General features: G+C 37.9%; 2 protein-coding genes across 2 annotated transcripts; one reads left to right on the top strand and one right to left on the bottom strand.

Moving 5' to 3' along the window:
* The first annotated feature begins 26,695 nt into the window (after window positions 1-26,695).
* On the top strand, window positions 26,696-64,017 carry LOC117914913 (uncharacterized protein sll0005). Its single transcript, XM_034830434.1, is given in 14 exon segments — window positions 26,696-27,053; window positions 27,595-27,744; window positions 28,042-28,212; window positions 31,655-31,798; window positions 42,762-42,867; window positions 43,054-43,202; window positions 43,341-43,466; window positions 46,188-46,331; window positions 47,326-47,413; window positions 53,845-54,218; window positions 61,821-62,055; window positions 62,058-62,143; window positions 63,023-63,253; window positions 63,706-64,017. Coding segments are annotated over 14 exon segments (2,394 nt in total). The 5' UTR covers window positions 26,696-26,798; the 3' UTR covers window positions 63,841-64,017.
* Window positions 64,018-68,288: 4,271 nt separating this feature from the next.
* Window positions 68,289-68,936, bottom strand: LOC117915181. The gene has a single exon (XM_034830749.1). The coding sequence runs from the start codon at window positions 68,934-68,936 to the stop codon at window positions 68,289-68,291; it is 648 nt and encodes a 215-aa protein (XP_034686640.1).
* Window positions 68,937-72,089: the final 3,153 nt, after the last annotated feature.

The following is a 72,089-nucleotide window of genomic DNA, read 5'->3' as shown; positions in this document are numbered from 1 at the left end:
AATGGACCAAATGCTTGCACTAAATCGAACTCTAGGTGAACCCACGTGAGGTCCGAAAACTGATTGAGCCCAACAAGGGCCCCATGGTCGTGACCTACAAAGGTCAAGTGTAGGTGACACCCCCAAGATACATGCAAGTGTCAAGGAACAAAATTGAGAGTCTACAAATATGCCCATTTTCAGTAGAAATCATGAGTGTATGTAATATGAGTGGAAACACGAGTAATGAGTGGAACGAAATAAATTATACCGAAGAACTAAGAAAGACTAGAAATTTTGTCCTAGCACATGATGCAATAAATTCCAAGATAAACCATATACAAGGAAAGAAATACCCTAAATAAGAGGTTTATAGGAAGTGAGACTTAACACCTATGAAAAATGTGGCTCTAAATGCTTATATAAAAAAAATGGTGGCTCTAAACGCCTATAAAAATGATGGTGGCTCTAAACGCCTATCCAAATGGTGGCTCTGAACGCCCATGAAAATGACGGTGGCTTTGAACGCTTATGAAAATGGTGGCTCTGAATGCCTATGAAAATGATGATGGCTTTAAATTCCTATGTAAATGATGGTGGCTTTGAACGCTTATGCAAATGGTGACTCTGAATGCCTATGAAAATAGTGGTGGCTCTGAACACCTATGTAAATGGTGGCTCTGAATGCCTATGCAAATGGTGGCTCTAAACGCCTATGAAAATGATGGCTCTAAACGCCTATGCAAATGGTGGCTTTGAATGCCTATGAAAAAAATGATGGCTCTGAACGCCTATAAAAATGATGATGGCTCTGAACGCCTCTGCAAATGGTGGCTCTGAATGCCTATGAAAATGATGGTGGCTTTGAACGCCTATGCAAATGGTGGCCCTAAATGCCTATGCAGATGATGGCTTTGAACGCCTATGAAAATGATGGTGGCTCTGAATCATTATGAAAATGATGGCTTTAAACGCCTATGCAAATGATGGCTCTAAACGCCTATGCAAATGATGGCTCTAAACGCCTCTGCAAATGGTGGCTCTGAACGTCTATATAAATGATGGCTCTAAATGCCTATGAAAATGATGGTGGCTCTAAACACCTATGTAAATGGTGGCTCTGAATGCCTATGAAAATTATGGTAGCTCTGAACACTTATATAAATGGTGGCTCTGAACGCCTATGAAAATGATGGTGGCTCTGAAAGCCTATGAAAATGATAGCTCTGAATGCCTATGAAAATGATGGTGGCTCTGAACGCCTATGAAAATGGTGGCTCTGAACACTTATGAAAATGATGGTGGCTCTGAACCCCTATGCAAATAGTGGCTCTGAACGCCTATGAAAATGATGGTGGCTCTGAATGCCTATGCAAATGGTGGCTCTGAACGCCCATGCAAATGATGGCTCTGAACGTCTATGTAAATGATGGCTCTAAACGCCTATGAAAATGGTGGTGGCTTTGAACGCCAATGCAAATGGTGGCTCTAAATGCCTATGTAGATGATGGCTCTGAACGCCTATGAAAATTATGGTAGCTTTGAACACTTATGTAAATGGTGGCTCTAAACGCCTATGAAAATGATGGTGGCTCTGAAAGCCTATGAAAATGGTAGCTTTGAATGCCTATGAAAATGATGGTGGCTCTGAACGCCTATGCAAATGGTGGCTCTGAACACCTATGAAAATGATGGTGGCTCTAAACACCTATACAAATGGTGGCTCTGAACGCCTATGAAAATGATGGTGGCTCTGAACGCCTATGAAAATGATGGCCCTGAACACCTATGCAAATGATGGTGGCTCTGAATGCCTATGCAAATGGTGGCTCTGAACGCCTATGAAAATGATGGCTCTAAACACCTATGAAAATGATGGTGGCTTTGAATGCCTATGCAAATGATGACTCTAAACACCTATGAAAATTATGGTGGCTCTAAACGCCTATGCAAATGGTGGCTCTAAATGCCTATGGAAATTATGGTAGCTCTGAACACCTATGCAAATGGTGGCTCTGAACGCCTATGAAAATGATGGTGGCTTTGAAAGCCTATGAAAATGGTAGCTTTGAACACCCATGAAAATGATGGTGGCTCTGAACGCCTATGCAAATGATGGCTCTAAACGCCTATGAAAATGATGGCCCTGAACACCTATGCAAATGATGGTGGCTCTGAACGCCTATGCAAATGGTGGCTCTGAATGCCTATGAAAATGATGGCTCTAAATGCCTAATGCCTATGAAAATGGTGGCTCTACACGCCTATGAAAATTATGGTGACTCTGAACACCTATGCAAATGGTGGCTTTAAACGCCTATGAAAATGATGGTGGCTTTAAACGCCTATGAAAATGGTGGCTCTGAACGCCTATGAAAATGATGGTGGCTCTGAACACCTATGAAAATGATGACTCCGAGCGCCTATGCAAATGATGGTGGCTCTAAACGCCTATGCAAATGGTGGCTCTGAACACCTATGAAAATGATGGCTCTGAATGCTTATGAAAATGATGGTGGCTTTAAACGCCTATGCAAATGGTGGCTCTAAACGCCTATGAAAATGATGGCTTTGAACGCCTATAAAAATGATGGCTCTGAACGCCTATGCAAATGGTGGCTCTGAACGCCTATGAAAACGATGGCTCTAAACGCCTATGAATATGATGGCTCTGAATGCCTATGAAAATTATGGCTTTGAACGTCTATGAAAATGATGAAGAAAAATTTGATAACTTCTACACAGGGGATATGCCCCAGTATGACCACTTGTAAAAATCAAACCCTAAACTAGGTAATAACAGATTCTAACCTAAGCTTGATAATCTCAAAGAAGGGGGTATGCCCCGTATCACAGTTGCATCAAGCTGCTAAAATGTCAAATGAAACAAGCAGTTGCAAACATCGTAATGAGAAAGAAGTAACACATCATGACAAAGGTCTCGAGAAGTATAAACATAAATCTCTTCATATTTCAAATAAATTCCTTGTCAACTGATCTCAAACATAAAGCTCAACAGATGTACATCACAGTTTGACAAAAGAACGACTATGGCGAAAACAAATCGTCTCATAAACTCTTGACAAGGGAGTCCATCAATGCTTTCTGGGTGAAATCTGATGGGATCCATCTCAGTCCTAAGCAAAGTCATATGTAGCCAACCATAATATCATAAATCATGAAAAATGCTAAAGAATGTGCTCATATAAGGAGATAAACTGGCTATGAAGCAAAAATTGATCATGGAGACATCAATCCCCTGTGTAGAATAGGGAACCACAAATACAAGGCACAAAGCCATCCATCTCATCAAAGTGAGTAATATGCTCCAATGTAACAAATGATTCTCACATGAAGTAAGTAATCAATACAGACCATCCACCCATGCACTGCTACCCCAATCAATTCTTCTCAACGAGAGGGGGATATGCCCCAATATGGCACCTGACGAGCAAAATCTCGGGTAGAACAAATAACATCGATTATCCATTTATGCATTCAATAATCACACAAATCTTAGCATCCCAAGGGAAAGGTAACACGCCCATATAATGATGAACTAAAGTACTGGGCCAAAATATAACAAAGTTGATGCATAGCATATGACAAAGGTCTATTATTACCAATCAAGCATCTCTACAAATCATGGATATGGGAGGCGTACAAACCGATGACAACTAGGGAAAAATCCCATGATGAGGGTAATATGCCCCAATATAGACATCTGGTGTGTCTAAGAGACTATCCACCAACCGAATACTATCTCCATACTCAAGTTCTGCCAAACATCATCAGACTAAGCAGAAGAGAAACCAAATGTCACTCGAAGCATTTTCCATAAGGGAAAGCACAACAACACCCATATTTCAACCAATTGTTAAAACCTGCCCAACTAGAGACTATCAAAGATAACATCTAATCTCATGGCCTCAAGGTGGTCTTACGATACAGACCGTAATATAGGCTTAGGGTAATAGGGTGAAAGAAATGAAGGGAAACTAAGTTTAAGTACCCAATGATCAAACCCAATACCTTCATGTGTAAGATGTGATGTGAAGAATAATCTCGTGAGCCAACTAACTCGACAGCAAACAATGGAAGTGTCAATGACAAAATATAAGAGAAAAGGGAAGTGGTCAGGTCTTCACTGCGGTATGTAATGGATATGGAGAGGCTAATAAAACAAAGACATGTATCAATGTAAGAAATGAATAAATATGCAATAATCGGCATGAAAAGAAATGGTGGGAAATGAATAAGAGAAGTGAGGAGATGCAAAGGATGATAACCAACTCATATTAGTGCAGCCAAGGAAAATCATATCATCAAAGATGGAATGGTAGTGAAGATGGTGATCCAGAAACCCTAGTGATGGGTTACTCAATCCTCACACCCAATGTATACCAACCCTAATCCATGAAGTGAAGGATCTCATAAAACTCTCACCAAACTATTGTTACTCAAAAAACATAAGTAACACAAGGAGTGGGATGCTCTCGAAAAGGCTCACATATGAGCTCAATGATAGATAACCCAAAGAACAACCCTCAAATATCAACAAATGCCTAGTGAAATATGTTACCATGAACAAACTTATCATCACACTTTTTTTTTTTTTTAGAATACTAGCATCAATAAGCCGAAACTCCACTAAGCAAAGAATAGAAATGAATAAACTCTCCTCAATCCCAGATGAAAATATGAATCATACACAAACCCCAAAATCATGCCAACTCCAATCACTAACATGTATATAAAGCCCCAACCCTGATGTCACCTCTCAAGCTAAGGTATCCAAATCAAAGTCAACAGGTGGAATGAAGGGTGTGACATGACTACCTTGATGCACTAAAAATGTGAAAAGTCATCAATTAGAGAAAATAAAGAGAGTGAAACAAAGCAAGAGAAGACAAAACACGAAAGTAGATGGAAAAATGACAATAATAAAACATAATAGAAGTGGAATAGTAAAAGGATGGTAACAAGAAAAATGAAAATAGATTAAAGAGTTGAAACTCACAAGACTATCCAAGTAAAACATGCATACACAACCAAGAGCCCCTACCCGAGTGATGAAAGGTAAGCAAAGCTGTAAGAAAGGAAGGCTATAATGTACTCATGGGGCTCAAGGGGCTAGCAACGGGATGTATGTGAAATGGGTGCGATAAGATATAAGGCTAACCGAAACGATGGCCACCCATCCTTTGACCATGATCTTAAATGTAATACTTCTTCAGTTGATCCACGTTAGTTGGCTCTAAAAATTGGTTTCCGTCTAGGTTAGTCAACCATGCAGCCTCTTCTGGAGTTAGCTCTTGAATAACATAAGTCCACTCCAAGTAGGTATGAACTTCTCTCTAGGGTCTCCAATCAAACCTTTGAGCATCCTCAAAACCAAATCCCCTTTATGTAATGGTCTAGGCTTAACCCATTTCCTGAAAGCACGAGCTATCTTTCTTTAATAGGCTTGAACATGATCCATTGCTCTCAATCTCCTCTCATCTAAAAGGTTAAGTTGATCAAATCTAACCTAGGCCCACTCTATCTCCAAAATCTACTACTCAAGAGCTACTCTTAAAGAACCCATCTCTGTCTTGACTAGCAAAACAAACTTCATACCATACACCAAGAAGTAAGGTGTAGCTCCTGTAAAAGTGAAAAATGAAGTACGGTATGCCCATAAAGCAAAAGGAAGCTTCTCTGACCAATCTTGGGAAGTCTCAACCATCTTTCTCAGAATCCTCTTTATATTATTATTTGCAGCCTCTACCGCTCCTTTAGTATGTGACCTGTATGCAGATGATCTGTGATGTTGGATGCCATATTTCTGTAACAAAGTTTCGACTTCAGCTCTAAAGTGTGCTCCCCTATCTGAAATCAACTCATGAGGAACTCCATAACAGCAGATAATATGTGACCTGATGAAACTGACAACTCTAGTAGATGTCAACTTTGCATATGATGCAGCTTCCACCCACTTGGTAAAATAATCTATGGCTACTAAGATGAACTCATGGCCATTAGAAGATTTCAGCGAGATTTTTCCAATGATATTAATACCTCATACCGAGAATGGCCATGGTGATGTCAAAGCATGCAACTCTAAGGGTGGTACATGAATAAGATCCCCGTGCATCTAACACTCTAAGCATTTCTGAACAAACTACCAACAATCTGTTTCCATGGTCAACCAAAAATAACCAATCCTCGTGATCTTATGGGCTAACATATGCCCACCCATATGCAGACCATAAACTCCTGCATGAACCTCTCTCATCACTCAATCTGCAAAGGCTCGATCCAAACATAAGAGAAGCATACCATCGGTCGATCACCTATATAAAGTCTCTCCACATATCACAAATCTAGTGACTAACTGTCTCAATGCTCTCTAATCCTTGGCTGTCACAGCCTTAGGGTATGTGCCAGATCTGAGAAACTGATGGATGTCATGAAACCATGGTAGGTCATCCTGGACCTCTGTATCATCAATCAAGTGACAATATGTGAGTGCAGTTCTAGTCTCAATCAACAATGGACAAACTATCACATTAGTTGGAATGTCAACTATAAAAGCTAAGGTAGCTAAGACATCAGCAAACTGATTATGTGCTCTAAGGAGATGAATGTATTTCAACTCTTCAAATTTCTCAATCAATAACTCCAAGTAGGCATGGTATGGCTTCAACTTTGCGTCTCTTGTCTTCCAGCCACCCTAAACTTGTCTGAGTACTAAATTGGAATCACCAAGTACGTTCATCTGTGTGATGCCAAGCTCTAATGTGGTCTCTAAACTAAGACATGCTTCATACTCAACAATATTATTTGTGGTGGGGTGGTAATCAGGAAATGTTAAACGAACAAACCTCAGGATGTGATCACCCTAAGGAGATACCAACAAAACACCTATCCCATACCCCGAATGATTAGTTGTTCCATCGAAGTACATGCGCCATCCTAATAACCTAGTCATAGCGACAAACTCCTCATCTGGAAAATCATCATCAACTGGCATACTCTCGATTGTTTGTAAGGACACTAAATGATCTGCAACAACACTCCCCTCAATGCATTTCTGAGAGACATACTGAATATCAAATTTTGTAAGAAGCACTAGCCATCTCATCAATCTACTAGCCAAAGCAAGTCTATCAAACAAGTACCTCAATGGATCTAGACGGGAAATCAAGTGCACTGAATACTCTATCATGTAATGCCTCAACCTCTAGGTAACCCAAACTAGTGCTAAGCAAAGGTGCTCAATCATAACATATCTTATTTCATATTCAAGCATCCTCTTACTTAGATAGTAAATAGCTCGCCCTTTCCCTAAGTCATCAAGCTGAGCTAGCATACATCCCAAGGCCATGTCTGAAACTGACAGATATAAAACAAGTGGACGTCCTGGCATGGGAGGCACTATCACCTCATCTGCAATAGCTCCATCACCACCAAAGAATCACCTCATCTGCAGATCATAAGTGAAAGTCGTGGACTCTTCGAGATCGTGTTCATCTGCTTCAACACACGAATGTGAAGACTCCCATTCTTTTTTCTCCATCACTCCCCTGTCTTAATCCAGCTTCACTTCTCCTTTCAGTTTTTTTTTTTTTTTTGTTGCTTCCCAAAATCTCCTCACCCAACTCTCTTTCTTTCTTTTCAGCCAACAAGTCCCCTGCTCTATCTTTCCCCCAACTAGTTTCTTCTCTACCAAGCCTTTACCAGCTCTATTGCTTTAACCACCACCATGGCAAGGTGGTCACATCCATTGCTATGCGTCCCATGCAAGTTGTCTGAGAACACTTGTGGAGAATCGTCTCCCACTCCTCAAATGAAAAAAAAAAAAAAAACCAATCCCTCTCTTCCCAGATGGCCAATAGGTGTGTAAGGTGGGAGAAGCCAAAAATAAATTAAAATAAAAAAGCAATAAAACTAATGTCCCCTAGTCCAAAGAGGGGTCTTAAATATGTTTTTTTTATTTATTAATTGATTAAAAAGGATGAAAATATCCCAAATTTGTAAAACTAACCTCTCCCATTTTTGAACTCGAAGAATAACCAATTTTTGATATAAATACCCTTCAATATTTTCATTATTTATATGTATTTTAAAAGAAAATGTTATGTTTGTAAATAAATAAATAAAAAGTGAGAGAATTTTTGTCCAAAATGAGTAATTTTTTAGTAAAAAAAAAGGTAAGAGATTAGATTTGTAATTTCTTATTTCTTATTTCTTTTGTCCCTTTTAATTTGTTATTTCTTTTATTTTTATTTTCTATAACCATTTAAAAAATAGGAAAATTTACGATAAAAGTTAAATTAATAGTGAAATTCAATTTTTTTAAGTTAATATAGTTTTTTTTCTATAACCATTATAAAAATAGGACTATTTACGATAAAAAATTAATAATTAAAAATTATATAATGAAATTTAAAATTCTGTAGTAACTAATATAATACAAGATCACGTGACAAATTGTAGACCACCATTTAGGCATGGGTCACTTTTTCTCTATTTGTTTTTGCAGATCACATTTTTAGCCAGGTGTCACTATCCCAGCGGGCCACGTGTCACATCCTTAGTGGTCATAAGGAATCAACCTCGCTTTTTGAAGTTGTAGTAGGACTTTGACACGTGGAGGAACTTTCTGGAAAGGGGTCCCGCAGGCCATCAGGAAGCGCGGATGAGAGAAAAGGAAAGGTGGCTGCAGAAGGAGTGGTGCAGAAAAGGTGGCTGCTGCAGAGATCGATGGAGGTGACAGTATTGTAGAGGAACAGGGGAGGCAAATCCAAAAAATAGAGAGTGGTTGGGCAAGCCATGCTGGCTGACCGGTGAATAGGAAGACGGAATAGTGGCTTGCAAGGAAAGACACCAAAGGCAGGAAAATGGGGAAGAGTTTTTTTTAGAGAAAAAGAGTGTGGGGAACTTGAAGAGGAAGCTAAGAACAGAGGAGTGTAGAGTTGCTAAAAAGGGTCCAGGACACAAAGCTGAGAACAGAGATTTCCAGGTATGACCATTTGTTTTTTTGTATATTTTCCTTTTTTTTTCCAGACTGTCTAGGTCTGAATCTCAGTGATTTTTCATTTCTGCTTGTTGGGTTGTTCTGTTTTGGTGAATACTGATTAAATATTGGAAGAGTTTGATGTGTTTTATGCCGTATTCTGACGAGTATTTTTCCATCTTAACTCACTGTGTGTTGGACCCATGGATGAAATGATGAAATGGGTCCGATATGTTGGTTGAAGTCTTCATGTTCTTCCTCTTGTTGCTATCCTATTATCCCCTTGTTTTCTTTTCCTCCCTGAGTGCATACTCAAACCTCCAAACTCTCAGTTGCTTTCCGTGAAGCTTCAAGCCATGGCCTCCTTGTGGCTAGAATCTTGGTTTTCAGTGATGATGAGAACAAACCTTTTCAGTTTTCTCCAAGCTTTCACAGTCAGCAAATACCCAAGGTCGCATACTACTAGGCATATTCGTCGGCTAAACGTGGAAACACATCTGCTGGTGGCCTGCCCATTGTGTTTATGTCCATGCACATGTCTTCACTCTGCATGACCCCTATCCATATTCTCATGTAGGTGTGTCGTCATCTCATCCCCATGCTTTTTTCCCTTATCCACCATACCCATCGTTCGTCTATCCACCTCTCTCTCTAGGTCGTCATACCTATTTCCTCACTCAAGCTTGTAGGAATCAAGCATCCTCCACTATACCCATTTTCCTCTCATTCATTCTCCACCCCGCTCCCTCACTTACATGGAGTCTCACGAGTGCATGCTGTCTTTCACTCCTTCACATATCCATTAAAACCACTCACACAAGCTTCCCTATCCATACAACCCATACCTATCCTTCATACTACTCATAACCATGTTCTACCATACCCGTGTGTACACTCATTTAACCATACCACCAAACCCGTTTCTCTCTCTAAACCTTCATCTACCTGCGGGATCCTCCCTAAAAAATGTCGCGTGGCTCTTCCCTCCCCTACGACACGCGGCATAGCTCATTCCACCCGAGGAAGAATTCTGTTCGGCCAACGTCCTACCTTCTCTGGATGCCTCACATTCGGAATTCTGTCCGGCCAACATACCACTTTCTCTGGATGTCTCACATCCGGAATCTTATCCGGCCAACGTTCCACCTTCTTCGGATGTCTCACATCTGGAATCCTATCCGGCCAACATCCCACCTTCTCCGGATGCCTCACATCCAAAATTCAGTCCGCCGACATTCCATCTATTCCGGATGTCTCACATCCGGAATTCTGTCCCGCCGACGTCCCACCTTCTTCGGATGTCTCACATTCGGAATTCTGTCCCACCGACATTCCACCTTCTCCGAATATTTTGCATACGGCGCCTGACGCCGGATGGGAGAGGGGCGATTCAACTTCCCCGGTCAGACATGTCCGGATCTTCTGATAGCGCTTACCCGGAGAGCATCCGCAACTGACAATTTAGATTCCCCAGATAGCTTGGTTCGTTAGACACTCGTGATCCGCCGGATCCATTTCCGCCCGCAATCTTCTGCTCCTCTTGATTTTAATAGGCATGAATGTTTTCTTCATAATTCCGGAATAATGGAATCTGTGATATTAATTCATGCAAAATAAATGGGTTTTGGTGAGAGCCCAACATATGTGACTTTATAATTGATTGATTGATTGATTTAGTTGTCATGCATGATTGTTTCTATTCTGCCCTATGACATGCTTGAAATTATTCTTTAATTGTGCACTAACCTCACTTCTTGATAGCGTATTGTGGCTCATCGCCCCGGGTACATATCTATTCCCATTCTGGTATTTCTATATGCATGTTTTGATTTTCATATGTGCATGATAGTTCTGCGTATTCACTGTTTTACTCGTCCATTGCCATGATTGTTTCATTTTATTAGTAGAGACCCGACTTTAGGGACTTAAAGGGGTGCTACGGTTTCTACCGTATCTTCTCGATAAGTAACCTGACCCCCGAACCCGATCCGATTTTTTTTGCAGACCGCCTTTTCCAAAATAAAGAGTCACACTTAGGGTTTTTCTTTCTTATTTTGTTTACCCTTTTAAAAATAAAACAAAAATAAGTGGCGACTCCAAGTCAGTTTTCTTAATCAAATAAAATCATTTTTTTTTCAAATCAAAATCGAGCTCGACTTCGAGTGGGAAACGCATTGAGCCGAAATGCGGGGTCCATAAAATGGCGACTCCGCTGGGGAATATTTTAGAGGGTCAAGCTTGAACTTAAAGTGAAGCAAATGTGGCGTTTGGTGAGTCGATCAGTGGGTACTCATCTCTTGATTGCACATCGAGAGTTCCCGAGTTTTCACTTGGGACATTGACATGTTGATCATGTCGGTTGATTATTTTGATTAGGGATTCTGATATAGCCAGTTTCTTCATACTTCATTGATATATTTGTTTGAGATATTTGACATTCTGATTATGATGATTGATTCTTCTTGATTGAGGATCCCAAGATAGCTATTTTCTTTGTGATTCATTACCATATTCACTGGAGATATTGACATGTTGATTGCATTGATTGTTTATCTTGTTCCGCTTAGCATAGTGGTTCCGATATTTGCCATGATTGTTTTGGTCGCCTTGCATGTATAGATTCATTATTATATATCGATTGATTTGAGACATTGATTCACTTGCTTGTATATTCTCTCGGTCGCCTTTGAGCATGATGTTTGTATCATTTTTTTCATCCTGATTTTCACGGCTTGTATGTATACATGAGTGATATATCCTGTACTCTGCCTGACCGCATGTCGCATGACTGCCCTTCTTCTGCTTGAGTGCATGTCACTTGTCTCTATGGGCCGCACATGTATCCCCTTACCTCTGACTCTCTCGGTTTCGGTCATTCCCTTCATTCCGGTTCTCACTTTTGCAAGTGTGAGACCTTCTGTGTGCTTGCTCTCTAACCGAGCCAGAGATTAGGAGGAGGGTCTAGCGACAGGCTATATCGATGTACGGGAACATTCTGGAGGAGAGCGACACTTTGATGTCGATTGGAGTCCGGTCATTGAAGACCTGTATAGCCCCGAGCTAGGTTTCATGGATAGTCGTGCGACCAGTGTGTTTCCTCTTCTGCTCTAGATTCTTAGGGTTTTCAGATGCACCCACACCATTCACTGTGCACTCTAGTCGATTATTGAGTGTTGAGAGTTTGAGAGGTTTCACCATAGGAAACCCCCTGGGATGTCGAGGTAGTACAGGTGTGGAGGTGATGACCACCTTGCATGGAAGTGCCCCGTCTCTTTGGAGGCGTGCAGAGGGTTGCATACCGCCGAAGGGTATGATCGCTTCTCCTAGGGATCTTTTAAAGTCCACCCATGTCCATTTAGAGCCACCTTGATCTCGTAGGTTGAGTCGTAGATCCTTCGATTAAGACTCCCTCCCTACACGTGGGTGCATCTAAGAGCCTTCAGAGCCTCTTCGGTTACACTTCGGATTTGACATTCCCTTTTTTTAGTCTCCAGTTGAGAGTGCTCAGAGATCGGTATGAGTTTGAGTATCGGTTGGATCACCTTTCGTCTTGTCGCCTTAGTTTGTGTTTTTCACTCAATGAGTTTAGCATGTTTTCTTCCTAGGGTTTTCGTTCTCATTTCTTGGCTCGACACACCCCTTCACTTTGTTGCCACTTACTCGATACTTTGGGATATGTTCATTGATCATCTTTTTACACTACACACCTATCACGAGCTCAGTACCTCATTCTTTATTTGATCCTTAGTTCGATTTTCGACTCGATACTCATATTTTCATTACGAAAAGGTGAAAGGCATATTTTCATATTCACACATTTTTCGAGGAATTTTCCTGGATCACCTTATCATTCTTTTTTCTATTATAGAGCTTGAGCTGAAAGTTGAATCAAGGATACTTTGGTCTAGATTGAGTATCGATCTCGTGATAGTGTTGTTCTTTGATTACTACTCAAAAAGTGCTATTTCATAGCTTGTAATTAACTCTTTTAAACACTCTTGAGTAGTAATTATTACCTTTTAACTCAATTGACATGTTAAGGACCCTTGCAATCATTTCTAATCAAATTGTGTAAGTTTTGGTGTTTTTGTTAGTAATTTGATCACCAAAGCAATCCAAGATTGAGGAGAGTTATTTGGAATCCATGGCAAAGCAATGAAGAGCTCAGAAACATGAAGAACCAAAGCTTTGAAGTCCTTTGCCATAAGCAAATCCGGAATGCAAGGAGAGAAGCAAAGAGGAGAAAACAGAGTGAAGAAAATAGAGGACAGCAGCTGCAGTCTTCTTTCGCACTTTTGGAGCACTTCCCAAAGTCCATTTTCTACATGATATATACCATTTCAAAGCTCAGGAAGTCAAGAATCCAATTCTTGAAACCGTGTACGATTTAGAGCTGAAATGAGGAAGTTATAGCCTTTGGAAGACAACTGCTCCAAGCTGAAGGAAGGATTCAGCAAAGTGTTGCGAAATCAGCCTTTTGTTGCGGAATGGTTTTGCAGCCTTTTTGCACAGTGCTGAGGAATTCCTCCTAAAGTTTCATGACGCGATGGAATCCAAACACCGCAAGATGAAAGCCAACTTCGCAGCGCTGCGGAATCAACCTTTTGCTGCGAAGTAATTTCGCAACCCTTTTTGTACATCTGCGAAATCTCGCAGACCTCATTTTCACCTGCGAAACGGTCTTGAAGCTTCTCGATAGTTGTGCACCGACTCTTTTAGATCTTTTCTTCTGATATTTTTGTGTCTAAATTTCCATTTTCTCCTTGTATTCAGCCACTCATGTAATTCCTTAGCTAGGAAGTATCCAAGGAAGGGTAAATTACCTTCCTATATAAACTCCCTTGCATCCATTGTAAAATATATAATCCATCATATAATATATCATATATAGAATCAACGAACAGAGCACTTGCTCTGTTTTTCATATATATTCTTGTTTTCTCGTTAGTTTTCTTTCTAGCCAATCAAACTCTGAGGATTTTTCCTTAGAGGATGAGAGGCTAGGCTCTTTGTCTCGTGGAGTGAGGAAAGCCGGGTAAGTTCCCTCATGCATAAATTGGAAGTTTTGTTGTTTTAGTTTTTAATGAAGAGAAAGTGTGACCCGTTAATGGTTTTTATCTTTTTAGTTAACTTAAAACGTCTTTAAATCACCTGGGCCAACACTTGGTAAGGCAAGTGATCTCTATCCATGGAGATTCACTAGTTTACCCCTTGCGAGCCTCTGGGAGGTGACTTGAAGGTAGGATTTTCTAGAATTGCCAACACTTGGTAAGCTTTCGGACTCCAATGAGACATCCATTAGTTATCTCTTACAAGCTTGTGAAGGGAAATCCAAGGTTAAAGATCACCTTGAATGGCAAGTGCTAGGTGAGAGGTATGAGCCATTGCAAGGTGCATCAGTGAGAGGGATTTAGTGTTTGAACCCATTAAAGGGAAGCATCTGTACAACACCGGTTGGAGAAGGAACTATATGTTAATTCTCTAATGCGAGGAAAAGAAACAAGTGACTGGAACTCTCCTTTTTGTATGAGGAATCTGAGCCTAGTGATCTGAAACTCCAAGAAACACTTTTCTTTGTAAGTAAAATTAGTTACTATTTTTTGTTAGCTTAAAACCAACATTTTCCACCAAAGATTATGTTTTCTTTTAAAGCTAACCTTGAAATGAAAAGACACCAATTCAGCTTTGAATTAATATCATTTGTGAAGTGAAAACCCATCCCAGTGAATGATCCTAGAGCCACTATGCTATAGTAGCTTTGTCTTTGCTACCCTAGTATATGGTGTAATAGGTTATAAATTTTGTTGATTAATCCCTCAATCAAGGAGCACCAGCTGGACACGAATCAGCTGAAACACCAATTGGGCATGAATCATTCTTCACACCCCATTCACTTTCTTCACACCTCAATCATTTTTTGGATCATCGATAGAAATTATTTAGTCATATTTGTAGTCATCTCATGTTGGACACTCCTATGACTCTAGAGATTCTATCATATATCCAAATTTTGATTGTCACCATATGATTGTGTATCGCACCCTGTCATGTATTGAGTTGTATTGTATCATGCATTGGTCATTGTTCGTTGCATCTCGTGTCGTTGCATGAGTCGTGTTTGAGTCATTTTGCTCAGGTTCATTTGTAGGGGTCTGTTTGTAGTCCCAGTCTTGGTTCAGTGCCCTGGGTTGAGTGGGATAGAGGTTGATTCGTATCTCTGAGTTGCTATAGACGAATTCATAGTTAGTTTCGATTGGTTAGCTTATCGCTTCTGTGGTTTCGATTCAGAAGGCATTGACCATTTTGAGTTAGAGGATGGATACTCGGCAGAGTAGGCATGTAGTGCTCGGGGACACGCCATCTGATATAGTGACACCACCTGTTATACCTGTTCAGATGCCAACTACACAGACTTTACATGATCAGGCTACTGACATTCCACCTATTGTCACACCAGTTACCATTATTGAGGATCCTCGTTCTCGTATGGACAGACTCGAGCGGAGGATTAGACAGATGAGAGATCTTGATGAGATGATTTCATGGGATGACCCTGACGATGTGCCAGTGGCCACTTTGCCAGTCTGTTTCAGGATGCCTGATATAGAGAGATATACGGGTGTTGGATGTCCCCGTATTCATCTTAGACTTTATATCACAGTTATGAGGGCTCTTGGTCTAGATGAGGCACAGTTGCTCACTTTGTTTCCATTGTCATTGAGCGGCATGACATAGAGATGGTACGCTTCATTAGAGACATCTCGTCGGAGAACTTGGGAGGACTTAGCACAGGAGTTTCTGAGACAGTATTCCTTCAGTGGTGATACGAGCATTACGCATAGAGAGCTTGAGTTTCTTGGACAGGGATCAGATGAGTCTGTTTCTTCTTTTATCTCCCGCTAGAGGGAGAACGTCGCGGAGATGATTGAGCGACCTACCGAGAGTGATCAGATGAGCGTGTTTTTGAGGAGTTTGCATCTTAGGTTTGCTCGACATCTGACAGGAGTCCCATTCCAGGATTTCAGATCATTGGTTCAGGCTTTGTTCGATGTAGATGATGGCATATCTAGAAGATTATGGTCAGATATTATTCCTTCTCCAGATACTAAGGGGAAGGGAGTTGTTGGATCATATGAGAGCGATGGAGGCGTATGTTCTGTGGACTTTCAGCATCGACGACCTGGTTATCATCCCTATGCGAGGTTATTGCAGATACCCAAGAGCGATATCCCGCCTTTACAGCATCATCATCCTCATTCAGTTCAGCAGTACCCTTCTGTGCATCCTCATACTGTCACGGTGCGACCTTCATTTCAGTTTCAGTGTCCACAGACTAGTATCCCACGGCATGAGCAGTCTCGTCCCCATCGGCGACATCAGAGGACTTATTCTGATTTGGGGATGCCTTTGGATAAAGCTTTTGAGCGACTCGGATCTACTGGTTTTTTAGTACCATTAGCCCCTAGGCCACCCCCGAGTACCTTACCTCCGCGTTTTCATGCTCACGAGTTCTGTGCATTTCACCATATGGCATCCACCGTACTGACTATTGTGTTTCTCTACGTCATACCATACAGGATCTTATTGACAGTGGTGCGGTTAGCTTTCCTGGAGCGACCACAGATACTGATCTTGGTCCAGATATGACTACTGATTCCTTTCCAGCCTAGTCCACCCATGCAGTTCCTCCTCCTTCGGGCTTATACCATCATGTTTGGGACACCCAGGGCACTGATATTCATAGGACACTTTGATATTGCATAACTTGTTAGTCTATTTTGGGACTACATTGTTAGTTGGTCGTTTGGGTTTTTGTTCTCTTTTATTTTATATTTGAGTCTTATTTTATAGTTAGTGATTCGAGTCATACCCTGTGTTTCGAGAGTAGACCTTAGTGTCTTATTTTGCATGATGTACTCTCATTTCACTTAGTGATATTATTTCTTTCTTGGGTATGTGTCTCCATCTTCTTTTTATTATTATCATTGTTTCATATCATGCATTTTATGTGTTGTTATCTTGGGTAACACCGTGTGTTGCTTTGTTTTTATCTCTTGCATGTGTTTGTTTTAGAGTCTTGAACAGTTTTAGTGTCGTGACTGGTCCCCGAGCAGAGATTGATGGTATGATGGTTATGATACAGAGTACATCGAGATTAGACTCCTTCAGTTGAGGTTCACCATGTCAGACGAGATCGCATCCATTACTCTTACTACTCTTTATGAGATGATGGTGGATTTGACGCAGAGGGTTGAGAGGATGGAGCTTATTTTGTCAGAGCATCCATCATCATCGAGAGGAGCTCCAGGAGTAGCGACGCCTTCATTGCTACATTTGACTTCATCGGCATCTGTTACTTTGGGTGCCTCGCATCCACGACCTCACCCACATTCAGTGCTCCAGCAGCATTCCTCATCCATTTCATTGGCTGCATCGACACGACCTCCATCCCGGGATTGGGGTCCTTCAGTTATCACAGTTCCTCAGGAGCGACTTCACCCTCGTCGACGATGCCGGAGACACTTTTCAGATTTGAGCACACCCCTGAGCAGAGTTTTTGAGACGTACCAGGCCATGGGACTTTTGGCTCCTCTGGCTCCTAGGGCACTTCCGGATCCTGTGCCTTCGCAGTTTCGGCTTGATTTATATTGTACGTACCATCAGTCAGCAGGACATCACATTGATCGTTGCACTACTCTACGACACGCCATACAGGACATTGTTGATTCTGGGACGTTTGGGCATCCTCAGTCCGATATGTTTCCTATTCCTACCTTAGCTCAGGCCATGCATGCAGACGCCCCTTCACCAGCAGTCCCTGATCTTATTGACTTGGGCGATTGACTCATGATTGGCTTACCTTGGTACAGTGGTGCTCAGATTTTGTTCCTTCTATGGCCAGAGATGTGATGACAGGACCAGTCTCTATTTTTTGTTTTTGTTTGTTTAGTCTTGTTTTGCTTTTGACTTTTAGAGACTATAACTCGATTCTTGAGTATTGTCTTTGTTATCCTTCTTTTGCATGATGTACTCATCGGATTATCCCATTGGATGCATTTTCTTTTATGGACATATCTTTGGGTTTTGTGATATGATGTGTTGTATTTTTTTACTTGAGGCATCTCTTCACTTGCACATTGTGGTCTCGAGGCTTGACCTGTCATGGGGGATATTGAGCCTATTAGCCTAGGATCAAAGATTTGACCTAGGGAATTCGAGACTGTGACACATCTTCTTATGATCATAGCAGTACCTTGCTCACTTCCCACACCTTGCTTTGTTTTGACCTACATCCATCCATTATGAGCTTTGCATAGCATCGCCCTTGAGACCATTATATGACCTTTCCATCCTCGATTTTTTCTAGCTTTACACATCCCCTCTCTGATTCGACCAAGTAGAGTGTGAGGAGTTTGAGCCCATGGTTGTTCTTGCATGGCGAAGGATATCTTATGATCTTCGGGTGGCTTACGATGAGTGGATTGGTTGATTGCTTGATGAGACTGTCACTTATTTCACCGTGAGTACAGAGATTGATCCTATATGATGAGAGTTGGCTCATGATGGGCAGTCGTGTCTGATGAGATCACCGTTTACTTTGCCTTGAGATGATCATCTTTGAGATTATCATAGAGCATTTGGAGTACGGTTGGTGCATGATTCTAGAGGATTGACATGGTCGTATCAGGTAGACATTGATCTCTAATATTGATCATTTGAGGGCTTGATAGCATGATGTTTGAGACCGTGGTCGCAGGATGGGTGGCCTTCATTTTGGTTAGCTCACATCTTATTACCTTTATTGACATCTAGTCCGTTTCTAGCCCATTGAGCCTCGCATGCGCATTATAGCCTTTTTTTCTTATCGCCTTGCTCACATTTTCACACCGGGATAGGGGCCCTTCAGTACATGCATGCATTGTTTAGGAGTCTCATGAGCCTTAAACCTAGGGGCATGCTTTTCTCGTTATCTTTTCCTATCACTGCACCTCTGCATTTTCATCTCATCTCATTGGTTGTGTTCCTCATCCCTTCTTCCTTATCCTATCTACTACTTGTTTGCTTCATATTTCTCTTCACCCTGAGTGGTGATCCTCCTCAGTTCATCACATGGAGGATAGTCATGTCATTTTCCACCGTCTATCTCGCGGACACTGGTTTAGAGATCCTTAGTTTGAGAAGGTCATCTTGTCAGAGAGAGTTTGTTTGTTACCTTAGCACTTGGGAGTGTGTCCATTTGTTATTGATATCATCTTTAGGGTTCATTTGTTCACGTTCAGGGTACGCGTATTTGTATATATGTAAAAAAAAAAATTATTATTATTATTATTATTATTATTATTAGCACATGTGTGTATGTGCATAGTGTTCTCGATCATTGAGTATGTATATTGATGTTTGGGGATCATTTTTATCGAGTATGTTCGTTATTGGGAGTTCGTATGTGAGCTCTCTGGGATCTCATGTTATTTGTATTGCTTCGTCATATCTATTTATGAGAGAGATGAGTGACCTTCTCCTAAGGACTCCGAGTCATTGTCCTTTCCATCATTACATTCATTATTGATGTGATTTCACTTCATGTTTGATCTGAGTCAATCACCACCTTTCTTCATATATTCATTGTTTCGCTATCGTTTTTATCGTCGCTTGTGTTTCACCTCATCCCCTTCACGTCTTATTCTCTCCTTATAGCAACGCATCTCGGGTTCGATACTCATTGCATCATCATTGTTACCATGTTCACAGTAGGCATCTTCAGGTCCATGGCTCACGAGATTTTCTATACATGTTGCATTTTATACATGAGGGCATGGGTTTTGATCATTGGGTATTTGGGCCTAGTTTCCCTTCATTTCTATCACCCTATCACCCTAGCCTTCGTTACGTCCCGAGTCTTAAGACCACCCTGAGGCCATGACATCACTCGTTGTGTTTGATAGCTCTTATGTGAGCGATACTTGGGATTGATTCGGGAGCATTCTGTTTGTGATGGACCAGGAGTTATGGTATGATCCCTACACTGGGGCATAGCCATCTTAGAGAGTTTTTTTTCTATTGGATGACCATTATGTTGAGGCATACTCTTCTCAATCGATGACGGATTTTTGAGCCATGTCCATTCCTCGGAGGATATCAGTCTTTTTTCACATTGGAGCATGAGATATGATTGGCACATTTCATCTGGTGTACTTTACACAGAGGCATACCCTTTTTCGGTCGATGATGGTTTATTAGGTATAGCTGTTCCTTGGAGGTGTTTAGATTCCTTTCACATTGGAGTACCAGATATGACCGGATGATTTCTTTGATATGATTACAGGAGCGTAGCCTTCTCATCATTGTTGACAGATTTTTCAGATGATTGGATCAGGACACGGACACTTATGAGAGCATACAGCGGAGTTTAGTCATTTCAGGGTTTGCCCTATACTGGGGCATAACCCTTTCATTGGCGGTTGATCTTAGAGATACCAGTTCACATTGGGACATGCTCTTTCTTTAGAGGAGGTCAGATACTCTCTTCACATTACCACGATGACTTTGAGGAGCGGAGATTCATTTTGATCAGGTGATGCATGATTGGTTGTACTCTTCTCATGGATGTTTGATTTGGAGATGCTTACATTGGGGCATAGCCCACTCATCAATGATGATTTTGTGAGATGACAGTTTATGCCAGACACACACTTTCCAGAGATCATTCTGCATTGAGAGCTTACCCATTTTGAGATGATGCATTCATACTAGGGCATACCCACCTTGCTGACTTTGACATTGAGACTCCATTTCGTGTTTATGATTGCTGCTTTTGACGGATCATGGAGTCATTGACACCCTAGGCCCAGTCTTCTCGGCGTACCTAGTTTGATTTGGATATTCACTTATCTTTGTTACGCACCCATACATTCTTCATTGGACACCGTTATACCTGCACCCATCTTATCAGAGCCTTACATCTTTTGAGCTTACATATTTCATCATCTTACCTGACTTTATCCCTTTCTCTTGATCCGAGGAAGATGTGGACTAGTCTTGAGCTTTCTGGTTGAGTTTTCACATGCCTTTGGACATTATGTTCAACATCTCCCATGATGGTAGGGCCTGTTATATTGTTGATGCATTTGGGATGATGTACTCATATTGATAGTTGAGATGTTGTGTCTTGATTTGCTTGCATTTCAGACCTAGAGTTTTGGTCAACATTTGTTTGATCCATTATTTTGGGTTTTCTTTGTTAGCATAGTTTTGGTGATGTTTGGTCTTGTTCTAGCATTTGTTCATTAAGGCTATGTATATCATTTTCACTGCATCATCGTTGAGCATATCCCAGAATTTCTTGTTTGATGACATTCTATGTCTTATGTTGGTTACTATCTCACACTAGGGCATACCCCCGTCCTTGAGTTCATCGATTTTCTTTTGCAGACTTTCTCACTACTCATTCTACTTCTTAACCTTTGTGAGTTGTCATACTGGGGCATACCCCCATCCTTGAGTTCATTGATGTTTTGCAGATCTTTTCTCATTATTCGATCTATTTCTTGATCTTTGTGAGTCGCCATACTGGGGCATACCCCCTTTAGCGCTTTTCTACTGGGGCATACCCCCCTCTCTTTGGGTTTATCGTGTCTCGTGTTGATTTCATGGTTGTCAGACCCATTTGTCGATCTTTACGGGTTATCACTTAAGGCATCCCCCTATTTTTAGTTTGTTTAGGGCATCCCCCTACCGTCAGTTTGTTTAGGGCATCCCCCTTTGTTTCGGTTTTTCACCACCATAGATCAGACATCTATGGGCTTTGATCAGTTTTTCACCATCATAGATTTTCATCTATGAGCATTTGTTTTAGATTCACCACCATAGATCAGTCATCTATGGGCTTTCCAGATTATCACCACCATAGATTAGACATCTATGGACTTTGATCAGCTTTCACCACCATAGATTTTTATCTATGGGCATTTCAGTTATTTCACCACCATGGATTTTCATTCTTCGGCTTTCGAGATTATCACCACCATAGATTTTCATCTATGGGCATTTCAGTTATTTCACCACCATGGATTTTCATCCTTAGGCCTTCAAGATTATCACCACCATATATTTTTATCTGTGGGCATTTGAGAGTTTCACCACCATAGATTGGCATCTATGGGCATTTTTATTGTATCACCATCGTATGTCTTCACCTATGGGCCCTCTAGTTTAGTGTTTAGGTTTAGTTTTTTTGGTTTGGTTCCAGAGCCATTATTTTTCTCAGTTTATTGTTTAGAGTCAGTCTTGTCACTCAGAGTCACAGCTCCTGGCATTTATATTCACTGGCATTGCATATCTTACCTTCATGGTTTTGCATCTGTCCTCGGTTTTCCTCGCTTCGTTACTCGGTGCTTATCGCATATTCATCTCGTACTCCAGGGTGGTTCGACCGTTACTCGTCTTTGATATGGTTTTTCGAGTCATTTTTGGAGACGTCTTAGAGGGAGCCTAGGTCCTTAGTGTAGCTTCAGAGACGCCTGGAGACATCATTTTTTCTTTTAGTATTGGAGCCCTTATGTTCGTTTGTTGGCCTGAGTGACTTTGCGTTTCACTCGTGTCCCTATGGGGGTCTTCTTGGTTCTTCGGTAGAGTTCACTTCATTCCACTCACTATTCACACTTTCTTTTCATTCCAGTGTTCATATTCCTTACACTCGTGAGCTCTACCGAAGAGGGGCATATTTGTAGACCCTCATTTAGGCATGGGTCACTTTTTCTCTATTTGTTTTTGCAGATCACATTTTTAGCCAGGTGTCACTATCCCAGTGGGCCATGTGTCACATCCTTAGTGGTCATAAAGAATCAACCTCGCTTTTTGAAGCTGTAGTAGGACTTTGACACGTGGAGAACTTTCTAGAAGGGGGTCCCACAGGCCGTCACGAGGCGCGGATGAGAGAGAAGGAAAGGTGGCTATAGAAGGAGTGGTGCAGAAAAGGTGGCTGCTGCAGAGATCGATGGAGGTGACGGCATTGTAGAGGAACAGGGGAGGCAAATCCAAAAAAGGGAGAGTGGTTGGGCAAGCCATGCTGGCTGACCGGTGAACAGGAGGGCGAAAGAGTGGCTTGCAAGGAAAGACACCAAAGGTAGGAAAAGGGGGGAGAGTTTTTTTGAGAGAAAAAGAGTGTGGGGAACTTGAAGAGGAAGCTAAGAACAGAGGAGCGTAGAGTTGCTGAAAAGGGTCCAGGACACAGAGCTGAGAAGGGAGATTTCAAGGTATGACCATTTGTTTTTTTGTATATTTTCCTTCTTTTTTTTTTCAGACTGTCTAGGTCTAATTCTCACTGATTTTTCATTTCTGCTTGTTAGGTTGTTCTATTTTGGTGATTACTAATTAAATATTGGAAGAGTTTGCTGTGTTTTATGCCCTATTCTGAAGAGTATTTTTCCATCTTAACTCACTATATGTTGGACCCATGGATGAAATGATGAAATGGGCCCGATATGCTGGTTGAAGTCTTCATGTTCTTCCTCTTGTTGCTATCCTGTTATCCCCTTGTTTTCTTTTCCTCCCTGAGTGCATACTCAAAGCTCCAAAGTCTTAGCTGCTTTCCGTGAAGCTTCAAGCCATGGCCTCCTTGTGGCTAGAATTTGGGTTTTCAGTGATGATGAGAACAGACCTTTTCAGTTTTCTCCAAGCTTTCACAGTCAACAAATACCCAAGGTCGCATACTACTAGGCATATTCGTCGGCTAAACACGGAGGCACATCTGCTGGTGGCCTGCCCATAGTGTTTATGTCCATGCACATGTCTTCACTCTGCATGACCCCTATCCCTATTCTCATGCAGGCGTGTCGTCATCTCATCCCCATGTTTTTTTCCCTTATCCACCATACCCATCGTTCGTCTATCCACCTCTCTCTCTAGGTCGTCGTACCTATTTCCTCACTCAAGCTTGCAGGAATCAAGCATCCTCCACCACACCCATTTTCCTCTCATTCATTCTCCACCCCGCTCCCTCACTTACATGGAGTCTCACGGGTGCATGCTATCCTTCACTCCTTCACATACCCATTAAAACCACTCACCCAAGCTTCCCTATCCATACAACCCATACCTATCCTTCATACCACTCATAACCATGTTCTACCATACCCGTGTGTACACCCATTTAACCATACCACCAAACCCGTTTCTCTCTCTAAACCTTCATCTACCTGCGGGATCCTCCCTAAAAAATGCCGCGTGGCTCTTCCCTCCCTGCGACGCGCGGCATAGCTCATTCCACCCGGGGAAGAATTCTATCCGGCCAACGTCCCACCTTCTCCGGATGCCTCACATTCGGAATTCTGTCCGGCCAATATACCACTTTCTCCGGATGTCTCACATCCGAAATCCTATCCGGCTAACGTTCCACCTTCTCCGGATGTCTCACATCCGGAATCCTATCCGGCCAACATCCCACCTTCTCCGGATGCCTCACATTCGGAATTCAATCCGCCGACATTCCATCTATTCTGGATGTCTCACATCCGGAATTCTGTCCCGCCGACGTCCCACCTTCTCCGGATGTCTCACATTTGGAATTCTGTCCCGCCGACGTTCCACCTTCTCCGAATATTTCGCATCCGACTCCTGACGCTGGGTGGAAGAGGGGCGATTCAACTTTGCCGGTCAGACATGTCCGGATCTTTTGATAGCGCTTACCTAGAGAGCATCCGCAGCCTACAATTTAGATTCCCCGGACAGCTTGGCTCGTTAGACCCTTGTGATCCGCCGAATCCATTTTCGCCCGCAATCTTCTGCTCCTCTTGATTTTAATAGGCATGAATGTTTTCTTCATAATTTCGGAATAATGGAATCTGTGATATTACTTCATGCAAAATAAATGGGTTTTGGTGAGAGCCCGACATATGTGACTTTATAATTGATTGATTGATTGATTTAGTTGTCATGCATGATTGTTTCTATTCTGCCCTATGACATGCTTGAAATTATTCTTTAATTGTGCACTAACCTCACTTCTTGATAGCGCATTGTGACTCGTCGCCCCGGGTACGTATCTATTCTCATTCTGGTATTTTTATATGCATGTTTTGATTTTCATATGTGCATGATAGTTCTGGGTATTCACTGTTTTACTCATTCATTGCCATGATTGCTTCATTTTATTAATAGAGACCCGACTTTAGGGACTTAGAGGGGTGCTACGGTTTCTACCGTATCTTCCCGATAAGTAACCTGACCCCCGAATCCGATCCCGTTTTTTTTTTTTTGCAAACCGCCTTTTCCAAAATAAAGAGTCACACTTAGGGTTTTTCTTTCTTATTTTGTTTACCCTTTTAAAAATAAAACAAAAATAAGTGGCGATTCCAAGTCAGTTTTCTTAATCAAATAAAATCATTTTTTTTTTCAAATTAAAATCGAGCTCAACTTCGAGTGAGAAACGCATTGAGCCGAAATGCGGGGTCCACACAAATATATATGCATTGAAACTTGTATAATTGAAGATATATTAAAAATAAAGTTAGAGAAAATTACCTAGAAAATGTAGACAAAAATGTTTATTAAAAAAAATAATTTGGAAGAATTATTAATTTCTTCTATAAAATGTGGGTTCTACACCAGACTTTGCTATAACACTTTACAAACGTAGATGATTGGAAAAAAAAATGTTAAAACCTAAGATGATAGTTATGTTTTTTAGTCAAGTTTATGATTGCATTAGAACTAATAATATTTACAATTACGTTTCAAGAAATAAATTATAAAATCGTTTTATAATTAATACTGAAAATCATGTTTTTAATGTTTTAATTAAAATGCTAAAATCAACATTACCAATATTGATTTTAAATTTTATGAATTTTTAAACTAAACTAATAGTGGTAATTAAAAGCTTGTGTTGGTCGTGTAATTTAAAAATAGTTTTCTATTTTTAAAAACAAAAATATGTTTTTAAAAATTTGTGATATTGTTTAACCATTATTCTCTAGAAATTATTTTTAAAAACAAAGAGAAATAAAAAATAATTTTTTGAAAATAGGCAAGAGTTGTTTTCATCCATTTTTAGAAACAAAAGGAAAACATCAACTCATTTAATAATATTTTTGAAACTTGTTTTTAAAAACTATTTTTTATTATTTAACTTAAAAACAAATTTTAAAAAATATGGTACCCTAAAATTTTAGGATGATAAAGAATTATTAATTTTACAAATAATTTCACACTCAATACATTCCTAAACCACCATTTATATTTTAAAACTACTTTTAAAATATAACAAACTACAAATCCCGACCACATATTTTTGTCAAAAATTTTAAAATATCAACTATTGAAAATAAAAAAGTTAATTTCATTCTTTTTTTTGAGATGTTAATTAAATATATTTAATTTTTATTAAATACTTTTTCGTATCATTTTCATTTCTATTTTTTTACTTATATTCATACTCGCTTAAAAAAAAAAAGGAAGATATTTAATGAAATTTAAAGTTACATTTAACCAAGGAGATAATGAAATTATCCCAAAATAAAATAGTTTATAAAATGAAAAATAAGCGTCGGGAAAAAGTTGTGTGGTACAGGCACTACGGTTCACACTTCTCAGCAGCATGAAAGACGTGGGTGTTCACCTTCCCTAGACTAACACAAACAAGCCACGTGTCCCTCTCACGTCCACTTTTATTTATTTTATTAATTATATAATTTTATACGGACCGGACCACCCACACCACGCAGAGTCATCTTCACAGCCCCATTGTTACATCGTAGAGGCTACAGTTTATTTCTCTCTCTACAATCTTGCACGTCTCACTCTAGTGGCCTCTGATTCTTCCATGGACGCAGCAGCAACGGCGACGGCGTCGCAGCTCGTGTACTGCGGAATCGAGCCTCTTCGTCGCACCTGCCCCGCCGCTTCCAAGAAGAGAGCTATGCCTTCTGGAATAGTTGCGTTTCGGCGACCAAACGGCGTGGTTCGGGCCGTGGCCACCGACCCCAAGCCTACCCAAACAGAATCTTCTGGATCGTCTCCGAGGCGGGGGGTCGTCAATGGGTCTTCTAGATCTCCGCCTGTCAATGGCGTTTCGACGGTAGTAGCTATTTCTGTTTGGATGATGAATGTTTTGATTAGTTCTTTGTTAACGGTTTTTGTTTGTTTCTTTTGTTTTTTTTTTTTTTCGTTTTTGGTTTTATGGCCCATTCGGTTGTTGGGAAATTTAGGAAAATTAAGAAAGAAACTGCGACGCGTTCTTGAAATATGAGACTCGGAAATGTTTCGGGTTTGTTTTTGTTTTTCTTGTCTGTTTTCTCGGGAACTGAAGAACGGGATGTATTTTCCAGTTTAAATTAGTTCAGACGTCCATATGGTAGCTAAGAAAATACAGGACAAGAACAAAAAAATAAATTATGGGTCCTATATTTTCATTGTTTTGGTTTCCGATCACTGAAAATCTACTCAGCAGTGTCAAACAATAAAGAAATTTCTTAGACAAAGTTATGATTTCTTCCATTTTCTACATTTTTTTGAGCAACCGGACGGATTATGAACTGTGTATATAAATTGATTGTTTGATTACCCAACCTATAATCATTGTTTGATTTAATAATTGATTGATTTTGTTGGAGTGACAGAGAATTGGAGATGTTTCAAAAGAGATTAAAAAAGTAAGAGCTCAGATGGAAGAGAATGAACAAGTGGCTATACTTATGAGAGGTCTTAGGGGTCAAAATTTACGGGATTCACAGTTTGCTGATGAGAATGTTCAGCTTCGGCTAGTTGAGGTATATGACATGGCTAATCTAATCTTTTTGTATGCCTTTTGTTGGCTAATGTGATCCATCATCTCCTTATTCTATTTGCTTATGTCTGAGGTATTATTTGATGGCTGACAGAAGTACATGCAAGATATGGCACTGGAAAACCCATCAGTTTTTGTGCTTACAAGTTATAAAAGTTAACAGGAAAATAGCATGCTAATGAATGGATGCACAAAGTTTAAACAAGGTGTTTTACTGTGAATGGTTGTGGATCATTTCATGTTAGCTTGTGATGTTATGTGCAGTTTTGTTCTCCTTCAGGTAGATGAAAGCAGTGAGTTTTTGCCCTTGGTGTATGATCCTGCTAGTATAGCTGCATACTGGGGAAGAAGGCCTCGAGCAGTTGCCACTCGTATTGTCCAGTTACTCTCTGTTGCTGGGGGTTTTCTTTCACATCTTGCCTGGGATTTAATAAATAAGAAGGTCAAGGAGGTAAAATTTTTATTATCTTCGAGATGTTGTTTCTTTTCTTTTCTTTTATTTTTGTTTTTATTTTTATTTTTTTAATTGTTTGACTTATGGTTAGATTATGGTAGAACATCAGTGATTTTGATATGGTGGGAAAAATATCTTTTCTAGTCTGTTTCGAGTACTTATAGTAAGGTCCTTTTGTCATTTGATATCCTTTCACTTAACTAGACAAATAGTAGAATATTAGTTGTTTGATATGGTGGAAATATATATTTTATTGCTTTTGAATGCTCAGAGTCCTTCCCCTCCCTCTCCTTTCATTTTCAATATTTTTCTTTTCTTAAAAAATGTTATTTTCGAATCCCTCTGAAATTTGCTATTTACCTTCATGATTCAACCTTCTATATGGAATGGAACCACTTTGCTGTTTTATTGTTGTAATGCTCTAGGTTCATAACTGCATTGATGTTGGTTTCATGCCATTCTTTCTTTTTTCTCTCTTTTGTTCTATTTTTTTATTTTTATTTAATTTTTTTTTATCAGAAACAACAAAGGTATTGATTAAAAGTAAATAAAAACATGAGAAGGATGAAAAATCCTTCCCATGATATACAAACCTGATCAAAAGACATGAAGAAACCTCCACTATACAAGGAGGGCTATACAAAAGGAACAAAAAAGCCTATACGAGTATTACATCTCCTGAAGCTCATCTAGGAACCTCACCTTATAGGCCTAACCCTAGGGTGTACATATCAAAACCCAACTAAGTTGAATTACACTCAAAGGATAGGGTTTAAAAACGTTAGTATAATAAGCCCAAAAAGAAACATAGAAATGAAGCAAGTCCCACATCATCTCCAATGTCTTCCAAGTATCCTTGAAATTCCTAACATTCCCTTCTCTTCACACAACCCACAACGAAGTGAGACAAACGATCTTCCAAAGAGTCTTGCCTCTAGTAGAGTCTCCAAAGCACTTGAAAGAAATAACCATCATATCATGAATACTACTTGGCTGAACCCACATCATTCCAACATGTGAGAATATCCTATGTCATAATCCCATAGTAATTGGACAATGTGGGAAGAGATAACCAATCGTCTCTCTACTCCTTCTACAAAGGATGCACCAATTATGGCATAAGGCTTTGAAAGACCTTCTCAACTGTAGCATGTCATTGGTATTTACCTTCTTATATGTCACTAACCAGACAAAGACCATGACCTTAGAAGGGACTCATGATTTCCACAAAATATTAGCTGGGTGAAAAGGAACTAAATTTGATAAATTGGACAAAGTTAAGAAAAAAGATTTTACTAAAAATACTCTTGAAGAAGAAGGTACCCAAGCTTTCACATCTGGAACAAAAGGAGACAAATGTACATGGGAAAGTAAAGACATTAGTCTTTCAAGATCCTTAATTTACATTGGTTAGATTTAGATGGAAAATAAGATCCCAAGACAAAGGGGTGTCATTACCTAAGATGGTTGAAATGGATAGCTTTCTAATAAGTTTCTTTAGGGAAAATTGCCTTGGAGATTTGTAAGTGAAAGGAATCCTCTCTGGAAACGGATAATTGTAGGAAAGTATGGGCAAGATGAAAGGGGGTGGCGCACTAAAGAAGTGAGAGAAGGGTATGGTGGGGGGTGTTTAAGGTTGGGTTTAGGAATAGGGTGAGGTTTTGGAAAGACAAGTGGTGTGATGACACATCTTTAAGGGAATTGTTTATGGAGCTTGATTCTATAGCTACTTCAAAAGATGCTTGAGTGGGTGACCTTTGGGATGATGGTAGTTGGAGTTCTAGGTTTACAAGGCAGTTAGTTGTATGATTGGGAATTAGAGGAGGTAGAAGCCTTTTTTGGGAGGTTGTATACACACTCCATTACTTTGGAGATAGACGGTGTTATGGTATGTTTGCCTGCAAAGAATGGTACTTTTTTAGTCAAGTCTTCTATTATTATTTGACAAATAGGAGAATAGAGCTGTTTCCTTGTGACATAATATGGAATTTTCCATTGAAAATTAGCTTCTTTGCTTGGGAAGCAACTTGGGCCAAGATTTTGACTCTAGATTAACTTAAAAGGAGGGGTTGGAGGATTCCTAATAAATGCTACTTGTGTGTGGAAGAAGAAATGGGTGACCTTATTCTCATTCATTGTTTGAAAGTTCAAATTTTGTGGCCAGTTGCTTTTTGCGCTTTTTGGTGTCTAGTGGGCGATGCACTCTTCAATTAGAGGGGTTCTTTTGAACTAGTATGGGTCCTTTGTTGGTAAAAAGAGAAAAAAATGCTTGGAAGGTTGCTATGTTGTGGACCTTATGAAGGGAGAGAAATAGGAAAGCTTTTGATAATTATGAAAGCATGAACCAAACAATTAAAAATTATTTCTTGTATATTTTTTGGGACATGATTAGATTGTATATTAGGGATGGTTCTTTGTCATTGTTAAACTTTCTAGATTGGTTAGACTCTTTGTAGGGCACGATTGCTGGCTTTTGTGTCTTCGTGCCTTTTTTTTTTTGGTCTTTTGTTTACTTTGTATATGTCGCTTATACCTCTTTTTTGTTTAATACAATCCCTTTTTACCTATCAAAAAAAAAAAAAAAAAAAAAAAAATGAGGAGGAGATTGCAATTCTAGGCAATACACACTTCAACCAACAACCTGACTGCCATCACAACTACTCTCCTTGCCTGCTTGCTGTTTGTGTGTGTATATAGACTGATCATTATTCCTGTGCATATTTTTGTTTGTTCCTTCTCCATATTACACTCCAACCAACAACTGGACCACCAATACCACTGCTCTCCTTGCGTGCTTGCTGTTTGTCTGTGTTGCACATATCTGTATGTCAATGCCCTTGATTCTTAGTTGACTATAGAATCTTCTTACCATACCATTAAGTAGAATTACATATAAATTGTTGTATTTGCCCCTTCTTTTAGTTGCCTCTTGAAAGATCACTCAAACTGGATGTTTTTTTGTCTGTTGTTGATAGTTATGCACCTAGACAACATATAGAAGCAATCTCTATTCTATTTGATTGGTATTTATTCATGTGAATGTTTGCTCCTTCTTGCACTTACTACATGAAAAATTACTTCCTATGGAAGTATTTTTACATGTCCTTATTTCTTAGTTATGCATCCAGATGAACTACAAAAGCAACTTGCCTTTTATTTTTTGTGAATGGTTGTATTATATTTTTTGCTATTTCAAGCTCTTGCCTTATCTTTGAATAGCATTTATTTCATTTTGAATGGTTCTATTGTTACTCCCTCTAACTCCTGCTACTAGCAAAATCACTCCATGTCAGGTGAACATGAATCTCCTTCACTAATGTTGCATTAACTGTCGCAAAGTTTGAGTTAGCCATCTTCCTGTATACCCTTGGTGATGCCTAATCTTTAAATTGCAGTATGGATTCTGCCTTAATTCATTTATTTGTTCTTTTAAAATTAGAATGAAGTTGCTCGGGCAATTGAATTGAGAGAGATTGTAACATCTTTGGGTCCAGCATATATAAAACTTGGGCAAGCATTGAGTATTCGACCAGATATACTATCCCCTGTGGCAATGACTGAGTTGCAAAAACTTTGTGATAAGGTAAAGTGATTGGGTTTTCTTAATGTTCTCTATCTTATGTTAGCATTATTAAATTTATTCAAGCTTTTTATTTTATTTTATTTTTTTATAGTATCCAAATGAAAAACTCTCCTGGAAACGGAAAACCAATATTATAGTTTTAAAATTCAGTAGGATCTAAATAGAGATCAGGGGGAAGGTTTTCTTGTCCTAATAATCTTTTTATTTTTATTTTTTATCAGAAACGAAGAGAAATAAATTAGTAGAAGAAAAGAAACAGGAGAAAGAAAAGAAACAAAAGAAAGAGAAGAAACCCAGGGAAGGATGAGAGGTCCTTCCTACACAAACTGAACAAAAGAGAAAACTCCCAACAATAGAAATCTAAAAACAAAGATAAACCCCAACATTCTCAAACTTTTGAAGCGCAAACCGCAATCCAGTTGAGTTGTAAAACACTTAGAGGAACTCCTCTAAAAGTTGCAGTACAAGAAGCCCATAGAGAAGAATAGAACCGAATCAAATCCCATAACATCTCTTCCGTTCTCCCCTTATCCTAAAAAATCCTATTGTTTCTCTCTTGCCGCACCATCCATATCAAAGTAAGGCAAGCGATTTGCCAAAGTGTCTTGCCTCTTAATGAATTCCCTAAGCCTTTAAAAGCATTAACCAACATGTCCTCAAAACTCCTTGGAGGGACCCAAACCAACCCTGCTAGATTGAACAACTTGTGCCAGAATCCAATGGTAATAGGACAATGAAGAAAAAGGTGGTCAATCGACTCTCCATTTCCTTTGCAAATAATGCACCATTGAGGACAAAGGGATTTGTAGGGTCTTCTCAATTGCAACTTATCATTGGTGTTTACCTTCCCATGTGCTACTAACCAAGCTAGGGCCTTAACCTTTGAAGGGGCTTTTGAACTCCACAAAAACTTGGTCGGAAGGAACAAGATAGGATTTGAGACTTTTGACAAGGCCAAAAAAAAAGATTTCATTGAAAACAAGCTTGACGATGACAAAGACCACGCTCTTGAATCTGCCAAAGAAGGAGAGAAAAGTATAGAACTAAGGGAGGACATTAATCTCTGAAGGAGATCAATTTCTGAATCAGTAAGATTGCGGCGAAAATTAAAATTCCAAGACAGTAGAAAGGAATTCCTAAGGACATTTGAGACAGTGACCATGTTGGCGTCCCATCCATTAGGATGTGTCCCATATATACTCGCAATAACCTTATGCCAAAGACCACTCCTTTCTCTAGGGAACCTCCAAAGCCATTTCCCTAAGAGAGCAATATTTCTCAGAGAAGTCTTCCCAAAACCCAAACCTCCCAACTCCTTTGGTCTACTAACAACATCCCATCTGATAAAATGATCTTTCTTCCTTTCCCCCGCCCCAGACCAAAGAAAATCCCTTTGCATCTTCTCAATCTTTGAAGCTATTGATGCTGGGATTTTAAAGAGGGAGAGGAAGTAGCTAGGGATGTGAGACAGACAAGACTGAATTAAAGTAATCCTCCCTCCCAATGACAAAAAGGTCTTTTTCCAACCATCCAACCTCCTCGAAATTCTCTCAACCACCGGATCCCAAAAGCCTATTGTCTTTGGGTTCCCTCCCAATGGAAGGCCTAGATAAGACAAAGGCCACTCTGACACTCTACAATCCAAAACCAAGGCCAAACTAGACAACGACTCCTGCCTAGTGTTAATACCTAAAATGGTGCTTTTTTCTAAGTTGATTTTTAAACCAGAAACTTGCCCAAAAACCAAAAGGATAATCTTGAGGTTTTGAAGATGTTCCATAGAGGCTTTAGAGAAAAAGATGGTGTCATCTGCAAACTGTAACAAAGACTCTCTAGTCTTATCCCTCCCCACAAAGAAACCCTCAGTTAGCCCGGTTTCCTCTGCTCTGATCATCTACCTACTTAGAACATCTGCCACTAAAGTAAAAAGGAAATGAGAAAGGGGGTCTCCTTGTCTCAAACCTCTAGAGGCCTTAACCCAACCCTTTGCATTCCCATTAACTAGGATTGCAAAACTTGATGAAGACAAACAACCCCTTATCCAAGATCTCCATTTCTGGCTGAACCCCTTCCTTTGTAGCACATGATCTAAAAAGCCCCAATCCACATGATCATAGGCCTTCTCAAAATCGATTTTGAAGACTACCCCTTCCTCCCCTGACCTTCTTTTCTCATCCACCACTTCATTGGCTATCAACACAGCATCCAAAATGTGTCTCCCTTCGACAAAGGCTCCTTGAGAGCCAGAGATTGTTTCATGAAGAACTTTGCGTAAACGCCCTGATAAGACCTTAGCAATTATCTTATATAAACTTGTAACCAAGCTAATAGGTTATCCCATGAGGCCAAAAGTGCAATGCAGTAGAAATCATGTCATAATTATAGTAGGTTATTTCAATGACCTGTTAATAGAGATGCTTATAATGAGAGGGAAATAAAGAAACGGAGAAGCTAGGCCTCAAGGAAAGGAGAAAAAAATAAAAACTTCAATAGCCTATTAGTAGGGATGTTTGTGATGGGAGGGAAATAAAGAAATAGAGAAGCTAAACCTTAAGGACAATAAAAAGAGAGAGAAAGAGAGGTTGGGGGAAGTAGTCTCTTGATTACCATCAACTATACGAGGTCAATACAGGAAAAAACAAATCAATCTTTCTAAGTCTTGATGTTTCTAATTTTTTCTTTACTTACACATGTGCTACTGTGATTGAAGTTCTATGATAGAAAGCTTAGGAATTATCATCTTTTACTTTTTTTGCTCTAAATATGCACAATAATTATCTTAAATTCATTTTGTCATAAATTTAATTTTTCTTTGATATATAGCATTAACTAAAAATGAAATGTGATTCTTTTCTTTGATCTCTAGTAGACAGGATGTAATTGAATCCACATCTAAACATCAAGCTTGTCAATGTCCTATTTTGTAGACTTTGCATACCTAATTCCATTGATGCTGGCACCCTTTTTACTTGGCCAATCATAAAGCACCACTTGTCTGGGACTTAATGCCATGTTGACAATACAGTTCTCCACTAGCATTTGTGGACCCGCATCTTTCACATGCGTCCCCACTCAATGGCGAGACTTGTTTTTGTTGGTGAAAAATTAGTTTTGGAAAAGTTGGAGTTGCCATTTATTTTATTTTAGTTTTGAAGGGAAAATACAAAAAGAAAGAAAACCCTAAAGAAGTAACTCCACAGGTTTGGAAAAGCATGTCTTGAAAAACCTGAGTCTTGGTCTGGGGATTAGGTTACTTATCAGGAAGGTACCTCAAAGAGGTAGCACCCCTCTAAGCCCTAAAGCGTTCTCTATTGGCTAAGTCAAGGGAAATGTGACAATTAATCAGTTAATTATGGATACTTAGATAGACTAAGGTAACTTCAAAACTAGCATGTCAAAATAAGAAATCAAATCACAATCATAAAGAAGAGTTAGGGTGTGTACCTAGACTACTTCTTAAGCGTTATCACAAAACATCAAAGTTAGTTCAGAAATATTGACACACAACGTGCATTAGTATAAAAAATAATCAAACAATGCATCATGACAATCAAAGATAGAGTCAAATATGGATATAGTCCTCAATAACATATATGTTCATGGAATTTTGAAATCGAAGGATAGAAAGAGCGTATCTAGTTAGCAAGCATCAACACTTCATGGAGAAACAAGGTTAGCTCAATAACAGGTGTAAAGCAAACTCATATATATCATAGAGAGTAATTGAAATCAATCATCAAACAATCATCTTATCAGAATCAATGTCAAAGGAGATATAAAAAATGTCAGACCCCCCACCAAGGTCCAAATTACTTTTGCATGAATTGGTTCAATGAGTTCCATTATTTGGAAGCATGAAGTTTGTTTATGCTTAAAAGAAAACAAGAAAATGGTTGAAAAACCCAAGAAAATAACAAAAATTGATGCCTGAACGAAATATGGCAGCAACGGTTTTTTAAACTGAGTTTTATCAACCTAGAATCTCCCAAGGGTGAGATTAGAAAAGAGGAATTGCTTTGATGGAAATGAGATTTTGAATATCCGATTTAAAACAAGTAAGGTCACTAGGAAAAGAATAAGGATCAGGAGGAGGAGGGTAATGTGTACCAAGGGCCTGTATAGGAGTAGAGCCTGGGAATGCATTTGAGACTGTATTGCTGAAACGGATTCATGAGGAGACCTCTGCAGATTGCTGGTAGTCTAGAAAGAAACCGGCTATATTCGCTTTAGAGCCCATGTTCACTGTGTTATTACTTATTCTCCAGCTTTTGGCCCTCAAGACTCTTACTAATTCATCCATTTTCTCATAATTCCTCTCTGGATTTCAGCATCCGAGTTTCTGTGCTCCTCTATCTGTTGTGAGTTCCATACTAAACTCCTTTTCTACTGTTTTATCATCATGAGAATCAGCTTCTCACTTTCTGGAGCCTGTGGGAATTCCCCTCCTTCCAGAGCTGTTGCCCAACTAGCATCTTTTCGGACAAAAAATCAGTGATGGTCTGAAGCCTACTATCCATACATGTATCGGTTGAAGAATGAGGTGAAGATCCTGATGCCTTTCATCAGACGCTAACTCAAAGTCTGTGATGGATGAGACAATCTCAGTCAAGCTGACTTAGAGCCGTTTGGACTCTCCATGTTATATCCTTGCTTTATGATCACATGCTGCTGGTTGCCGCAAGTCAATTAACTGAATGGAACTTCTCGAGCTGCTGTATGCCAACAGATTATATTGAAATGGGTGGTACTCCGCTGCTGCTATCACTTTAGCAAGATCCTCCATGTTTTCTGTATCCAAAAGCCTCAAACTATCCCTCATTTTCCTCTGAAATACCCTGAAATTCAATTTCTTTTTCTATCAAGTTTGCCTTCAACTCTTCAATCTCGGCCTTCATTTTCTCTAGTTCCGCCTGTAGTTCAGCTTGTCTTGAACCAGGTCCAGATTTCACGTGCTCTGCATGCTCATAAGTACTTACAGGCTGCACTGTGCTCTGAATATATTCTTTGTGGTATCTGATCTTGACATCAAGAGCAGATTTTAAATATCTTATTTCGAACTTCAGAGGAGTAAGCTCTGCTTTGAGTTGATTTGACCCTTCCATTGGAATGCCTGTTAGCAGCAGCCACAAGACTGTGTCGTATTTCAGATTCCATTGCTTGCTGTAGAATTTGAGGATCTTCAAGGACATGTCGGATTATAGTAGCAGCAACATTGTCAAACCCAGAAAAGAGGCTACTTGTTGGCAAAGACAGAAGCATGGGTAAGTCTCTCTCATCAAGAAAATTAACAGTGATGGAATGAGTTCTGGTAAGAGTAGGGCATGGCTGTAGAACAGTATGCATCATTTCAGATGGAAACCAGTTCCTGATACAATTACAAGCAATCTCAATAAGTCTCTTCTGCTCATGCGTATCTATATGCTTTGGAGATAATCTCAGTGTGGCCTGCAGTTTGTTCTGCTTATCATCATCAATGGTTATAGACGTCTGCTGACCACTGACATCATCCTTCTTCAACTGTTCTGCAAGTTCTGCAATCAATTTCTTTGATCCACCTGCAGCAGCCGGTCGATAGCAAGAAAAGTTGCTGTTACCCATTGAGAGTAGACCAATCTGGAGTGAAAGTTGAGCCCTTTATCCGAGAAGGCTTCTTTTTAAAATCAGTGCTGATTGGTTGTGTAGGTTTGTAAGCATAAGACCTTACTATTGGCAAAGCATCAGGACAGATTTCATTGCAGGGGAAGGATCTCCATAATGATTCTCCAGCAGTGGTGTAGCTATTGGAAGTACTTAAGATGTCTTCTTTAGTTTCTAGTGCTGAAGTCAAAAGTACATTCAGTCGGCTTAGTCCCAGGGTTCACCTTTGTTAAAATGTTCACTGTTTTAGCACCATTGGTCTAATGCCTAGTTGTTAGCATCAGTATGGTTAGCAAGGTGACTCCTTAGAGGAGGTTTTGGAAAGGTAAACAAGAATCTCAGTTTCTGCATCACGGTTGATATTGGGGAACTGAGGTTCGAGAGAGAGCAAGGAAGGCGTTTGAGCAGTGGAACTGGCACAGGAACTGACCAGGCTCTTATGGTTCTGCTAAAAGCTGGGTGTTGGAATTCATCAGGCTTGTTTCTTCTGCCATTCCCTGTAAATCAATTCGTGGGTTCAGCTTTACTGTTGCTTTCTTTTGAGCACCATTCACCACTTCAAACTGAGCGAGGTTCCTCTTTGTACTTCTCATTCTTCAAGCTCTTATGATTTGTGGTGAAATGCACTCGACATCCTCTCAGATTGTCAATAAACAGTGTCTTGTCTTGGTTTTGGTGCTTTGCACTTGAGGAGTGGCAGAGGTTTTGGGAGCTTTCTTCCCAGATTTTGAATCAGTCTGCTTAGTTTTGGTCTTTGGTGTTTCGGAAGGATGGAAATATCATGGCAGCAAGTTTCTCTCTGGAATTAGTGTGAGCATAGGAGTTCAAAATTGCATGCTTCAGCGGCTCATTAACGTTCCTCCCAAAACTAATAACAGTAGCAGTGCTGTGACTCTTAACCATTTTCAGACTCTAGCAAAGACCTTATTCCAATATCTCTGACCTGGGATTAGTGTTCATGCTCTGAAACCCATGATTATCAGCTTTGCCACATAGTTTCTACTTGTTTACTGACAGTTGAACCTCTCCTATAATTTTCTCCTCTGCTTTTCAAAATTGTCTGTGCTTTTACAGAAGCTCCCTTAAAAGGAATGGGAAGAGGATCCATTTCCCCACCATAACAGTTTCAGAATTCTTAAGCAGTTGGTCTCTTGGCTGGACAAAGGAACAAAACCTGTATGTGACAGATCACAGGGTCAGATGCATCATCCTGCTTGCTCACCACCCATAGCATAATAACAAAATCTCTTCTCGAAAAAGGAACTGCTACTCTTGCTGTCATCTTTCTCAAAATCAACCTGCTTGTATAACTCATCAATGCTGCACTAGAACCTTCCGCTGTGTGGGAAAGATAGTTAACATGCTTAATAAGATTGTAGGCAACGTAGTCTTCCAGTGGTGCAGCGATTTTCATATGCTCCTCCTGACTGACTTCGAGAGCACTCTGCGCTTTCTTTGGGATCTGCAGTCTGATCAAGCCAAACAAGACTCCAGCACGTATATCAAATGTCAAGACACCCTCATCCTACAGTTCACCTACTAAAGCTGTAGATTTTTTCAACCTCAAATTCCCTTTTGTATCGAATTCAAAATTCCTATGTGACAGGGTAAGTATACGGGCAAGTTTATCATTTCCGTGAGTTTTCTTTTGGTGGGAAAACAACCACCCTATTTTCAACTTGATGCTGTTTACTCCAAATTGCTATAGAGCTTCTTCCACTCTAAATCTCAGAAACCCATCCCTTCAATTAATGCAATAGCCTACCTTACTTGGAGGAGGACCAGTTACCCAAGCACCTGCATTACCTGACGTTTTTGCCTTCAAATTCCAGAATAGATGTGCCAAGTGATTTCGTAATGGAATCATAGATACAAGCAGCAAAATGTGGGTTTGACCAAACTGGAAATACCACTTTTTGCACCATGAACTGGAGGATTTTTACGGATATCTCGGCATCCCTCCATAGCTAGCTAAAGGACTGTAAACTCATGAATGATCAGTTTCATCCTTTCCATCCCGCTTTGCATTCCCATAATCAATTTCCATAGGTGAAGCAGGGGCTCTGTTAGCCATAAAAAGTTGTTGAATGACTGAACCATACCACATCCATGTAAGCGATTCACCAGAACAGGATTATAGGAATCTGGCCTGCCCAATAGAAATGCCATAATTGAAATCAATAACTTTGCCGTCTCGGCATTTTTAAAGAGAGCGATCTACAGTAGGACTTGATGTCATACACATCTGATATCTCCCGAAACATCTTAGCTATCATTTCCGAATTCTACAAGCAGTGCAGTTTCCCAATGATTGTCTTTGGAGGCTGCAAGAAATAGCAGGAATTCAACAAGGAAAGGTGAATGAATAATTCCTAGGATCCAACAAGAAGCCCAAAGCAATGCTGAAATCAGTCAAAGCTTTCTTCAAATGATCCCTAAGAGAGAAGCAGAGGGTAAGTGCCAGTGGAACTGGGTGATGCTGAGCAGGGCCTTTTGTAGATCATAGTTTTGTGCAAAGCAATAGACATTCTTTCGGAGGATTGGGCATCACTGGGCTGTGGCAGAGGCTTCAGTAGAACTTCAGTCCCTGACTGTTCTGTGAACCAAAACCATCACATGGAAGATGCAAAGTTGGATGAACCGCTCATCACTAATTCCCCTGTAGCCAAAAACTGATGGCCTCACACCATCATTCCCTGTTGAAGCAATCCTATCCACAATTTCAAGAATTATGTTGACACCAGTACTTCTTAATGAGAATACAGCAAAAGCTTTTCCACCGAATTAGCCGAGAAAGCAAAAGTCTCCTTCATTGTTTACAAGGAACCGCAATGCTGAAGCTTCCTCCACTTCCTTTAAGCCTTTGAGACAAATGGCACCGAGACCATTAAGAACAAATGCATATGCTTTTGAAGGAGGAGGAAGTATTCCAGCCACTACTGAAGATAGAAGGCATCAGGAAGGCCCCAATTCATGCAAAGCAAAAAAAACAAGTAAAGCCATTAAGGCCAATTTCGGTCATGACAATCATAGCATGAGAGTTTTAGGATCCCGTAGAGTCTGCAGAAATGTAAGTAGTAGACCCAAGCACCCTTAAAAAAACCCACAATCCCGTACTCTTCTGTATGCAGTCTCTTTGCCAAAAGCTCCACACCTCCCAAATTCTTTAAACAGGAAAACTGCTGTGGCGTTGTTGTCCATGAACTGCTCATCATGGGCACCATTAGATCGAACAGCGAATGCGAAAGCAAGAAGGCGAATCCTGTTGCATAGTCTGCAAGTTCTGAGAAGAAGGCACGAGCATATCCGATTCTCCTTTCATACGTATGCAACCAAATCAATCCCATTTTCCCCCCAAAAATATTTTGCTTGCCTTCTTTGAGTGCACGTGCCTTAGTGAAACCAATAGACAACTTGAATTTCCTTGTAAAACGATAAAACAAAAAATAAAACAAAATAAAAATATGGGTTAGAGATCTCACAATATATATATACATACATAAAATAAAAATAAAAATAAAGTAAAAAAGATAAATAAATAAAATAAAACATTCAATCCCATGCAATTTTCTAAAAAAAAGGATGAGTGAAATAAGTAAATACAACAAGCACATGCAAACCATACAAACTAAGCAAGCCATGCGACCATGTGTACCATGCAAAAAGTGAGTCTAAAAGTGCCTAAGTGTCTTAGGGCGAACTAAGTGGAATCTAACTAAAGTTCACCTAAGCAAAGCCTAATCTAAACTCAAAGGGCGGCCAAGGTCACAGCGAGGGGTCAGATAAACTCCTCAACTAAAGTCTCCAAGGTGGCTCAGAGTAGACAGGTCACATAATGGGCCACCAGGGAACTACTATGAAATTCTGAAAGAACGTCCAAGGCATGTGCTAAAGGGACAAAATGGAGGGTCTACACATCGCATAAGTGTTTTTTACATCTAGATGAATGCACCAGATAGCTACTCCTGCCAAATACTTTCCCCATGTATAGGCCATTTGCATGCATCTTCCAGTATCACATAGCTGCATACTTTTCCCCTTAATGCCATCTGCATACTTTCACCTGTATAGGCCATTTGTATAGGTCAGTATCACATATCTGCAACATAGCTGCTCATGTCTTAGGTAAATGTCCAAATGCTTGAACTTCCCACAAAATGTGGATGCTGAAGGGGTTCTTGTACTTCAACTCCAAATGCAGAGGGATGCCTTGTGTAAAAGAAAATGATTATTCATCAAGAGAAGAGTTAATGTTCCTCCAGGATGGCCATCACCTGTTGATCTCTCCATGGAGTTCTTTGATGGCTTGTATTGGGTTCTCTTAAAGAGGGATTTTCATGTCCCTGACCAGTATTGGCCAAAAAAAGAGGGTTGGAGGATGCCCTAGCATCTTACTAGACACATTTCACACATAAAAGTTTTCATCTCATATGGAAAATAATGGAGTTATTCAGGAACACTATAAAAGGCTCCACTGCCTACAAATAAGAAGATAGAACTAAAGCTTCCATCAGTTCTATGAAGATGTCACCATAAGAATTTTCATGGCACCATTATCAATAAAATTTTTTGTGTGTGGGAGAGAGGGGGGTGTTACTATTCAAGAGCACTGTAAAATGCTCCATGTCCAACAACTAAAGAAAACAGGGTAAGCTTGCTTTCCTAAATTCTTAAATTTTCCTCTGAATTTGAGATCCTCCCATTTGTGAACTTCTCATACAAGATTACTGTTGGTCAAACCCCATTTTAACTTCTCAGTTTGTTTTGCTTTTTCCTTAAACTTGATGCCTTACCATCCCAAATGGCTTCTTTTGAACTAAGAATGTGCATAAAAAGTTAAACTATGTTTGTCTTTGACTTTCCTTGTAATCTCCGCCCCAAGTGTTATCTGAAACTTATAGAATTTTGATGTGGTAGTGCCTCTCTATAGTAGCTCCATTCGCTTTAGTAGCCCAATCAGTTTGTAGAATATATCAATATAAATTGAATTTTGCAAGAGAGTAGCCTTTTTTAATTTTGCTTACATAGAAAAAGGTATCCTTTACTAATTTCACCTTAAATTTGCCTAGTAATTATTCTAATGAGTGAGTTGTGTTTTTTCTTTTTTGTCGTCCTTATGCTTTAACTTGTCCTTCTCTGTAGTTGAATTCCCTGTTTCATGGTCTTCTATTAGCTATCTCTATTAAGTGTGTGTTTGCTCACCTTAAATTTGTACAATAATTATTCTACTGGGTAAATTAGTTGAATTGCAATTTTTTCTTGTCATCATGCTTATAATTTTAATTCAATTCTTTTTCATAGCTGACTTCTTTGTTGGTCCTTGAAGGTCCCTTCATTTCCTGATGATGTAGCTATGGCTCTAATTGAAGAAGAGCTTGGCCGGCCATGGCATAAAATATATTCTGAGCTTACTTCTTCCCCAATTGCTGCTGGTAGTAATCTCTTATTGCTTAATTTCCATAGCATTTAGTTTTTATTGAGTCCCTTTGCTTATGATAATGAGCAGGCATTTATTTGTTTAATTAGTTTCCAAGGTTTAATTAGAACAAAATCTGGCTTTCCTTTGCTGTTTCTGAAGTTCATTAGTTATATTCTTCCTTTGGAAAATCTGTGGGCAGCATCTCTTGGACAGGTATATAAGGGCCGACTAAAAGAAAATGGGGATTTGGTGGCTGTTAAAGTGCAGAGGCCTTTCGTTCTTGAGACTGTGACAGTTGATTTGTTCGTCATACGAAACTTGGGGTTAGTTCTCCGGAAGTTTCCTCAGGTAATGTTTTGCTAAATTAATCTGCAATCACTTTTCTCTTTATTAACTGTTACACTTGTTGCTTTTAAGTGGTTACTATGATGATGATTATGGTCTCTTTATGGGTCCTGGTTCTGTCCTTACTGCTTTTTGTTTCAGATCTCTGTTGATGTGGTTGGCTTGGTTGATGAATGGGCAGCCCGTTTCTTTGAGGAGCTTGATTATGTTAATGAGGGTGAAAATGGGACACACTTTGCTGAAATGATGAGGAAGGACCTTCCACAGGTGAGTGATCATCGTTTTTCTGTAGTTTTATCAGTCCTGGTTCTTTTGGGACAGTTGCTGTTGCTTTTGGATACCAAGTTTGCCTATAAAATTATCATCTTGTGTAACTTAATTAGAAACTAACCACTCAGAGGTACACTTCAAAATTTAAAAATATAGAGGTCACACTCAACAAGTTTTAAAAAATACAAGGCCCTGGTAGAACATAGAATCAGGGTTTTCTAGATTTGTAGCATTTCTTTTCTCTATGTTCCTCCTTTATTTAAACAGTCAACAACCTAAGGTGACTGTCCAGTAGATTTTCTTGTAATTATTTAACCAGGTCCTATTGTTTACACATCCTAATTGTCAATTTGACTTTTTAACAATCACAACATCACTAGATATCACAACTTGGTGTTTAATTTTATTTTTTTTTATTAAAAATAAACACATTTTTATTAAAAATAAAAATAGAAAATAAGGATGAGAAATCCCTCACTACTTTACAAAACCTAATCAAAACAATGGAAAAGAAATACTCCTCAATAAACATCAAAACAACTCAATATTGTTATTTTAACCTTTGGATCTACATGTCAACCTCCAATCAAGTTGAATTATGTTGAGCGGAATGTCTTGGAGTAGTAGATGCTCAAAAAGACGAATAGAAATAAACTAGATCTCATATTTTTTGGTAGACCTCCACTTGTCCTCAAAGATTCTTTCATTTCTTTCCATTCATACTATCCAGATAAATGAAAGACAAGTGATTGACCATAGCACATTGCCTCTAGATGTTTTCCCAAAACCTCTAAAAGAAATGGTCAACATGTCACTAACACTTATAGGAGGAATGAACCTAAGCCAAACTAGCAAGACTGAATAGCTTGTGCCATAACTCCAAAGTTGTTGGATAATGTAAAACAAGGTGATCTATCGATTCTCCACTGCCCATGCATAGAGGGTAACATCCAGATTGAGGGCTTTAAAAAGCCTTCTCACTTGAAGCAAGTTGTTGATGTTAACCTTCCTGTTGACCACTACCCAAGCAGACGCCTTGACTTTTGATAGAGCTTTTGATTTCCTTATGAAATTTGTGGGATAAAAGAGGACTTAAGTTGATTGATTAGATAAGGCTAAGAAGAAAGATTTGACTGAAAATAAACTCTCTTTTCATACTCTTTTGGGTACTTTTCTTTTAAAAACAAGAATAGTATTATTTTATAATAGAGAGAAGTACCTGTCCTAAAATTATTATTAAAGGCAAAGATGAATGTGGTGACAACATCAATGTTAGATAATCTCAAGGGTGTTTGTGGTTCCCAACAAAGCGAACAAAGAAGGGGGGACTCATCTTTTGGCAAGCCTATTAGTTTCCTAGTTTGCCAATCTAGGTCCTTAAGTGAATGGGAAACTACATATATAGACTAAATGTTTCCATCTCAGAATAGAAAGTTGAGAAAGAAGTCTCCAAATAAATGAAACAACTATTTCAAAATTATAAACTTTAAGTCATAAAGTATAAAAAGGTTAAAATTTAAATATGTTTAAAAGCTATAAAATATAATTTTTTTCCTTACTCTCTTTTTATATTTGTATATCTTAAATAAAATAATAAGTAATATAATTAAAAATAATAGTATTTTCTAACTCGAGTATGATCCAAACTTATTTAGACTCTTAACTTGTTCAAACCCTACCTATGTCAACTTGAACTTTGGGTTGGGCAAGTTGGACCTACCCCAACTTCAACCACGATATGCTTTTGTGAGAACAAGAAGTTGATTCTTTGTCTAGCAAGATCATACCACTAAACTTCTAGATGACATGTGTTAAGAGGCTCACAAGATAACATATACTCTTTCATGGACTCTTCCCGTCTTTAAAGATTCAGCATCCCTCTCAAGATAACTTATTTTACATTCATGGTAGCTTCAAATTTTCCATTTGCAATGCCCTCCCCTTAGAGCTAAGAAACAATCTTTACCATAACTTGAATGCAAAATAGACAACAAGATGACCAGGTAAAGGCGAGGGCACATTCTGTTGCTTGTTTGGCCTACTCGTGCTGGTGCTTAGATCATTATTATTAAATTTCTTATTAACTAGCAACCAAGTGAGGGCTTGAGCTTCTAGGATAGTCCTAGATTTCCATGATTTCAACATGAATTTGGCTTGTGGGAACATTAAAGTGATAAATCTGATATGATCCATGAGCATGACTTGACAAGACACAAAGCGGGTATGGGTTGAGTACAATTGTGTTTATGTAGTAATCGTATAAATCTGTATAACCCCGTTTAATAAATGAAGACTTTTTTGGATTTGGATGCTCAACTTATTTAACCTGTTTAATCCATTTAATAGTTAATCATATCCATTTATAATTTGTTTAGCTCATTTGGTTAATTATGTTTATTGACATGACGTGTTTATGATCCAACTCATATAAATTTATTCATTTATATATTTTAGATTTTTATTAAAAAGTTAATTAATTTATTTTTTATTATAAGTGTCTTATAGTTAAAAAAGAGATAATTGAACTAATTAAAGTAGAATTTCATATATATTAAAAATTAGAAATATTTTATAATTTAAAAAGAAAAAAATTAAATAAAATCACAAAACAAATGTAAAGTTAAAAGTTTACTTTATTTTCTACTAGAATTTTGTTCTCTCTTTTTCTTATTTTCCTTGAGAATATGTTGTGCCTCATAATAAGTCACAGTATTTCAGGTTGTTGTACCAAAAACCTATGAGAAATATACTTCGAGAAAGGTTCTCACCACACAATGGATAGAAGGAGAAAAGCTGTCACAAAGTACAGAAAGTGATGTCGGGGATCTGGTAAATGTTGGAGTCATATGCTACCTAAAGCAGGTAAGCTACTCCATCAATTTATCATGACTCAAAATGCTGTGTTCTACAGAAATAGAAGGATAATTCTGTTTTCGTTCATTTGTTGACTGAAAATGAATTGTTTGTGTTACATGCTTAAACATGAGTTGCAAGCATCTTTTATATATATTTTTTCTCTTCTGTATTTGATATTTTGTATATTAGATGACATATAACATGTCTTCTTTTTGTGTGTGTGTGTTTACCATGACCGAAGTGGAGAATTTATTTTCAGGAATTATAGCATAAAAGTTTGATAGTCTTCACTCTTTGGTTCCTTAGCTTAGGTAAGATATCAGAACTCTTTGTATTTGATATTTTGTATATTAGATGACATATAACATGCCTTTTTTTTTTTTTTTTTTTTTTTGTGAGTGTGTGTGTGTGTGTTTACTATGACTGAAGTGGAGAATTTATTTTCAGGAATTATAGCATAAATGTTTGATAGTCTTCACTCTTTGGTTCCTTAGCTTATGTAAGATATCAGAACTTAATGATGATAGAAGAATTTGGTTAACCAAAATTAAATTCAGAAGAAAATGAACCTAAGCAATTGTTTATGTTGATGTCAAAGATTCTTTTGGCTGTGGGAGAAGTAGGCTTCATTGATAATTGTATTGTTTTAGCAGGACCTGTATCTAATACTTAATATATATATATATATATATATTAAACACAATATGGAATATGCAAGTTGCATAAATCTATTCATGGAGCAAGCGTTTTGATCAATAAATAATTTCTGATGGGTAGTGCCAAAATATGGAAATTTTGCATGACAAATTTAAAATATGCATGGTTACATTCCACGTGCTTCTATGCATTCCGTCTCTTTTTGCATGTATACTGTAATTGCACCAGGTGCAGAATGCAGCTAGCAGAGTACCTGTATCATTTTGAGCTTTACTTGTTTTTATATCGACAAACCTCTTGATATATTACCTCAGCATCTAACTTTTGTCATTTTGATTAACAGTTGCTTGATACTGGTTTTTTCCATGCTGATCCACATCCGGGAAATTTGATCCGCACTCCAGATGGGAAGCTAGCTATACTAGACTTTGGTAACAATTTACTAAATAAGAGTATATGGTGAAAGATCATCTTTCAACATGGTTAGCAGCATCATACACATTTTAAAAAAAATACTTTCTGATGTTAGTTCTGCATGGTTAATTTCATACAAGGGACTTTGGGTAAAGGATTTGTGAATTCTAAATTCTTTCATTTCCTGGGGTACTTTGGAAGAAGATCCTGCCTTTTGGTTCAGCAGGGGACAGAATTTTGTAAATTTCATGAAAGGATTTGAAGAACACTTATACAAGTGTCGCTTCAAATCTTCAAATTCTATGCTCAATACCACAATCCCCCATCTACACCTTTCCATCATCATAGTCTTGTTACTTCACTATGCAACCATCACCACCCCAACACCAGTGTCATTGCTGCTGCCCCTGCACCAATCCCATCTCTATAACCATTGTCTTACTTTCATCACATCCCCCACCCCATCCTACCAAGTATTTGGAACTTGATATAATCATCCAGAAAGTGATAACATTCTAGCATCCAAATCCACAAAAAGTGGTTCAAGGGAAGGAAATTAGAGGGCTCAAGTTGTCGGCTGTACATTGTCTTTTCATAAATCCTAAATATGTGAAGTACTAGCTAGTCACACCTCATTCATCTGATCACTTCTTCATTGCGGCTGCTGCCATTCAAAAACTCCCCAAGGCTCTAGCATAAATTTGTTCTTTTTTATTTTATTTAAATAAACAAGTTATTTCTGTATTCTACTGAATCAAAGTAAAGGTTTGTACAAAAGAAAGAAGAACAAGACATTCTTCAAAAAGGAAAGAAAATGTAGTGTACAAAAGAGTGAAGCAAAAAACCTCTTAAGTAGAAAGTCTTTGGCTTCCCACCCTTCGGAAAATATGGTAAATCTCAAGGGGAATAAGATTCTCAACAAATTCGACTCGAGAAAAGGCTCCTTTTAGCCAGCTCCCTAATTTCCTAATTAGCAAATCTACTCTTCCATGAGAAGTAACAATCCACACCCTAACCAAATCTACAATCCTTGATATCCTATGCTCGTATCTCCAAGACCCCCTATGATTGTTTGTTATCCAAGACAAAATTGTAGTGGAACACCCTTGAGACCCTTAATTAAACCGAACATTTTCCACTTCAATAGCGAAACTAAACTCGGCTCTCTTCAAAAGAATCAAATAATCTTACTCCCATGGTTCAAAGGAGTCCTCCAATGCCCATCTACTAGATTACTCAAGGAACGACCAATGAACCTTAAGTTTTAAAACTCCAAAGAGAAAAGGAACCAATTCAGCCTTTATGCCTATTTCTTTCCTAATTGGGAGGAGGACCAATCTCTTACCCCTTAAAGTGATACCGAAGGACACTCCCAAGAACTACTTGGTAATTGACATATAGAGGGTTATGTAGATATTGCTCATTTTAGGTCTAATAAGCTCTCATGGTTTTAAAACATGCATACACAATTAAGAGAAACGTCCTACATACATGGTGTTGAGAACTTCTCTTATCTGATGTGGCATATCACAATCACCCCTCATGCAGATACAATGTTTTTGTTGTGTCCCATAAGATTTCGAGGTTAGACATATAGACATCTTTTATGAGGCTAGATAATGTCTTACACTAGGGTCGAGTATCAACTCTTATACCATTGGTAATGACTCGCTTTGATGTGTGATGACTCTAGGATGGTTACTTTTTTTTTTTTTTTATAACCGTGGATGTTCGGGCCAGCTTACGCGCACCTCGACTAATCCCACGGGGCCCCGAAGTTAACGACCGGGTAACTCTAGGATGGTTACTTATAATCAAATAGGTGGGTTAGGGTTTTTATCTTTTAGGGTTTATGACAACAATATAAAATAAAATAAAATATAGAGAAAGAAGATAAGGAGAAGAAGGGATAAAACCTTAAGAGTTGTGTTAAGGCCTTCGAGGAGTCTCACCTATAAGAAAATCAATAGAGGTTCACCATTAAAAATTGAAAAATATGCAAGAAAACGTAATATTATTAATCATTAATCATTACTTGGTTTACATCAATTAGTCTTATTTATAGACTCTTCTAAAAAATTCAAAATCTACTAGTAATCTATTATAACTCTAATTCTAATTCTCCTATGACATAATTAGCTACTCTTAATTTGACTCCAATAAATACTAGTTCTAATTTAATTCCAACTAATTCTAATGCCCATCCTCATCAATTCCTCTTAACTTGAAAAAACACTCAACTTCGAGTTTTAATGATTTTCCATGGCCAATTGAAATCTTCAGCAATGACTTCCACCATTTTTTTTCCTTCGTTGACACTTTACTACGATAAGATAGGATCTTAAGATCTCTTGAACTTCTTCATTTTCATGCAAGACAAATATTGAACTTCGAAAGACTTTCCAATGTTGTGAAGCAAGTTGATTGTTCTCAAAATGATTATGCGTCAATGACAAGCTTATGATTGACAAGTTGTATATCATGCATAGGAGGAAGTTCAATGGGTAATTCTCCCGACCACAAGTTGGAAAAATCATCAAGGATATTCCGTACTCCTATCGGATGTTCCTTATCTTTCTCTTTAAATTCATCCACTTCTTGGGCCATTAGAGCAAAAATAATTTTATTTTCCATACTCCCCTTAAATTGGCACATGGTAAATGCCTTTTTGGTGTTGAGGCTTCTTAACTAATGGAATTCTTTCATTGAATGAAGAATCTTCTTATGCTTATTGTGTATGAGAATACATGTATTTTCGTGGCCATCATGTTGAACCTTTCCATAAAAAAGGCCATGTCTTCCAAGCAAAATACGATACGCATTTATTGGTAAGACTTCACACCATACAAACACTTTAAAGTCCTTACAAAAGAAAAAAAAATGTGACCAAGCAATGAAAACTTATTGAAGTTGGGGTGTTATTAATCCATGTTACTTGGAATGGAGTTGGATATTTCTAATTCCTAGAAATCCTCTACCCCACAAATAAGGAAAATGAAACAGGAAATATATAAGTAAATTCCCTGGCATTTTTCAATTAAATCTTGGAAATTAGGGAGTTTTTTTTTTTTTGATAGGTAAATAGAGCTTGTATTAGAAGTGCCTAGAAGCAGCGAAAACAATACACACGAAGTATACAATCAGAACGCCCAATAAACTAGGCAAAGAAGACAAAAAACCTTTTCCCTAACTAGACATATGACCATTCTATTGAGTCAATCATAGACAAAGTATGATCCTCTATAAACACCCTAGCCTAATTTACAAGAGTATACAAAAAGGAATGTTTTAAAGCTTGGTTTGACCGTCCGATATCATTGAACACTCTTTCATTTCTTTCCTTCCATAAGGTCCACATTAAGCATAAAGGGGCAGCCCTCCAAGCCTTCTCCCTCCTCTTACCCACAAAGGCACCATGCCAACCAAACAAATTCCTTTTAATCAAAGAATGCAAAACCCACTACACACCTAAAATGGAGAAAATCAAACTCCAAAGCATTGTAGCCTTTTTACAAAACAAGATTAAATGATCACTAGTTTCCTCTTTCTCTTTACACAAGTAACATCTATTTGACATATTCCATCCCCTCCTTTTGAGCTGATTGATGGTCGAAATTCTATTCCAAGACACTTCCCAAGCTAAAAGGCTCACCCTCATAGGAGCCTAAGACCTCCAAATAAGACCCTAAGGAAAAGGATCACTATAGGTCCTTGTGAAGGAACGGTAGAGGGATTTAACAGAGAAAGTGCCATCCCTACTTTCTTTCCAACTCAAAACATCCTCCACTTCTCTTCTCACTACCAAAGGATGCAATTTCCATAACAAGCCCTCCACCTCTTCCAATTCCCAATCATTAAAATGCCTTGGGAAGTGAGGATTCCAACTACCCGATTCCCCACTCCCCTCCCAAGCATTTGACACCCACTCATCTTTGTTAACCGCCAACTGGTATAAGTTAGGGAAAACTTCTTTCAACGTTCGATCCTCACACCACATGTCCTTCCAAAACTTGACCTCTCTCCCATTCTCAACAATAAAGTGAGATCTACAACGAATACCCTCCCATTCTTTTCTAATGGCTTTCCACACCCCCACACCATAGCCTCTCTTTGCTACTCTCGAACACCACCCTCCTTTCTCTAACCCAAATTTGTTGATGATGACTTGTTTCCAAAAGGACTCCCTCTCTATCGCAAATCTCCAACTCCACTTCCCAAGTAAGGCTTTGTTTAGAGCCACTAGTCCACGAATTCCTAAGCCTCCCTCCTTCTTATCAGTATAAACCAAGCTCCAATTCACCAAGTGAGGTTTTTTCTCTAACGCACTACCGCCCCACAAAAAGTCCCTTTGAATTTTTTCAAGTCTTGCACACACCTTCCGCAAAATAACAAAGAGAGAAAGAAAGTACTTTTTATCAAGGTGAGCCTCCCCCCCTAAAAGGGATATTGCCTCTTCCACAAAGACAATCTTTTCCCGAATCTCTCCTCTATTGCATCCCACACACCCTTGAAGATTTGAAAAAGGCACCCAAAGGAAGTCCCAAATAAGAAGTGGGAAGCTTTCCAACTCTACACCCCATCATCGAAACAACATCCTCCAAAGACTCGATCCTTCCTACGGGAATAACCTCACTTTTATCTCTATTCACTTTTAAACCGGAGATTGCCTCAAACCATAAAAACACCCAACTCAAGTATCTCAAATTTTCGCTATTAGTGTTACAAAAAATTAAAGTGTCGTCAAACAACAGGAGATGGAGCAAGTCCCTCCCTTCCCCATTGCTTCTTCCCATCTTAAACCCCTCAACGAAGCCCCCACAACTGGCTCTAGACAGTAGCTAACTGAGAGCCTCCCTGACTAAAATGAAAAGATAGGGAGATATCGAGTTGCCTTGTCTCAAGCCCATAGTGCTACGGAAAAAACCAGAAGGAGTTCCATTGATTAAAACTGAGAAGCTAGCAGTGGAGATACGCCACTTGATCTAGCTGATCCACCTTTCCCCAAACCCCACATTAGACATAACAACAAGAAGATAGTCCCAATTGACATGGTCAAATTATTTTTCAACGTCCAATTTTAGGAGAAGGCTAGGGACGTTGGTCTTTAACCTAGAATCCACAACCTCATTTGCAATAAGAGTAGCGTCTAGAATTTGTCTACCTTGAATAAAGGCATGCTGGTTATCTGAAACCAACACCCCCACGACTGACTTCAACCTATTTGCTAGGACTTTGGCAAGAAGCTTGTGCAGTCCCCCAACCAGATTGATCGGTTTGAAGTCTTTCAACTCTTCTGCACCCCTTTTTTTCTGGAATTAGAACTAGGAAAGTGGAGTTTAAACTCCTCTGGAATGTGCCAAGGCAGAAGAAATCTTCGAAGACTTCCATAATCTCAGCTTTAGTGAAATCCCAGCATAAGTGCCAAAACGCCATGGTGATGCTGTCTAGACCTGGCGCTTTGTCACCAGAAAGGCTGGAAAGAGCTTCAAACACCTCTTCTTCCAAAAAGGGCTCTTCTAAACTTCTGGACCTTTCTTCTCCCAACACTTTAAATTGAAGACTCCCAAGGTGTGGTCTCTAATCCCCATTTGTAGTCAGCAGAGTTTGGTAAGCCCTGCACACCTCAACCTTGATCTCTTCCTCGTCGGTCAGTGTAACCCCATTAATTTTCACCTTGGAAATTAGGGAGTTAATTCCTTGGCATCTTCAATTACATTTGCCAACAAAAATTCAAACATCTTCTACTCCTGTTATAGGCAGATTTTATAGATCTTATCAATCTCCTAGCATTAACTATCTTTTTAGGTTTCAATTTTATATTATTATAGTTTCCTTTTCTTGTAACACTCTTGTCTATATATGTTAGAAAATTATTATTATTTTTGCCTTTGTGCTGATTAATTCAAATATTGTCTTTCTTTTGTTAAATTGAATAGACATGAGTCTTCTTGACAACAGACAATCAAAACCAAATAAAAATTTTTAAAACATATCTACATCAATCTAATTAGGTTTAGATAGAAATACATTTTAGTGGGTACAAGCTATTTTCAAGACTAGCTATTCTCTTGAGATCCTACTTTCAGTAACCTGGTGAAGTTTTAGAGGCAGCAGCTTGTTGACATTATGCAATCAACTGAAACCTTGCAAAATGAAAGATACATATATTCATTATGTATGATAAACATCCATTCTTCATCTATAGCTAGGCCTCTCATTGGGGAAATTGCATTGCAATTTTACATGTATAGTATATATTTTGTTTGGTCAGATTTTGGATCTCTTCATGATCCCTTGGCAACCTACTGACTTAGATTCTTCAAAAAAAAATTCTATACTGCATTATGTGATACTTCTTTTAGTTGGCTGTGCTAGTCCTGAATATTCTAATGTAAGCTTTTTCTGGTCAAGGTGGGGGGTTTAATAATTTGTGAGTTTGCTGTGGCAGGCCTAGTGACAAAGTTAACAGATGATCAGAAGTATGGAATGATTGAAGCAATTGCTCACCTTATTCATCGGGATTATGGAGCAATAGTGAAAGATTTTGTCAAACTTGATTTCATTCCAGAGGGGGTTAATTTGGAACCAATCTTGCCAGTGCTGGCCAAAGTCTTTGATCAGGCACTTGAAGGGGGTGGAGCAAAGAATATCAACTTTCAGGAACTGGCATCAGATTTGGCCCAAATAACATTTGATTATCCGTTCAGGATACCTCCATATTTTGCTCTTATAATTAGAGCAATAGGGGTGCTGGAAGGCATAGCTTTGGTGGGTAACCCTGATTTTGCTATTGTAGATGAAGCTTATCCCTATTTAGCACAGGTATGGATGTTCCATTGCTATTAGTGTTATATTTAATATATTTTGGTGTCCCTTTTTAATATATTTTCTTTTTATCTATCAATAAATAAATAAATAGTGGTATATTTAGAGCGACTTTTCATTTTTATGATTTGGGTACCTAAATCATCTTTAGGCTAGATGACTCAACCCATTAGTGTTAAGTGAGCTCAATTACACTTTCAATTTAACCAGCAAATAATTGTCGTTTTACTTTGAAATTATTGGCTTCTACTTAATATATGTTGAGGTTCACCAAGTGAACATAATCAACCACAAAAAGAGCTATGGACCAAAAACATTGAAAATCATTAGTATTAAGGTATCATTTAAGATCTCATTTACCTGAGTTCCTGTAACCACAAAACCAAAGTGACCCTTTTAACTGATTTTCAGGAGTTGCTTTTGAGAAGGTTTTGAAAATCTTGTTTTTAAGACACATATAACAAGGTGGATATTGTAGGTGCCTATGCTATAACTTGAAGCTAGAGTAGTCTTAGCAGGCAGTGAGATGCATTCAGGAAATCATATTCCATGGAATTCTCTCTCTCTCTCTCTCTCTCTCTCTCTCTCACACACACACACACACACACACACTCACAAACATGCATGTGCACACACACACATGAATTTTGAGAGATTTTATAAGAATTTAAAAAAAAATCCATGGATTCAAGAAATCATATTCCATTTAGCTAATGCAACACAAGGGCTGAAACCTGAAGACTTTCTCTGACAAATTTTCAGAGATGTTATGAGAATCTGAAGACAAATCTATGGATTCAGGACATCATATTCCATGTGGTTTATGTAACACTAGGGCTGAATCGTGAAAGATAATTTTGAGAAGGTTGTGCAGAAAGTGATTTTAAGATGGACTAAGTATGAAAATTTTATATTCGTTTAATTTTTATGTTTGTAAGTGCGTGAAATCCACTACAAGTACCAAAGAAAAGAAAGAGGCATCACCTTGTTATATGGGGCATATACATGGATCACCCTAAGAAAACAAACAAGAAGTCCAATCCATACAGGTGTTGGCCACCTTTATGGTTGCTCATCAATGCATCCCTTGTATGAAACAAACAATAACTCCTTCAGATATGCCTCATCTTAGTCACACAATCCCAACTAACTTCTTGCAACAAGGATAATCTATGAGAGCTAAAATCTCCTCTGATGATCAAGTTAGATGAGAAGAAAGTACTACAGACTCTAGAGTGCTTGTGATCGTATCTTACCTTTTCCCATAACAAATCTCTTTATACTGGTTATGTAAGCATAATGGCCATCATTGAGCGGGAGCCCTTGAGGCTTGGTTCAAGTGGTGGATGGTTGGGGAGAGTTTGTGAGAGGTTCCAGGTTCAAGTTCTAATGGAGACAAAAATTTACTTGTAAAAAAAAATGGTCATAATTGCTTGGGGAGAGTGGCACATGATGAGCGATGCTAGGACCACCTAGTAGGCTTCCTTAGCTAGACCCTTGTGTGGGCTGACGCCACTCTGTAAATGGGCCTACAGTGAGGTCCAGCCTAAGCAAGTCCATAAGGCAGCCTTGCCTCCACACACTAATCTCCTCTAAATACTTGAAACCAAGCACTCTGTCATTTGACTAGGGTCTTCACCTATATTTTCATTTTAATAGTTGTTTTTCCTTCAATCCACCTTAATTTAATATCTTGGAATCAATTTTAGCAATTTCTCCAAAGCCCATTTTTCTTGCATTTTTTAAGAAAGCACTGCAAATTAGCCTAAAGGGCTTACAAGGATGGTCTATCCCTTTCCACTATTTCAGTCAACTAGCTATTTTTTCATCAATCTTAATTTGAATTTCTTGGAATCAACTTGTAACATTTTGAGAAAGCACGATAGGTTAGTCCAACTAGCTTACAGTGATGTTAACTCTTAGCTTGATATATATTGTTGGTCCATTATTTAATAACTCTTTATCTTTTGGATCAAAGTAGTAGTTTACATGATATGATAGCTCAAGTTTCTAGATGTCTCAAGTACGAGTCTTTCTGCCAATATACTGAGTTAAATTGGTGGTTTACAAGTAACTAACAATTCTAAAAAAGTACAAATCTTATGGAATGAATAATAATCCCTTATGTGGAGAAAAATTGTATTTTTCATTCATAAATTGAAAGTATAGAACCAATGAAATATATGTACAACAACGAAAAAGAAAGAATAAGAGAGAATTCCTACAAATAAGGGATTATATACAAAAATATACACACAACAATATATATATATATATAGTTGTATAAAAAGTTGTACAACTTACACATCTGTATATTGCAACTATATATCTTCTATAGTTGCATATTACAGTTGTAATAATCTTTAACACTTCCCCTCAATTTGGTGAATAGATATTATCCATTCTCAGCATGCTAATAATAGATTGAAATGCAATACCACTCAATACTTTAGTTAACACATCTACCAGTTGACCCTCGATTGATACAAATGGAGTACAAATTAGTCTGCTATCCATCTTCTCTTTTATAAAATGTCTATCTACTTCTATATGCTTGGTGCGGACATGTTGTATAGGGTTATGTGTAATATCAATTGTTGACTTGTTATCACAATATAGCTTAATAGGTTCTTCCCATACAATCTTCAGATCTTCCAAAATTATTTTTAACCATAGAAGCTCACAAACTCCTAATGCCATAGCTTTGAACTCATCTTTTGCACTTGACCTTGCAATTACATTTGCTTCTTGCTTCTCTATGTTACAATGTTACCTCCGAGGAATGTACAATAACATAATTTGCATCCGTGTATGCTTCCAATGTCAAGTCATTGCCTCTTTTAAACAACACTTCTTTTCTTGGAGTACCTTTTAAGTAATGTAAAATTCAATCTGTTGCTTAAAGATGTACTTTTGGGTTGTGCATAAATTGACTCACTGCTCTTACAACATAGCCTATGTTTGGCCTGTATGAAAAAGATAGATTAGTTTTTCATCTAATCTCTGATAGGATTCTCTATCTACCTTCACATTTTGTTAAGCCTCACAAAGCTTGTGATTATGTTCAATGGGTGGGTTTACACCCTACTTTCCCCGTTTTAGTTAATAAATCTAGCACATACTTCTGTTGGGATATAAAGATCCCATGTCAAGAGTGCGCTACTTCAATGTTAAGGAAGTATTTTAACCTGTCAAGTTCTTTAATCTCAAATTCTTGCAATAAACACCTTTTCAATGCTTACATTCCTTGCAAGTCATCTCCTATTACTACTATGTCATCCACATAAACTAATAGAGTTGTAACTCCCCTTGAAGTGGAATGTTTGACAAATAATGTGTGATCATCCTGACTTTGGTTGTAACCTAAAACTTTTATTACTCTAGCAAAACTGCAAAACGAAGCCTTGGGAGACTTTTTTAAGCCATAAAGTGTCTTTTTCAACGTGCACACCGTATTTTTCTCTAACTCAACCCTAGAGGAACCTCCATATAGATTTCTTCATCAAAATCACAATGTAAAAAGACATTCTTTACGTCAAACTACTGCAAACTCCATCCATGATTAGTTGCTAAAGATAATAAGATACTACACATTTTTGCAATAGGAGCAAATATTTCAAGATAATCTATCCCATAGGTTTGAGTATACTCCTTAGCCCTAATCTTGCCTTATACCATTCAAGTGATCTACCTGCCTTATATTTCACAATGAAGACCCATTTATATCCCGTTAACTTCTTTCTTTGAGGTAGTTCCTCCAAGTCCTATATCCATCTCAACTTTCATAGCTTCTTTTCACTCTTTAATTCTTGATGCTTCAAAAATAGTTTTTGGGATAGTAATAGTGTTGAGGTGGATAAGAAAACTTGTATGACCACTAGACAACTTCTCATAGGACACAAAGTGAGACAATGGATAGGTAGGCCATTCAGTACACTTCTTAACACCCTTTCTTATTGTGATAAGAAGATCACAATCATCAACAACAGGTACATTACTTTCATAGTGTTATGAATTAGGAGTTACCTCAATATTCTTAACACCAAATGTTGATTTTGAATTATGAACCTACATTGGTTGAACAAGGGGTTCCTTTTTCCTTGAATATATTTGCAATGGTTGAGTAGCACTCTGAATCTATTTATTCTTTGTCGTCGGACTAGGAGTACTTGGATTTAACTCATTTGGTAAAGGAACAAAAATGGATGGCGATGGAGAAGACGGAGGATTTTGTTTTTCTGAGGAAGGGAAGGATGAAAGATTAAGCAAAAACAAATCTCCATCCTTATCTTCCATGAATGATGTACCCCCTTGAAGATAAGGGTTTGGAAAGTAATTTTTAGTTTCAACGAAAGTTACATCTATAGAGACAAAGAACTATTTTGTTGGAGGATGATAACACTTGACCTTTTTTGTGTAGAAGAATATCCTAGAAAAACACACTTAAGAGCCCTTGGATCAAGTTTCCTATGGTTATTCGAATGATTATGAACAAAGGATTCACACCCAAAGACCCTAGGAACCAGGTGATTTGTTGTTTTGAAGTCATGAATTTTTTTTGAAAATAGTTGCATGGGGGTAAGAACTCAAGTAGGTAGTTTATTAATTAAATGTGTAGTGGTTATGACAACTTCTCCCCAATAATTTTTTGGAAAAGAAAAGCTTGGTTAATAGCTAGAAGATGACTATTTTTCTGTTCTGCTGCACCATTTTGTTGTGGTATGTTAGTGCATGAAAACTCATGAATGACGCCTTTTTCTTTAAACTTGATTAAAATAATCACTAGCATTATTAGACCAAACTCTTTATATCTTAACCCCAAATTGATTTTTCACTATTTGGAAAAAAATTTGAAAGGTAAAACTAACATTTGATTTTTGTTTTAGGAGAAAAACCCATGACGCTCGAGTATAATCATCAATAACTAAGATATATCAACGAGCCTTGGAGATATTATGAACTGTAGAAGGTCCCCAAATATCACTATGAATAAGAGTAAAAGACATTGAAAACCTTGTATTCCTTATTGGAAAAAGAAACATGCATATGTTTTGCAAGTTCACAAACATCATAATGAAACTGACCCAAATCAAATCCTTTAAACAAACCAGGAATCTTTACTTTAAGAATATTGAAAGAAGGATGATCAAGACAGTGATAGAACCATATTCTATTTTTATTTGAAAGGAAAGACTCAGAAAGCAGAGACAACAGGATAGGACCCTTAATGTTATTTTGCTCAATAGGTTCCTCAAGAAAGTAGAGCCCATTCCTCTCCCTAGCAAGTCCAATCACCATCCCTGTGCTCCAATCTTGAAATTTACACAGTGCAAAAGAAAAAGTCACCATACAATTCAAATCCTTTGTAAGCTTGTGAATTGAAACTAGATTGGTAGACAATTTCGTTACATGAGAACATTTTTTAAAACAAGGATCTGATTTATAACTATGTCCTCTTGCCCAGCAACTATAGCCAATGTTCCATCAGTAATATCGATTTTCTTATTACAAGGACAAGGACTATAAGAGACAAACCCATGAGAAGATTGGGTCATATGATCTGTAGCCCCAAAGTCTACTACCCATGTTCCCTTTGAGATCGACACATTAAGTGTATAGAGCTAAGAATTACTTGAAAAAGCCAAGGGATCAGTACCTACACCACCTGTAGGTTTTTCTAGTGTCCCCATAAAATATCTCAGCTTCTCAATATCCTCTATTGAACTCAGGTAGCTCTTAAGAGAATTCTCCTTCGCCTACTGATTGTGTTGAGGTCAAATGTGCCTGTCCTTGGCCTCCTCCTTGATTACACTTTGCTGTTTAAGAAGTATTTTGAGTATTTGAGGGCTTACCATGGAGTTTCCAGCCCCTCTCCTTGTGTTGTAGCTTCTTACAGTAAGTACACTATAGAGTCTTTATTACTTGCTCTTGATCCTTTTGATAACCTATTAGTTCCTTCCACACCATTAGAATAGGCATTTGACTGTAGCTGGTTTGATTTTACAGTTCTGAGATTTGCATCTTTTGTAACCAAGGGTGAACCATTTGTTGATTAAGGCCCCATCACAACCCCTCTTCGTTCTTCTTCTTCACGAATTATGGCTATTGTTTCATTGAGTGAAAGAATTTCTTCCTTTCCTATCACTTGTACTTGAATAGGATCGAACTCAATGTTCAATTTGACAAGAAAGGTGTAAATCCTCTCTTTTTCCATAAAACGTTTAAGAAGGGTTGCATCATCGTTGTACTTCATCTCATTACATTGATAATGGTCCAACTCTTACCATGAGTTTTGTAAAATCTGAGCATATTCAGTAACCAAGTGATTACCTTGTTTGGTAATGGGGTCTTTGTCTTCATCTCATAGATTTATGCAGCATCTTGGACTTTGGAACAGGTTTCCTTATACGACTTCCAAATTTCCTTTGCTTTTGTCAAAAACATGTAAGTATCATTGACTTTTGGCATCATCGAATTCCATAATCAGGACATTACCATAGAGTCTTCATCCTATACAACGAACTTCGAATCATCTGGATTTGGTCCCATCCCAAGAAGATGACCCAATTTGCCCTTCCCTTTCAAGAAGATTTGAACAAACTGAGACTGCTTAAAATAATTTTTGCCATTGAGTTGTAAACCTGGTTTAATATTCTGCAGCTCTCTTGCTGCAGTGTTGATGACTTTATTTGTTGCTATTGGATTGGAGACTTGCCGATCAGTAATCAGACATGTTTTTTGGACAGAAATGGAAGAAATCAAATAAGAAGTTGAGGAAGGATTGCAGCAATGCTTTCTGCTCTGTTTTCAGATTAAAAATAGAGTAGTTCTGCCAAAAAACCAGTTTTCTCCAGGTTTTTGGAAAGAAAAAAAAAAACCCAGCAATTAAGGCTAGAAAATCAGCGATGAAGGCTGAAAAAGAAATAGAAATGCTAAAAGAGTCTAATTTGGCTTTGATACCATGTGGAGAAAAATTGTATTTCTCATTCATATATTGAGAGTATATGACCAATGATATATACAGCAGCAGAAAAGAAAGAATAAGAATCCCCCTATAAATCAGAGATTATATACACAAATGTACACACAGATGTATATATATATGTATATATACACACACACACAGAGTTGTATACACAGCTGTACAACTTACACAACTGTATATTACAACCATATATCTTCTACAGCTACATAAATCTTCAACAGCTGTGATAATCTTCAACACTTTACAAAGCACTATAAGTATACTTATTGTGGAGTCATAAATGAACCAAAACTTCAAACCCAACAGGGATAGTATGATAGGTATTGGAGGCTCTTCCAAAAACAGAAGAATAAAGTATAGGACAATAGATAGATTGAAAGATGAGTTAAGTTGATTTATAGTCCCACTTGGCTGGATGCTCTTGTATCCTAATAAATGCTAAACTAGGATATCATCACAAGTATATTGTGGGTATTAGCTACATTTTTCTGAACCAGTTGTTGGTTACTTTTTTACAGGTATTGTAGTTGGCTATTTATAATTCGGACATACTTGTTTTCATGAGCTATTCTCAGATTGAAGCAAAATTTATTTTCTTCTTTGTTCAATGTCAGAGGCTCCTGACTGATGAGTCACCTCGTTTAAGGAATGCATTACGATATACAATATATGGAAAATCCGGAGTTTTTGATGCTGAAAGATTCATTGATGTCATGCAAGCCTTTGAGAATTTCATAACAGCCGCTAAGAGTGGAGGTGGAGAAAATATGAATGGGGGTATGGCTGAACTTGGAATCCTGCAAAGTCAAACTAGTTCTATTTTTCCTGGATTTCCTTCCAGTACATCTCAACTACAGGGCCAGTTCAAACGAGGGCAGCCCTAGCATTTCTACTGTCTGACAAGGGAAACTTTTTTCGAGAATTTCTTCTGGATGAGGTATTTCTAGAACTTTTAAAATAATTGTGAAGTTTTGGGATTGAATGTTACACAATTTTTGGTAGCTTCATATCTAATGTGTAAAGTTGGTTAAGCTTATTTATGTTTTATGGTACTATATTAAGCACATAAAAAAAATAAAAAAATAAATTCTTATAGGTATTAAAAGCATGGTCATTGTTACCATACTTATCAACTACTAAACATTAAATGATGGAGAAAGAATTAAAATTGGTAACTACAGATGATATGTTTCTGTGCATGAGGAAATAGATCTCCACAGATTAAACTTATGACAATGTAAAAACACATGTTTTTGCTTTTTATTTTTCTCAAAATAAAATTCTGATAATTGATTGAAATTTTCATTGGTATTTCTTAAGTGGGACCCTGCAAAAAGCATTAGATGCCAAATGCATTTTTGGCAGAGAAGATACCCAGCCCTCATATGATGTAGTCCCTAGAACAAATCAGTGGCCTGTTTGTCCCTTTCATCTTGTTGACGGACTTACTTTTCTGACTATAGTTTCTTCTAAGGATCTGAGCATTTGTCTTGTTTCACAAAATGCAACATATATATTTTTTGATGAATAAAGGAAATGACAGATGGGGAGACATCTCCTCATACTCAATAGTTGATCTAATTCTCAGGAAAGAAGAGGGATCCATTTTGCCTCAGTCTTTGACCACTAATAAGTCATATTATCTCTGTTCACAAGAGAGCTATGCTTAGTTTTTCATCAGTATTTGTTCATGATTGGGCAATCCTAGGTTTGAACTAGATTTAAATTCTCAATGGTATGCACAGAGATTAATTTAAAATCAGATAAGGGGTAAATAAATATGTAATTAATTTTCTTTTTTTGGGCATTTAAGCAGATTGTAAAGGGCATGGATGCTATTGCAAGGGAACAGTTGGTACAGATAATGGCAGTCCTAGGGATGGGTGATGCTGCTCCAGTATTTAGTATGGTTCCTGCGTTTGGACTTATCAAGCCTGCTGCACTTCTACCCACAGTAACTGAGGAAGACAAAGTTATACTGAATAACGTTCAAAAAATTGTTGAATTTCTAACTGCAGGAAGTTCAAAATCAAGACCATTGAATCAGGTATATCCACAGCTCAAGTTGATGGCTAATTGCCTTTTACATCATGCTTGCCACGATCTTTCTCTTTGATTACATTCAATAACTAAGGTGGTGTTTCAATACAGTTTCTATTTTTTTATTTTTTTATTTTCAAAGATAGAAACTTCTATACAAAATTCAAGAACTTTTATACAAAAAGCAAAACTTTTAACTTGTATTCTTAAAAACTTTTTTTTTTTTTTTAAAAAAAATTTAAAAATTTGTGGAAGTAAAAACTTTGTTACCAATATGTTCTCATAAATCCTTGAAAGTTTGTGGAATACCTTTGAAATAGGGTCGGGCGTAAGAAAGCATATTCTAAATTATGAATATTTCATATTAGTTACTAGGTTTAGTAGATTATTTTCATTATCCTCAAACACTTGTATTAAAGCAATGGGTTTGTTGTTATGTCTGTGGGCGGGTATCAACAGAGTGTGGATGTTGCTCAGATTATCCAAGAGTTGATTCCAGTGTTGCCAGGCATCTCTGCTACAATACTGCCTGAGGTGCTAAGTCGATTATCTTCCCGGGTTGCAGCTCGCATCATCCGGGATGCATTTTTGTAAGATGAAATTGTAGTCTTATTCTCAAAGCCCCCAGCAATTGTGCATGTTTTGATTAATCATATGTCAACGCAAGATGATCTGTCCAAACCATGCCTTATTGGTTCGCACGGTTAGATCTGTCCTCCATATTATATTATCAAATAAATATCAAATGTCAAATTTGGCCTCTTGTCAGAAGTAACATTAGTTTTAAATTTTATGTCAATCAGGAAATTTAGAAGTGAAGCAGAGAGTTGAAAGACACCTAATGCATCAATTTTTTTTTTATTTTTTAAAATTCCGGTTTTCTATGAATGGGTCCTGATGCTTTGCATATATCCTCATCAGATTCCCGCAAGGTGGAAATCTTTGCCAACGTAGTTATCCAACTCTGCAATAAATTGAGGAGGTGATGGGGGGTTCTATGACTTGCTATGTACAGATTTGCAAAATGGATTCCTTGCTTTATAGAAGGCATTTCTCCACAAAAAACCAGGCCGCCACCAGGTCAGGTCAGGTCAGGTCAGATACGCTCATAAGGAATCTCATGGCCACGACCGCGCGCACACACCATGAGCCAATTCAAAGTATGGTATTCAAATCTCTCATTTTTGGTCGCAAAAAACAATTTCAGAATCATAACTGACAAAATGCCTCAAGTAAAAACTTCTTTTACCATTATCTTCTAGTTTAGCTACCAGGGTCAACCTTGGTGAATTTAGCAGTATTTTACTTTCACAAATCAGGAAGCATCCCATAGGTGTCATGAAGAAAACAACATTAATACATCATGAAAATGCAAAAAATATCCCAAAGTTTTTCAACAAAAGAGAACTAGATAGGTCTCTTTAGACTACGAGAAAGGTTTCCTTATAGCTGGCACTAACTTTTCTTCTAAAAAGAACCTACTTCAACACTATTAGATTACATGCATTATACAAAGGAAGAAATTTCATTGATTTTTCACATAGTAAGGATAATGCTTAATTCCAGTTGTTACAAGGTTTTCCCCCCAATTGAAATGTGGCTTGGCCAACACAAAACACTCATTTGTAAACTTTTGTCCTACGGGAAATTAATGGAGCTTATTGTCACATCAGATTAGTTCCCTCATAGATGGAGATTATTATGCTCACATTAGAACTAAGTTCTAGTGTGATAACTTTCCTTGATGTGTACAGTGATTGACCAGCCCAAGATCTTTACAAAGAAAGAATACATGTCATCAATTTCTCTGTTTAGATTTTTGCGAAAATTGACATGCCATGAAAGAGGAGACATTTGAAACCAACCCCACCCCTAACCCCACTCCCACACCCATCCCCCACCAAAAAAGGAGAAAAAGGGTGTGGAAATAGGGGCATTTTGCCATCTTAACATTCAAAATAAATGAACAAGAGATCAAAAGATTGCTTCCTACCATAGATGAAGGTGAGAATGCATTCTCAAATCATCACCAACCAACAAATAAATCTAAAAGGGGTTGAAAATAAGAAAAAATTTGTGAGATGGCTTTCTTAGAACACCCAAAAGCCCTCATTGGCACATCAACAATTATCTTGTAGACCACAATTAGTTTTGATGAGGAAGCACCAAAGAGAATTTGCTCATGTGAGAATCTCCAAGCCAATTTTCCAATGCAAGAGGTCTTTTAGTGTTCTAGGACAATAAGGTGTTGGAATTTATTGATGTGGAAGCAGGCGGGTTCTCTATTTCCCGTCGTTTCATTGTGAAGATGACTTTGCTTGGACATTCCCAAGGGTGTATAGGCCAATCCAAAGGGTGAAGAGAGGATTTTTGGGTAGAATTAGGTCTAAAAAAGGTATCTAGGGGGACCCTTGGTGTTTAAGAGACTTTAATGTGGTTGAATTTCTTGGGAAAAGGAGGAATTGCACAAAGTTGTCTTCAGCTATGAGGCAATTATTTAAGGTCAAAGGGGATTTGAACTTGACCGACCTTCCTTTCAAATCCTCCTTTTTGAATTGGGGGAATGAATACGTAGCATTAGCGGTATGAACATCAAAATCTTAGTGACAAGTCTAGGAGCTTGGAGGTGCCTTTTTCAAAAGAGGAGGTTCTTGTTGCCCTGTCTAATTTGATCCAAGGATAAAACTCAGCGGCCACATGGTTTCATTATAGCTTTTTGGCAGACATGTTGGAACATTGTCAAAGACGAAGTAATGGATTTTTTTTTAGAAATTTTTTTATCATGGGACTTTCTAGAGGAGCTTAAACACAAACTTTCTCGATTTTAATCCCTAAAAAAGGTGGAGTAGAGGATTTGAAAGATTTTAGGCCCATCAGCTTGGTTGGAAGATTGTATAAGCTTTTAAAGAATGTCTTAGCTAATCATAGATTAAAAAAAGTGGTGGGAATGGTGGTTTCAAATTATCAGCATGCTTTTGTGGAGGGTGGACAAATTTTGGATGTTGTGCTTGTTAGCCCAAGGGTTCTCCTAATTGTGTTTTGATGATAACAAACCATGATTAAGTTGCTAATCATTTTGAATTAAAACGAATTTTAGGTTTTAGTTTGGAAATTCAAAAAGATATCCGAGAAATTCATTAAATGACCCAATGAATGTAAGATCAAGACACATAGAATAATTTTTTAATCTTAGGAAGCTATGTAAGTTGAATGCAAGGGTGCACTTAGCATTTTCATATCTTTTCATGCATATTTAAAAACTCGATTAAGGCATTAAAGTTATATTTCCATTAAAACCCGAGTTTTATCTAATGAACCTTAGGCAAATCATTTCAAAATTAACATAGTCATTGACCTAAAGACCTTACCTAAGTGTTAGAAGTAAAAAGAATATAAAAAGATAAGTTTTCAGGCCAAAACTGGTGAACCGGTCAAGACATTGGTCAATCGGCTCAATTGGTTAGAGTACTGGTTGATCGATTATGCCTTCTCGATTGAGGGCCAGTCAAAAGATGCAAAAATGTTCTCTCTTCTAGTAGCCTTGCATTCTCGGTTGATGGTTGTCTTCCCGATCGAGGCCTAACTATCACCTGTCATACATTTATTGCCCTAATGACTAGTAAATTGATTGACCACCCCTTATTCAACTGATCGAGGCTTTTTTTTGGCTTTTTGGCTCCTGAGGTTAGAAACCTATAAATTGAGAGCTTCACTTCATTTATGAATATAAGAACACCTACATTTATTTGTTTACCTACCCGTTCCTAACTCAAAAGCTCTCATTCTTTCCTTAATGCATTAAAATCCTCACTTACATATTCTTTAGAGCACCCTTGTTATTCATCCTAGCATTTAAGTTATATTTGAGCTCTTGTTGAGTTAGGTTGAGAGATTTCATAGTTTTAAAAGGCTCAAGGCTCACCAAGGCGCAAAGTAGTCCTGGAGCTTGAGGCGCAAGGCGCACCTAAGGCGTGGGCTTTAGTGAAGTGTGACACGCCCTAATTTACATATATATATATATATATATATATATATATATATATATATATATATATATATATATATAATAAAATCAAATTTAATTATCATTTATTTGTCCTAAACACATAAATCATCAAATATCAACCAAAACTTCAATTTAATCAACAAAAAACACAAAAATAAAGAACTCCAAGCATAAAAACAAATCCAAATCCATATTGCTAATAACCTAATACATATCCAAATCCAAAGTTTCCAAACCAAAACATGAAATTTGTCCACAATTCAAAAACATCATTAAAAAACACTTAAATAACAAATTTGTCCATAACAAGCAATCATCTCTCCTCATCTAAATCAACAAAATCATCATCATCATCATAATTTCCATCATCACATTTGTAGCCTTCCCCATCTTCTTCATCTTCATCTATTAGTGAATGAGAAGACAAAGTTCTAGAACTTGAAGCTATCCCCCTCGTTGGTGGTATTATGCTTGAGCTTGCTCTAGCTCTAGCTCTAGTATCAAACCTGGCCTCCTCAACTCCAATAGCTCTAGCAACATCATCCCATGTCAAATTATCATCATCAAATACAAAATCATTTTGTGCACCTCTATGAGAATCCTCATCTTCCATTCTTCCTATCAACCATTCATTGTATCTTCTCTTCTAGGCTCGATTATACTTAATGTATACCAAATCATTCAAGTGTTGATGAACTAACTTATTTTTCCTCTTGCTATGAATCTGTAAAAATTCATAAGCTCATAAATATATTTGAAAATTTTAACTTTTAAGTTACATTCAAGACTCTATTAGACTATTACTTGTAATTATTTTGGTCACTTACATTTTCAAAGATGTTCCAATTCCATTCACAACTTGATGCACTACATGTTAAGTTGAGGACTTTCATTGCAAACCTTTGCAAATTTGGAGTTGAAGCTCCATATGCAGCCCACTATTCAGCTATAGTATAAATATTAACAATTTAGTGAAACAATTAACCTATTTTAGCAAAAATACAATCTAATCATTTAAATAAACAAAAATAAATAACTAACTTGGTGCTCTAGTCTTCCTTTTCCTAACAGCTAACTCATTCCCGAATAGTCCTTGGGCATTTGTGTACAAACCCACTTCGGCCACAACTTTTTCTTGCTTAGCGGGGTCTCTTGTTAGCCTTAAGATGCATTTATACAAATCACTCATAATCTTTGCATCATGCTCTATTTCTGATTTATCATAGAAGAATTCGGGGTTCAAAAAGTACCCTATTTCATGCAAAGGCCGATGAAGCTGAATCTCCCACCTCTTATCAATAATGTTGAACATTTCTTTGTTCTTCTCTTCATTTCCATTAAAACTTTTCACAATTATATCCTTAGCTCTATTCATGGCCTCATATATGTATCCCATAGGAGCTTTTTTTTCACCATCAACCAAATGAAGGACACGAATTAAGGGACCCGAAACCTTTAAGCAAAACACAATAATGTTCCAAAATGAAGGCATTAGAACTATGTTGGCTATAGTTTTCCCCTTCTGCTCTTTTGCCCATTTACTATCTGACCAATCGAAGCTTGTAAACATCTTCCTCAAGTAATTTTTTTGTTCATGCAATTGCGATAATGTGATGAAAGCAGTTGCAAACCGAGTCTTAGTAGGCCTTAGCAATTCCCTTTGTCCAGTAAACTGCTTCATCATGTTGAGTAGCCTTGATTCTTGCCCAGTCGGGTATTTTAATAAAAAATATTTATAAATCCTATGACCTCATACTAGCGTAGCAAAGCTACTATAGTATAGCAGCTCTAGGGTCGAACTTTGGGATGGGTTTTCATTCTACCAGTGATAGACTCAAGATTAGAAATTTAATCTGATGATTTCCTTTGTCAAAAACTTAAAGTTTAAAAGAAAATAAAATTTGTTTTGAAAGTGGTGTTTGAAACTAAACTAATATAGAACTAGGTAAAATGGAAGAAAGAAAGTCTCCCGGAGCTAAGGGTTGCTAGGATCAAGTTCAGAATGCAAAGTGGAAATTCTGGATTTTTCTTCTCGTATTGGGGACAACAACATAAAGGATGGTTGTTTCCCGAACCGGTATAGGTTTAACAATGAAGATTTAATCCATAAAAAGTCAATAGAAATGGTAGTCAGGTTCCATTAATGGCTTTAGACACTATGGGTCTTCACCTTGAGCCACTTTCCAATGGCTCGTACATGATAACTAATGGTCTGATATGGATCTAGCAATAAGCATCCACAGAGACCTAAAACTTATCATGTATTAGCCATTCAAAGTGATTCTAAGGGATTTAAAGCAACACTTTAGATTTAAAAGCCATTTATGAACTCCAACTACCTGTATTTAATGCACGAGAGTTTTCCACTTTAGCATCTGGACTTTTCACCTAGCTTCCTTCACTCCAAGAAACCAAAAGTTTAACCTCTCATCCTCTGGGAAAACATCCTCAGAGCTTGTTTGGCTTCCAAGAAAAAGAAAATAGTAGAGAGAAAAGGAAAGCAAAGAGAGCCCTGTATTTTACTAAGTGTAAAACATAACATATATCTTCGAGAAATGATTTCCACCCCTCTTATAGTCTTTACAAAGCAAAGCCTGTGATTGGCTAGTTACAAGGATAAGAAATGAATTTACATCAAAAAATACGAAAGAAAAGTCTCATGTGGAGTCGGCAGAACAGAGGAGATTTCGCACCAAAGACACATGGGATGCTGCGAAATTCGCACATGCATGGCTGGTGGTGCGAAATTCGCACATGCATGGTTGGTGGTGCGAAATTCGCACATGCTTGGTGCAGTTGTCTTCCAAAGGCCATATCTTCCTCATTTCAGCTCCAAATCGTACACGGTTTGAAGCGTTTGATTCTTGACTTCTTGAGCTTTGAAATGGTATATAGCATGTAGAAAATGGACTTCGGGAAGTGCTCCAAAAGTGTGAAGGAAGATTGTAGCTGCTATCCTCTGTTTTCTTCACTCTGTTTTCCTCTTTGCTTCTCTCCTTTACTTGGCTTGTCTTAATGATCCAAAAAGCTGTCAAAACACTAAAACTAGCCACAAATATGATTAGAAGTCATTGCTAGGTCCTTAACATGCCAATTGGAATAAAAATGGAGAACTACTACACAAAAGTGCTTAAAACATAATGAATTAAAGGTGCAAAATAGCACTTTTTGGGTAGTAATCAAGCCCTAAGCGATTATAAATATACCCATTTAGTGATATAGCCCTCTCTAATGTCCTCTTGATGTTTGGTAGCTTTCCTATATCTTCCAACATCAAGTCAAGGCAATGTGCAGCACATAGTGTCCGATACAAATGCGAGCGCTTTAATTCTAACAATCTCCTTATGTGACATTGTAGATAATAAATTTACATAAATTCTCAAGATAAACAATTCAGATTTTAAAAGTAAATAAAAATTCAAGAAATAGTATTTATCACCTATCATCATATAACTTGAGTGATTATCTGTTATAACTTGAATAACATTCTACTCACCAACTTGCTTTACCCATTTGTCAAGTAACTCAAACATCTTTTCTCCCTTCTTAATCATTGAAGAAGCATCAATAGATTGCATGAACATGGTTCCCTTTGAACAATTAACCAAAAAGTTCACCAAAGTTCTCTCTTTCCAGTTGGTCCATCCATCTAACATAATTGAACATCCATTTTTTCCCCATTCCACTATATGATCTTTCATCAAATCTTTTGTGAGAGCCAATTCTTTCTTAAGGTTAGTAACTCTTACCTCATGAAGAGTTGGTCCCTTCATACCCACACCATATTGGTCAATAGCCTCAATCATTGGTTGGAAACTCGGATATGTGACTGCATTAAATGGAATAGCAGCCTCATACATCCACCTTATGATAAGCATACAAGCTCTTTCTCTTGCTTCCTTTTTGTAGGCATCATTGGTGGTAGTTTGTTTCATCTTCCCACTCCTTCAATTTTGAACAACCATCTTTGCATTATGAGTGAAAAAATGATCCATAGGACTTTTTTGTCTTGGTTTTTTTGAAGAAAACATCCTACCACCGCTTCCTCCTCGGTTACTACCTCCACTAGAAATTTTGGTGACATTCATTCTACTATTAATCTCCTCACCAAAATCTTCATCTTTCAAACTAAACAAATATTTATTAACATCTTCGCTCCCCATATTCATTTGCTCTTTTTGACTTTTCTTGGAACTCATATACTTTTCGATTTCTTCTTTAATATGTTCCAGACATTTTCTACACTTTTTAGCATTTCTATATCCACCAACAAGATGTTTGTGTCTATATATGCCTCATTTGGTTACTTTATCACAAAAAATGCATATGATGGTGTTCAAATCTTTTTCATTAACCAAACGAGCATACTTCCATCTGAGATCCTTTCTTCTACTTGTACTAGAGTCTACTTGAGTTTCACTCTCATTATCCATCTTGCAAACAAATTATCTATACTACAATAAAATAATTATAATTAAATTGAGAAAAAAAAAGAAAAAAAATGCATATGATGGTGTTCAAATTTTTTTCATTAACCAAACGAGCATACTTCCATCTGGTATCTCTTCTTCCACTTGCACTAGAGTCCACTTGAGTTTCACTTTCATTGTCTATCTTGCAAACAAATTATCTATACTACAATAAAATAATTATAATTAAATTAAGAAAAAAATGAAAAAAAATGCATATCACATTAACAAAAAATATGCACATGAGTGTTTTTTGTTAGTTTATTTTTATTTAGTAAAATTTTCATGTCAAAATGCAATATTTATATTTATACTACAATATACAATATTTATATTTATAATTTTATATTACAATAAAATAATTATAA

This window comes from Vitis riparia, chromosome 5, assembly GCF_004353265.1.
Source record: "Vitis riparia cultivar Riparia Gloire de Montpellier isolate 1030 chromosome 5, EGFV_Vit.rip_1.0, whole genome shotgun sequence".
In the NCBI taxonomy this organism is placed as follows: domain Eukaryota; kingdom Viridiplantae; phylum Streptophyta; class Magnoliopsida; order Vitales; family Vitaceae; genus Vitis; species Vitis riparia.
This window is presented reverse-complemented; position numbering and strand designations above follow the sequence as displayed.

What these genes read in the sequence shown, in the direction of transcription:
- LOC117915181 (XM_034830749.1), bottom strand. Translation starts at nt 68,936, where the DNA reads ATGATGAAGCAGTTTACTGGACAAAGGGAATTGCTAAGGCCTACTAAG.